A 72,089-nucleotide genomic window follows, 5' to 3' on the forward strand; every position below is an offset into this window, starting at 1 on the left:
GGTGAAGTTGCATGTTGACAACTTTGCGCAGATCAGGTGGGGTAATCAGGGTCAAAAAACAAATCGAATACCTGTAAATAGAGGAGTACGCCAGGGGTGTGTTTTAGCCCCCACTCTGTTTTCTTTGTATGTAAATGGAGTGGTGGAACACTTATCAGAAGTTCCATCAGATGCACCATCCCTGGCCGGTAGAAGAATACCTACTCTTCTATTTGCAGATGATACCCTCCTGATTTCTAAAACTCCGGTAGGCCTGCAGAGCTTGTTATCTAGCTTCAAATCTTTCTGTGATGCAAGGGGGCTAGTTATTAATACTGGGAAAACCAAGTATCTAGTTCTCAACCCTCCGAAAAAGACAGTCAACCCACCAACTCTAGACTCTGTTTCCCTAGAGAGGGTTACTGAGTTTGATTATCTCGGCATCCGCCTTTGTGACTCAATGAGTTGGAAATGTCATCTCCATAAGATGTTGCTGACCCATAAAAGGGTACTGGGTGCTCTTCTTAAGGAACAACGTGCCTCAACCCTAAAACCCATTGCACCAATTCTTGATATCTATAGGGCAAGGGGTGTTAATGCAGCATTATATGGGGCCGAACTCTGGGTGGTTCAAAAGATAGACCAGTTATCTCGCTCAGAAAGCAAGTTTTGTAAAGATCTAATGGGGCTTCCCTATAGCACCCCGACCCTCCCACTGTTATTAGACATGGGGATAAGATCAATTAGTGATCAGGCTAGGCTCCGCCCTCTCCTTTTATGGGCGAGAATCTGGAGAGTCCCAGAGCTGTCTTGCTTCGCGGCTGGCCTAACCGACGTGTTGGAGTCGCCGGGCTGGTCCAAGATTCAATGGCTGAGGGAAGTCAAGCGCCTTCTCCTCAACATAGGTCTCGGCAACGCCTGGGTCAACAGAAATGCCCCCCCAAAATCTGTGTTAAAAAATTTATATTGGAATTGGGTAGCCGATGGCAGATCTAGCAATTCCAAATTGTGCAGGACCTCCCTGGATTTTCTTTTAATAAAAGATATGCCCCTTTGTGAACCATACCTGGACATTGTCACAAAGCGTTGGGATAGGGCATTGTACTTCCAATTCAGGATAGGTTTACTTCCTGTCGGGGAACTTACCTCTAGGTGGCAGGCCTCGGTCCAAACCATTTCTTTGTGCCCATTTTGTGAGCACAGGATAGAGTCAATCCCGCACCTGTTTTTTGAATGTCCGGCCTATGTACTACCCCGCAGTAGGTGGTTAAAACCACTCTGCAAAGAACTTGGGACAAGGCACTTTAAGGAGGCCCTACGTATTTTAAAAAATGACCCACGCCCACTTTTTGCTTGTGGTATAGCCAAGTTCCTGGGCTGGGCCTGGCGCATCAGATCAACTAGGCTTTTGCATCTTGTTTAATTTGTTTTTTAATTGATTTTACTTAATTTATTGGGGTTATTTGTAATATGAATTGTATGACATTGCATTGGCTCCTTTTACTGTTTTATTCTTCTATGCTAAAATGTATTGCTTTTTAAGATATTTTTCATATCGAAATAAAGCCTATGATGATGATGACGTACACAGGTGTACATACACGGGGGGGTTCGACACGTACACGGGTGTACATACACGGGGGGGGTACGACTCGAACGTACGGGGGCTGGGGGGGTACGACTCGAACGTACGGGGGCTGGGGGGGTCAGCGCGTACGTACGGGGGCTGGGGGGGTCGGCACGCATGTACGGGGGCTGGGGGGGGTACGGCGTGTATGTACGGAGGCTGGGGGGGGTCGGCGCGTACGTACAGGGGCTGGGGGGGTCGGCGTGTACGTACGGGGGCTGGGGGGGGCGGCGCGTACGTACGGGGGCTAGGGGGGGGGTACGGCGCATACCGGGCCACCTACTCTGGTCGTTTCGCGACGTATTTCGCTTTTCCGGCACTTTTTTGGTGCCGTGAAAATATTGCCGTCCGGACTGCTGTCGGTTCGAATCGTGGTTCCTGGGTCATGAAACGCTGCCTGACAGCGTACTGACGTCACGTCGCAGCATTCCCGGAGCACATTCGTATGTATATTTTCATCGGTCGGTGTTTTTTACGATTCGTACGGAAATGGTGGTTCCGTGCGAATCGTAATTCCATGTTTGTGAAGTTTTACGACCGGGTACGAGTCGGACGGAGAAAACGCTCCGACCGACGGTTCGTACCCGGTTTTTGCCGGATCGTAATCGGCACTGAAGTGTCACATCACTGAACCGTCCCAGTGGCAATGCTATTGGCTTCATCATGACAGGCCCATGGGGGAGGATATGGCCTAACGGCCAGAGCAGTCGATCGATAGCTGGGTAACTGGTTTCAAGTGTCGGAAGGGACACTCAACATCCTGTGATTCTTGGCAAATCTCCCCATGCCGAATGTGTCAGTCTATAACGCAACCGGTGCTCATGTAAAGTGCTCTGATATCTTCGGGTCCAATTTGTGCTATATAAAGCTCAAAACAATAAAAATAAGAAAATAAAAATAAAAGAAATTAATAGACCACAAGAGTGGACTGACAACTTCTCCATGACACATCAATACACTGATGTTAACCAAAAACAGAAAAATGATAGAACTTCTTCAAGGATTTCCTTATGGATGCCCTCCAAGAAAAACTCATCATTTCGAATTTGCACGGTCCTACATTAGACGTAAATATAGTATTTTATGTATACAATACTGCCCTAACAAACCATGTGGAACAAAATGCCTTTTGAAAACACGATCAACCAAATCCTCAACAACAGGGTTTACTGCAACAGGGTGTACTCAAGAACTGTATAACAAAAAGTGCTGTATGCTCAGATTAAAAGAGGAATGATGAAGGACCAATGCCCTTGACAGCCTCATCTTACTTAAAGCACTACACTTGGCATGCAGACCCTTATCACAACAGCTAAAGTCACCTTCCATAAACCCGCCAATGAAGCTGCTAAAATATAAAAAGCAGTCTTGAAGATGGTAAGGCACTGTATCAATCTACTCCCAAATCCATCATTCAATGTACAGATAATAGGGATAATGCCATCAGCTACTTCTTCCCTTCAGAAGACACCTCATCAAAAAAATAAACAATATTAAAACACATAACTACAACACAAGCACAAACCCACTTTGGTTCCTTTACCAGCATTTGCAGAAGTGGTCAGCTTTCTATGTAAACTTGCACACTAACCTCACCAACATCCCCAACTCACTCAAGGCCATCTCATATGAAGACAATATTATACCATCACCCAGCATGAAACTGGTCCATGGAGATATGCTCACTCCCTTCCTCAACATCATCAACTGCTCCTTTATAAAAGGAGCCTACCGAGATGATATGAAAACAGGAGAGTTCTTCCCCATACTGATAAAATTTACCCTGGATTCAAAATACCTCACCAAGGCCCTGATTATGATACCAGTCGGACCGCACAGCGACAGTCTGTCAGTGGCGGTCCAACTGCCGACAGGCCTTCAGTACGACCGCCGCATTTTAATGCAGGTGGTCAGACCCTAAGTGGTTGTGGGAAGACCGCTACCTACGACAGGACCATCTGACCCAAACAGAGTGGCGGTCAGAATCATAATCCTGAATGGAGGTGATGCCGAGGCAGGCACTGCGGTCAGGATTATGATATCCCTATCCGACAGCCTTTTCATGTCGGAAATACCACCATGAAAAGGCTGTCAGAAATGGATGTTCGGGGCCTAAAACAGGTCACCCATCCATCGTGGGCCAGGGGCATATGTAGTGCCCCTACTCATCTCCATGTACCGTGTGCCATCCACCAGATGGTGCATGGCACACGGTGCATAGTATGCTTAAAAGCTTGAAGAAAATTCTGTGGAATTTTTCTCTATTTAAGGGACGATTATTCATGCTCCTATCATCTCGTGACATCGTATACATTGGCATTACCAAGGCTGCCAAGAATAGACTGCAAAGTTTCATAAATGCTACAGCAAATTTCACTTAGTATCTAACCCGCTATGGAGTCTGCACCGGCTCCTTTTAGAGAAGGGCATTCAGTTCAAGGCATTGGTCCACTTGTGTTTTTAATAATACTTCCCCCTTACCCTCAATTCTCTTTTACAAGTCACTGCACTCGATATCTTAGATCTTAATTTGGCAATTAATTTTTTCTTTAAGCTAATTAGACAGGGATGCAGATCTTTTCGTTGCCTTATGCCTATAAGCTCCATGTTACCTTACGAGGTAGCACAAATTATCTGACTTTCAGGAAGCAGCTGAAGAACTGACTGTTTTAGGGGAGCAATTGACTCTATTCCTTCCGCTTTCTTTCAAGCACGCTAAGAATCCCTTTTCTAGGGCAGCCATGTGCGATATAAATCTCTATACTACAACATAACATAAGTTTCTTGTTCTTCTATGCTTTTCTCTGTGAATGGCCAAGTGGTGGGTTACTCTATGAATTGGTCAAAAATGACAGTCGGGGACTTTTTAGCAGTAGGTCCTGTGATGGGAATGTTGTATATACTTGTGGAGGACTACCTTTGGCCACACCTGGTTTCTGTGGTTCACAATCAAAGGAGAGTTGGGGGCAGGAATGTGGAGGTGCTCCCAGAAAGGCTGGCAAGGCCCGTTGGTGGATGTTCATGACCTGGACCCGGCTGGTTGCTATGGGCACGTTTTCTGTCTAGCCACACCAGGCCTAGTTGGATACATTTTATAGGGAGTTGTGGTAGGAAGGTCGAGGTGCTGCCTGTTTGGCTGGCTGGGGACTTGTTTGTGGCCTGTCTGTGACCTGGGTGCCGACCTTCTTTTGGCCACATTTGCTCTGGTCAGTACAATGTCATAGGGGAGTTATGAATGTAAGTTCAAGATACTCCCAGATAGGCTGACTAGGGCTCTTTTGTAGCATTTCATGTGACCTTGATTTTTTCAGTCCCATTTTTGTGGCTTCTTCTAGATGCATCAGGTCGGATTGCTTCAATGTCAAAGGCAAGCTGTGGAGAAAAGATGGAACTGCTCCTTGATACAACGAAATTTAAATGATGGTTTAAAATAATTAAAACATATTTTTTTCACTGGTGAGAATGAAACAGTTCTTAAGCAAAAATAGTTCTGTGTTAGCAGACAATTTACTGCAACAATTCACAAACAATACATGAAATAGTTCTAACCCTCCCAAATGCTTTTTCCTTCAAAAGTCGTATAGTTTTTTATGGCTAGTAATTACAATTATTGTGAAGGTAGAAGTGTGTGTCTTTCCTCAGCAAAATTGCCAGGAATCGTCCTTAAACAATGTTTTCAAACTACCTTCATATTTAGAAAAGAGTTTTCATAAGTAGCGTGACTTAGGTTCTGACATTGGATATCTAATGCCAGTTTAGGTACGATAAACACAAATATGTAAGCCACTTCATTTCTCTGCACTTTAATTTTGTAAATATAGGTGATGTCATCTAAATATGTGTGATTGTTAAATCACCTGATGCACAGGCTCAGAAGTGACAAAGAAACCTTAATGTTGAGGAGATGGAGTGCAGAACAGTGGAAACTACAAACATTCAGGGCAAACAGTTCCAGGGCACATCAGCCGCTATAGCAACATGCCTTTCGAGAGCAAGCTAAGAGGAGTAGTGTAAATATCAACCACACGATTTCTCCTTGTTACCAGGTTTCCTTCACTTTCCTGAAGTTTTACCCAGGGGGTGTACAGAGCCTAATCAGCTGAAAGAGAGACTGACCTTGATATCCTTCCTTTAACAATTGATGGGTAATGACAGTGATCTAAGGAACAGTGGGCCCAATAACATTTCAACGTTCTCCCATTAAATCCTAGAGTCTGTAATCTAGCTGCAGCTTCCCCCCTGTCAGCATGGTGTTCTCCGTTGACACCTCATGTTTGAGAGACTCATAATGCAATATACACTTCTTGGAAAACTAACGGGTAGTATGAATTAGGAAAACACAAAGGGTGTTTGGTAGAATGCTAGCAAAATGTCTCAGGCACTGGCAACCCCAGAACGCTTTCAGCCTGCATAGTCCTCATGAGTGAGGTATAGCTTGGGCCATGTGACACCAAGGCTGGTTTGCACATAGCTAGTCTCTGTTTGGAGTGGCATACTAATAGACTGGAATGCAAACCCTGGGTGAAAAAGGCCGAAACCAGTCATGTATTGCTTATGTTCCTGTTTGGTAGTTTGAGCTTGGTTGCTCCTCTTGGAGCAGTACCAAGGCTGATTTGCATATAGTTTGTCTTTGGACCTGCCTATTGGGTGAAAAATCATGGACTGGAATGTGGGCCAAGCGAGTGCCAGTCGCTGATGGCCCAATTCACAAAGAGACTTATGACTCATAAAGTTAAAGTAATGTTATAGCTAGATTAACACATTGAACTAAAAAAAACACAGAATTCACCACTTAGAGTTAGCACAGATAACTATAACTTACGCCCTTGCCATGCACTGTTTATAACCTCACATATGACATCACTGATAACATGTTCTATGACATCATTTATGACATCACTGATGACATCTCAAATGACATAATTGGGGATATCACTGATAACTTATTACAGTGAGTGTATTAGTTTATTTTATAGTTTACATAGTGGCAGGTAACTACCATATTACTTTCCTACCTAAATTTGTGCAGCCCATGTCCAGCTAATCTGTATAAGTGTTTACAAAGCGCATGTGCTCCTAATGCATTATAGGTGTGTAGAGGTATTACAACGTTATAAATCTTTGTATTGAAGAGTAACTCTGTGTGCAGGTGACAGTTGTCTTGTGTTCATTATTTTCCAAACAAGTTTTTGGGTTCTGCAAAAGAAGTTTCCAGCAGGGCAAAGATTCTACTTACTACATACTAAGGGCCTGATTACGATCTTGGCGGATGGGATACTCCGTCACAATCAATAAATTTATTAAGTTTGTGACGGAGTAGGCCTGTCCCCTAAAATCTTACTCAAGCCCACAGTATTGTAAGCAGCCTTGAGTTAATATATAGAATTGTCTCAACATAACAATTTCTACTTAACATAGAAGACTTTGTGTACCAGGTACTAACCTATGTACATGTGCTTTTTTTGCTTCAGATGATAGAATGTTGTAATTTTTTACCGGAGTTAGAAGGATTCAGGTAATATGATCTTTAGTACTTTCAGACCTTAATTATTTTAAGTGAATAGATGCTTCTTTGGACAACTTTTTTTCCAGTGACACAGTGTGCACGGGACCCACTTAGGATGACATAATAAGTATACAAAACAGTGATGGATTGAATGCTTGAATTAGTCTCAGCCACTGGTAATCACTTGGGCTGCATTCTAATGCATCATTATTTTGCATACCAAGCCACCTCAGTTTGGACCCAGCTAAATGCAAATCAGTCTTGACGCTGCTCTGATAGGGACAGTCCAGCCTGAAATGCCAAGCTATGTCATCCTTGAACGGTAACACAAGCAACCCAGGACCAGTTTTGCCGTACTTATAGGCAAATAAGCCAGGTACAGCTTGGTTCCAGTGCCTTAATGTGCATGAGACCCGTGCCCTGCATGGCCAGCTTACTGCTACTGCCCCGCCCCTTTGCTCCGTTTCCTCAGATTTCCATGTGCCAGCCCCTATCCTCTCCTTCCTGCCTTCAATTATCTGTTGGCGTTTCCCTGCCCTTCATGGACTGGTGTGTTGCAGCTGCCTCTCCTGTCTGTGTGGTATGGTTGGCTTCCTACCCTTGCCTCTTTCCTCTCTGTTTTCTGTTATCCATTTGCATGGCCCTGTCCCCTCCATATTGCTTTCTGTGGTCTGTTGTGCTGCACTGCCCTCACGCTTGCCTTTGGTGCCCCGCCCACTTGCCTCCTGCCCTCTATTGATCAAATATATGCCCCTACCCGATTCCTTCTGCCCTCTGTGGTCCAATGCACCATACATGCGTTTTGAAAAAAAGAATTTGGAGTATTGTTTTTCCTTATTGACTCACATTGAAAAATAGGAGATTTTAGGTGGGAAACGTCTAAAATAAATCCCTAAAGGCTTAAAAACATCAGGAGGCTCCTGTCTGAATCAAGTCTGTTGGCATGTATGGTTGTACCGCCAATGCCTCTACCTTTTGCCCGCAATTGTCTGTTGTATTGCTGCAGCCTCTCCCGCCTGCACTGCATGTGTGGTTTGTGCCCCTGTCCCTCTTTCCCCTGCCCTCCATGGTCCATTGTGCTATCATTGCCACTGCCCTCCTGCCTTCCCAGCAAGGTCAACTTGCTGCCTCTGCCCCGTCCTCCCTGCCCTCAATTGTATGAGGCAATGTCTCTGACCTCTGCCTCCCCACGGTATTCTAATGAACAACTAGATCACCAATATTCTATATTAATCACAAACATGTGGCACGCCTGAAGTCATCTTGAGTTATTCAAACTGAAATAACTAAATCATCTCCTTTAGAAATTATAAAAATTAGGGAGTCTGGTTAGTGCTCTAAAGAACGAAAATGAAGACACATTTTCTGAGGTCTCAAATAGCGACAAAGCGCTTTTAAATTATTTGCTTTCTTATCCAAGCGATCACCTCATTATTTGTTGCACTTAAGGGAAAGGATGTGGTATCACAGCCAGAGCAGCCCACTTCGCAGCTGTGGAACGAGGTTCAAGTTTTGGCAGCAGCACAACTTCCTGTGATTTTGGGGAAATCACTTAATCTCCCCATGCCTAAAACCAAACTGAACATGTCCTTGTGTAATTCATGCAGTCAAGCCCGTGCTATATCAAACCTCAAAATAAAAAAATAAATTAACTAACAATTCTGCCGTTGGGATATACTTAGCCGACATTTGGGTGATATTTGTGATATATTTGTGCTCTTTGTTCTCTGGTGGTCATCTTGACATACTTTTTTGTTATGAAGCTCCCTGATTTTATTACAGTACCCTAAGGCTCCTATTATGCTATCTTTTGTTGCCTTTAGCTGTATAGCAGCTAAGAAAAAAACTACAACTCTTAGACTGCTTAGAGCAGAGAATAACGTATGCTGTTACAAAGAGTAAACAACCAAGTATAAATAAGCAACTCCATACCACCTTGACTTGGAACAACAAGTCCTCTTTTCTTGCTTCTCGCAGTCAAGATAAGTATCTTTACATATATCTTTTAATTGTTGGAGTAGATTTGCAAAATTGTGGATATTTATATTTATAAGTGTTTCCCATGAAACTATATCATTTTGAGGTGGTAATAAGTCCCTTGGGTAGAGAAGTTGGCCTAACGGCTAGGGCGGTCGACCTTGAATCTGGGGAGCCAGGTTTGAGTCTCGGCAATGACGCTGAACATCCTATGATTCTGGACAAATCACTTAATCTCCCCGTACTTAACAAAAATGAATGTGTGTCCTCATGTAACACAACTGGTGCTATGTAAAGCGCTCTGATACTCGATACCGGGTCAAGTTCGCGCTATATAAAACTCCGTAAAAAATAAATAACCCTCATCACCTTTGTTTTAGCTGACTTCATTTAGCACAACGTCTTTTTTCTTCTGAGCGGTAACCGTTTTCTCTCAGTAGCACTGACTGAGCCACTTCTGTCACCATTGTGCCGTGCTGTACAGGGTTCTTCTCAAAACTGATCCTTGTGTCGGACGCCGGAAGCCACGTTTTTCTTACCCAGTAATCACAGAGGCTGACAATACAAACTGCAAAAGCCGTCTCTCTTTTCCTGCCTTCTCCCACCATAAGCCCGTCTCTGTTTCCCATTGACACGCCTATAGGCCTGCCTGCCATCTTTTATTCAAGCCCCTCAAACTGGTCTTTTGAGTGTCTGTTTCCCACACTCGATAGTTCATTACGGTTGCAGACCTTCTCAAACAATATTTTGCAGTTTAGATACAAAAATAAGTATAAATATTAAAAATATTTAGAGGCAATTTAGATGCTTTTATAAAAGACTTAGTACAACAGGCTATATCTGATTCAATGTCAATTATTTCTAAGACTCTCGAAGTCTAAATGCAGAAGTTATTGGCAAATGATTCTAGATATTCACAACAAAAAAGCTAATACATGTCCTTCAGAAAACACAGATACGTCTAAAGAGTCTCCTTCTTTACAACCTCTATTTGAGGGGGATAATATTTTCAAAAAAGCTTACATTTCCAATTAATGTTTCTCAAATACGAGACACAGATGACGATTTGGGTGACACTGTTGATGATATGGATAAAGATGATCCAGACATAATGATCTCTTCTGGGTCTGCGGAGAAGAGGCGTAAAACTTCTCTTAGCGAATTGGGAGCATCATCTAAAACAATTTCTAGTAATACTTCTGAGTAATACGCTTCTTGGTTTTTCAGGTCACCCGATGTTTGATCCTACTCTTATTTGTCACTCAAATTGTATAGACTGGTCTCTTTGGAAACATATGCCCCTTTGTGGCTCTAGCAAACGAAGACAATCTTTGGACAAAATTTCCTGTAAGCGGCTCTGTTCTGAATGTCCATGTCCTTCTTTACCCAGCAACCTTACTGCCACTCCCACTATAGATCAAAATATGTTGCTATTCTTTATAACATTTAGAAAAGCCCCCAAAAAAGAAGTAGACAGAACCTGGACCAATTGCCAAGACAGGTTATTTGATCTCACGTGTCCTCTTACCAGAATCCTGGACCTGGTGGAAGAGGAAAGAATTGTGGTCACCAAAGGGGAGGCTGTCACTTTGTCTACCTGGGCCCGAGGGCGATCTGCCTTTTAGTTAATGCGAATTCGGCCATGGCGCAAGTAAGACGTAAGAGTTTGGTCTTTAAGATTGACCCCAAGTTAAGCAATTTGGCAACCAAAGAAGTGGTGATTCATTTATATATGAGCTGAGTAAATTTGTGGCTATTTTTGCATCCATGTCGAAAAGTGCAAACTTCTTTTCAAAAGATTTGTAACCATCAGACCTTTGGCAGGGCAGGCAAAGGCCACTTTGTTGGCTGCTGTATCTCAAGGGGTAGGTCTAATCAGACCAAAGGCTTCTTTGGATGGCAACAAGACTACAAACCACAATTTTATCCTCAGAAAAATAGATGCTTCAGGTAACGTGGTTTCAGAAACACAGGATCCCAGAACTCAGGTAAGTGTCTTATTTTCTGGCCTTCCTCCAAGTGGGAGGGCACATAAGTTTATTTATTTCTGCTTGGAATATGATAACCTCCAATCCATGGGTTCTACAAACAATAAGGGCTATTGCATAGAACTTTACGATATACCAGTGCAACAAATGATGCCAACCCCCCTCTCTTTTTTTTAAGAGAACAAGAAACATTAGTGTCTCAAGAGATTCAATCACTTCTTCACAAACAAGAAATATACATTTCTTCACTTCATCCATCAGGTTTTGTAAGCACAGTTTTCTTGGTTCAGAAGAAAAACAAAAAACTTTGACCAGTAATAAATCTAAAGTCATTCAACAATTATGTAGTTTACAATCGTTTCAAAATTGAGAAAATTCTCCATTTCAGAGATTACTTGTTGGAGAAGTATTGCACGGTGCTACTAGATCTTCGAGGCACATATCTTTCACTTCCATTTCACTATTTATTCAGGAAATGTTCTCAATTCCAATGGAAAACACATTTTATCAGTTCAAAAGCCTTTCTTTATTTCCTTGGTGTTTCACCAAGGTTTTTAAACCAGTCATAACTCACTTGAGAGCTCAAGGTGTCAAATTGCTTGCTTACCTAGATGATTTCCTTCTATTGCACCAAGACAGGGATTTGCTGGTAACACATCTACCAAACTCCATATTGTTTCCTAGTCAACAAGGACAAGTCAGCATTACAACCAACTCAACAGATGGAGTTCCTAGGTTTCGTAATAGACTCGAACAACTCCACTGTCATGCACCAATTTGGACAAACAATCAGCAGAGTGACTGCTCGCACCTGGAACATACAGTACATTGAAACTAAATTCTTGCAAGCTGACTACCCATCTCCTGATACATGCGGAGATGGAGTCAAGTACTTTCTTAGAGAATATCTCAACTAAAGGCTTGTGGTCAGTATGGACAGTAAATCTGGTACCCCACATAAATTGTTTGAACCTTTTAACAGCCCAATGAACTGCAAGACATTCCCTCTCAATGACAGAATAATTGCATTCCGCATCTCTTAATGTCTGTGATATGCAAGCTATCAAATTCTCCTTACCATCCTTGACTTGAATCAATAAAGCCCCCAAACCCTTGGAACTGGCATCACACACTACAGGCTTGCAAACAAGGAGCATCACTTAACTCTTGTTTCACAATGGAGAACTCATAGGCACATTGAGAGTCCCACATAAATTCTACATTTTTCCCTAACATTTTCCTCATACTATGGTGCCGATTAGGATCCTGGAAAAAATTTCCCCGTACGACTCGTATCCGGTCTTTTTACCGTACGAATCGTACACGTGCCGTACAAACTGCCAAGTACGATTCGCATGGGAAAAACTCCATACGAATCGCATTGGGAATAATTCCCCACACGCCCTCGGGTCGGAAAATGTGTCCGACACGTCCCCGGACGATTTACCGTACAAATGTGAAAAGTGAAGTCCGACCGCGCAAGTACGATCCATCCCGTGCGTCCGATGTCACAACCGTATGGAAAAAACACCGTCCGCACCGAACTCCCATAGCAACCATGGAGACATGTGCCCACATACGCGCCAAACCCCCCCCCCAACCCCCGTATGTACGCGCCGAACCCCCGTGTATGTACACCCGTGTACGTACGAGTCGAACCCCCACCCGTGTATGTACACCCGTGTACGTACGAGTCGTACCCCCACCCGTGGATGTACACCCGTGTACGTACGAGTCGTACCCCCACCCGTGAATGTACACCTGTGTATGTACGAGTCGTACCCCCACCCGTGTATGTTAGTAAAATACCAAGTCTATTTTGCCCATCAAATATCAATCCTATGTTTTGGTATGCATATCGCTTTCAAAATATTATAATTAATTATTATTCATTAGAACATTGGAATGTTGGGAGCTCCATTGAAGACAATGGAGTGCTACCTGCTTCTACGGGCCGGTAAAGGCCCGCAGAGCAACATTCCAATGTTTTACAAAGGCCTCTCTGAGCTCGAGGGGATTTAAATCCCCTCGAGTTCCGAGAGGCCTTTGTTTTATTTGTTAGAACATTCTGCCCTCTAGTGGCAGAATGTTCTAATAGCCTTATAGCCCTTCGTAGCAGGGCTATACCGTCTATTAAAGTCCCGCTCCCTTGTTAAAGTCCCTCGCCTTCGGCTCAGGCCTTTAACGCGGGAGCGGGCCTTTAATAGCCGGTATAGCCCACTACAGCGGGCTATAAGGCTATATTATTTCAAAGCCCAAGTGGGTCCACCTTGTCCATGTCCTTTTGCATTTCACCAGCTTGCTATCCCAAAATCACCATCTCTCAACGGCCCTCTATGCAGTAAGTCTGCGATGGCTGCAGACACCCACATTTCTCCAGGTGGCATGGTGCCAGTTTTTTTCGAGGTGGTGCAGTCTCTAATGACATCGGGCTACCTCGTCAATTAATGCAACAAGGTCTCTCCAGTACCCACAGAGAGAGAGAAAGAGATGCACTCAACTGCAAGCACATTCCGTTTATTTCATCCAGGACATGAGCATGGGTGTGCCTCCCCGATGCGTCTCGGTGTCATCACCTTAATCATGGGGTCAGATGGCAGTTTCATCAAATTTCAAAGCTATGTTATTTTATACCTGTAACGGGACAACCAATAGAATTCTATCCCAATGCATTCTGGTCCTTCCCAATGCATTGTGGTCATGTTAGTAAAACACCAAGTCTATTTTGTCCTTCAAATATCAATCATATGTTTCAGTATGCATGTCGCTTTCAAAATATTATAATTTAATAATATTCACAATTTTAAAGCCCAAGTGGGCCTACCTTGACCATGTCCTTTTGAATTTCATCAGCTTGTTGTCCCAAAACCACCATCTCTCAACGACAATACGAGTTGGAGCCAATCTAGAGTGTCGCTCGTTGTGAGAGAGCTCTATACAGGTGCTGCTTTCCACCTAAACTTGAGAACTACCCAGAGTTCTCTGCTTCTTTTTTTTGCATAATTTATGCATCACTCTAAGCCTGAAAGGGTGTTGTATTGACTTATACTGGGTGTTCCCTTGTGTCTGGACAAAGCTAAACCTCTCTGAAGAGCTCTAATGAGAGTGAAACACTGTGTCAGGGGTTGCATTTACTCATTTCAGGTTGGCTAGGTTAGTAAAGCTGTAATACTGTGCCGGGAGTGGTAAATAGCTTTTGTCAGCACTGTGCTAGTCCTATGCTTAAAGACTTTGCTGTAAAAATGGCAAAAGACTTTGTCCCTTTCTATCTCGGTGTGGATGGCACTGCGCTAATCCTATGCTTAAAGACCTTGATAGAAAAGCAGACATTTGAGCAGATCTAGAGTGTCGCTGGTGTTTAGAGTGCTCTATACAGGAGCTGCTTTCCACCTAAACTTGAGAAACTACCCAGAGCTCTCTGCTATTTTTGCATTTATATTATATATATACATATATATGGCAAGAGGGTTCTCTTCTATGACATCCCTAGCATGAGCATTTGTAAAGACATTAGAAAGTTCTTAACTTGCACCACACCCTATACAGTGTATTGTCTCACATGCCCATGTGGCTTACACTATGTGGGCAGCACTATTCATCCCACCAAGATCAGAATATTAGAGCATTTGCGGGCAATAGCCAAGGGGGACGAGACATACCCTGTAGCGCGGCACTTTGATAAAGTGCATAACCGCAATAGGGATCTACTGAGTTATTTTTGCCTTGACCATGTACCAATGAATCCTAGAGGGGGAGATAGGATTCTGAGACTCCGGAGGTTGGAGTCGCGTTACATAATTGATCTTCAGACAAAATCACCCTGGGGTCTTAATAGTAGCGAAGAGTTGGCTATTCACTTGGGGGAGTAAAACATCTGTGCAGATTATCTAATTATCTGATTAGTTGAACATTGTCTCCATGGTTTATGTATTTTAGTGTCTGTATATAGTTGTATATCTGGAGATTTGTATAAGATGATCCTAGTATTTTCCATTATTCTTTTCCTCTCTTTCCTGATTTTTCGTTTTTTCGTTTATTCCTTTCTTCTGATAATCTGAAAATTTGGAATAGGTAGCAAGAGCCCACTTGCATATGTTTGTATATATATACTTGTAAATATCTGTACAGAAAATCAAGTAGAATATACATTTAGGCTGCCTGAGGCATGATTATAATTTTTAGTATCAATTTTCTCCCAGGAACTGCCCATCCAGGGCTTTATGTTTTGAGTGCTTAATTTATGAATTTTGGTAACAGCGTCGGTCTACACACATCACCCATCGGTGGGTTCTAATGTATTATTATTTTTGATGTGGCAGATTTGTACTTAGATGTTCGAGTGCTAAAGCATTTTGAGTTGTCTGTATATTGATTGGGCATTTCAAGATGGCGCTGATGGTGTGGAGGAAATGTGTGGGACAACGCTATATGCGGTAGTCCCCTTTTGATATTCATGTAATTGATCAATGTTTAAAAATCATGGCTCGTTGGCGCTTCGGTTAACATAGAGAAAGGTTGTTACCGAAACGCGTCTGTTTTGTAAACGTGTAAAGTTTCCGGTTAGTAAAATCACGGAAACGGCACCCCGCGAGTGCTTTCTTTCTCCAGAGAAGTCAAATGTGAGGAGGAGAGTTGTAGCGGTAATAGATATGCGGGTACACCCCCGCACTGAGAAGCACCCGCCTGTGAGTGCACCCGACTGGTGTTTTGTAGCAGTAAATATATATATATTCACTGAAAAAACCATAGGTTTCAGACATGTTATAGTTAGCGGAAATTTTACTGATAAAAAACCAATGAAATTCCCCCGTTATAGTTAGTGCAGGCAACTATAACTCACGCGACCGCAATCCTCTGCTGATGCTAATACTGTATTTAGACACTTATTTGCCCATGTCTTCTGTGGTAAATAATTTAATTACCGGGACTTAATTTGATACAGAAACATAATAAAAATAGCTCAGTAAATAAGAGGCAGAATCCGCGGTATTAGAGGTTCGGAATGGGCTTTATTCCAATGGACGATTCGAATCGGTTGCTCCAAGTTCCATCACCACGAAGGTTCAGGAAGTGAAGTACATACTTTATTGATAAGTAAACACTTTTATACAATAGGCATTACAGTGAAGCAAATGCAAAAGGCGTAACAATTGATAGTATAGATAAAATATACATACGTAGCAAAAAGTGGGCGTAACTAGGTGTGACTAAAGAACGTCATCAGGTGTGATGTCATAATAGGGTGGTTCCATGAAAGAGTTTCGCAATGTCAGCAGAAATACTTGGCAGAAATGCGCGCGCAGCAGCATTACGTGTGATTGACGTGCAACTAGGGGGTGAAGGGGACTTGACATTTAGCTCTACATGTGGCGACAGAAGTCTGGAGGGTCAAGTCAACCTAATCCCAAATCATATCTAACATCCTATGTTTAAAGAACTATGTTATCCAAAAGAAAGGTCTTCTTAGAGTAGAATCTTATTCTATACTGACTATACTGACTGTTAGTGCGTGTACAAGCGTCTAAGTGTCTACACTAGATGCGAGGGCAGAAATCTTCCATAATAATAGGGCTATGGATTACTTGCATAAAGACAGAGAAGCCGGGCCTTTGCTCGGTAGCTGGAAGAATGTTTACTTAAACTACTAGACAGGAATGCATTGGGCAGGGAGCGGAGCAGATAATTTCGAAGGTGAAATACAGTTTTTGGCAGGCAACAGGCTGATGTCAGGCTTCGTGAGCCGCGCAGGGAATGAGACAAAGTTCATGGTCACAGATGCAGGCTCAGACTGGAGCTTTCAGAGGCAGAAGGCAAGAAAAGCTTGATGACAGAATCAGGGCCTACTTGCCTGGACTGTAAAATGGCATGAGTGAACCATATAAAGCCGGTGGCCTTTCATACTTAGGAATGGAATATCCGGCCTATTCATGGCGGATCTGATAGAGGACATGTTGACGGTGGACGCACATGTGTTTGCGTCTTCATAACTGGAACTGGAGGGAACATACATGTACTTGTGATTCATACATGAGACCGTTGGGGTCCAAGATAGGGGACATAACTGATCGGAAAAATCCACATTTCCACATTCCCTCCTTGTCCCCTACTTGCCCGTTAAGAGATATCAATCTTCATCAATCCGTTGATCTGTTCATATAGCATCATTTGTTCTTCTTTCTTCTTCCGGGATGAATGGAATCTTGGTGCTGGAATACACGATGTGGCACACAGACCACAGATCGCTGGTCCACATTGTAGACATAGACAGCAACTGAATAGTATGAGAAGGCCAATACCTAGGAAGGATAGGACCTTCCATCCAAAGGTAGATAATACACTCCAAAACCAACCGGACCAAGTCCAGGTGCCTGGATTCTGGTGTATCTGGCTTACAATCTTATGAAGGCGAGTTATGGCTTTATATACAGATGGCGAATTTTCTGGTATGAAAATGCAACAACTTGATCCGATGACCTTACAAGCTCCGCCCCTATCGGCCAGGATGACGTCAAGGACAAGACGATTTTGAAGCACAACAATCCGCATAGCAGACTGCTCTTCTGTTAAATTGCCTAAGGCGGAAATAGTTTCGTTCACTACTGCTTCAAGGGTTCTAGTTAATCTACGTATCAGCTTACTATTAGTAACGGTACCTATATAGGGAAAGAGACCTTTATTGAAATCTGTGTATTTTTCCCATGCTGTTTCAGTGTAATCGACTATTGGGAGATCTCTCCTTTCTCTATTGTGTACTAAATGAGTATTTCTGTGATAATCAGGAGGAGCTAGGAAAACAGGTGGCAAAAGGAATCCAATGTAGCAGGTACCATCCCAATCTAGAGGCAAGCGTACATATGCCGTCTGACCACATATGAAATAGGAATGGCGGGAAGCTCTAAATGTAGACTTGCCTTGATCACTAAATTCTACTACAGTGGTGCATCTACTATGGCCCATATGTATGGAACCATTCTTTCTTACACATAATTCACCCTTTACTGGAAATATTGACATAGCGGGCAAAATTGGAGTAGCTTCGGATTCGACATTTAGGATCATAAGATTAAGCGTAAAATTACCTAATCCATACACTTCATTTTCTAAATCAGTTCCTGTTCTCTTGGGAAGTCCCTCCTTGTTAGGGTAGCAGACTTTAAGTAAAACTAAGTTCAAATTTCCCCATACCCAGTCGTCTTGATAAACTGCAGAATTCGAATCTAGGGAATTAATTAAACTAAACCATGCTCCACAGGAGCCGTTGTGTGTGAACGGGTATGGAAAGAGAGGTAGGATTCCTTTATAATCCTGATAGGGAGGGAGTCGACCACATATCCAACAATTTGTAGCATTGCTAACCTGATGGGAATGATGTAACATACTAATAAACGTGTTATTGCGCAGCGCAAATCTATAAGACAACTCATGTAGAGGTAATTCACTAAAAGAATGTTCAGCAGTAACATTATAAACATGTCTAGAAATAGGATAATATATGTGCAACAATATACTTGCAGTAATTATTAAAAGACTTAAGAAAAACAAAATTAATAACGTCACTGTGCAATGACTTCGCAGTGATTTACAGTACGCATGTCGTTTCAACATTTTTCGGGTTTTTCCTCTATTCAGGTCTAAGGGATACATGTCAGAGACAAATTCAACCGCTTCACCTTGGAGAGGACTTAAACAATCAAATTGCCTGACTGATTAGATCTGAGTTTTAGTTTGTACAGTTCGTGATTACTTGGTTCAATCAAAGGAAGTTTTGAGTCAATGGGTGAAGACACACGAGGTGTGGTATTTACATCCGATGGTAGTCCATGAAATTTCTTGATATGACTTGAATGTATCCAGCCTTTCCTGCCCTCGATCTTCACGGCTGTCCTTGTGGTGAGCAAGACAAGTTGCGGCGACTTCCACCTAGGATCCAGTTGAGTCTTTCGATCAAAGTTCCTCACTAGGACCAGGTCGCCCGGAATTACGTCATGGGGTTTCACCTCAGTGTTGTCGGGAAAAGCTGCAGCTACCTGTGAACGACAAGATTGTAGTGCAGACATCAAGGAAGCCAGGTAATCTGTCAGCATATTACAGTCAATATCAGTTATTTTGCGTGGTATAGGCGTCCCCCACATATTTGGTGGTCTGCCAAAGATCACCTCATACGGGGATAGCCCTGTTCGAGAGTGTGCTACCATTCTCATGTAAAAGAGTGCAACTGGTAATGCTACTACCCAGTCGACACCTTTCTCTCTGCATATTTTGGACAATCTGATTTTCCGGATCTGATTATGTCTTTCTACGAGACCTGCTGCCTCGGGGTGTCGGACACAGTGGAATTTCCACTGATAGCCTAACAAGAGTGAAACGTGTTTCATTAATTCGGATGAGAACGGCTGGCCGTTATCTGAATAGACAACACGTGGTAAACCGTATCGTGGGAAGAATTCTCGAACCAACTGTTTGGCAGTAGTCGGGGCAGTGTAATCTGAAACCGGGTATGCCTCTGTCCAACGGGAAAGAGCACAGACAACTACGAGAACATATTTGAATCCTCGACATCGTTCCATCTGGATATAATCCATCTGGAGGACTTCAAAAGGGTGATCAGGAGGCTGAAATCCACCCTGTTCTACGGGAACGCTTTTTCCTGGGTTGAACTGACAACAGATCATACAGGTACGAACTTTTTGTTTGGCGGCTGCTCGTAAATGTTTATTGAACCAAATGTGTTGGATGCTGTCTAGCATAGCTTTTTCTCCTAGATGCGCTGGACTATGTATAGTGTTAATTATAACTTGGACCATTGAATCAGGAAGGAACCACACAGATTTTTCCTTCGTCATCCATCCTTGATCCGTTTGAATCCCTCCTAATTCAGTCCATTTCTTTATTTCGTCTGGTGTAGCATGTGTCTGTATGTCAATTACGTCAAGAGTAGGATCTTTAATCGTCATACAATGTGTTGGCGTCGGGACTATTGTCTTTGTCATGTCGGATGTTTGAGTTTGAGCAGTCTGTTTAGCTGTTCTGTCAGCTAGATCATTGCCTTGGGAAATGATATCAGTAACTTTCGTATGAGCTTTACATTTCATAATTGATATTGCAGTGGGTAGATGTATTGCCTCTAATAAGGCATGAATGAGGGGTCCGTGCTGAATGTGGGCACCGTGAGAAGTTAAATAACCTCTCTCTCGCCACAGCACGCCGAAGTCATGTACAACTCCGAATGCATAACGTGAATCAGTGTATATGTTGACTTTTCTATTTGTGGCTTGAATACAGGCTTGTGTCAGAGCGATGAGCTCTGCGGCTTGAGCTGACAAGGTATTTATGCAATTTGTTTCGATGACTTCAGTGTCTGTTGTGACTGCGTAAGCGGCCACTAACTCTCCTGTATTAGTTCTCATACATGAACCATCTACATACAACGTCAGGTCTGGGTCTGACAATGGGACATCTGTCAAGTCTTGTCTGGGTTTCGTCGTGATTGTAATAACTTCAATACAATCATGAGCTAGTGGGTCTGTTCCGATTACAGGTAAAAGTGTGGCAGGATTCAATGTGTTACAACGTCTGATTTCTATATGTGGCTGAAACAATGTTAATTCATACCCTGTAAGTCGCGCTATAGTCAAGTGTTGTGTTTGCGTTCGATTCACAAGAACCTCTACTGCATGTGGTACTTGAACTGTCAATGGATGTCCTAACACTATGGCATCGCTTTGTCTGATTGCTAAAGCTGTTGCTGCCACTGATTTTAGGCATGCAGGCAAACCCTGAGCTACGGGATCTAATGTACTAGAAAAATAAGCACATGGTTTGTGTGATCCTGCTTGTTCCTGTGTGAGTACTGACAAGGCAGTACCTTCGCGCTCTGTAACAAAGAGTGTAAACTGTTTATTGTAACATGGTGTTGCTAAAACAGGTGCTTGGCATAAGGCTTTCTTTAGGCTTTCAAAAGCTTGTGTATGTTCCTGAGTCCAAGGGAGAACAGTCGATGTGGCTGCCTCCTGTGTTGTCAATTGAATGAGTGGTTTTGCTAGAAATGCATACTGAGGGATCCACTGCCTACAATATGAAGTGAGGCCTATGAAAGCCCGCACCTCCTTTTGTGTCTTGGGTATTGGCATGTTAGCTATTAACTGAATGCGGTCGGGTGTAAGCTGCCTTCCCTCCTTGGACAGCGAGTGTCCAAGATAAACAACTCGCTGGACACAGAATTGCAGCTTAGAAGGGGACACCTTGTGCCCCTTTTCGGCTAGAAATTGTAAAACTGTCAGTGATGCTTTCTCACATTCTGGTTCGCTTCTAGCGGTGATCAGCAGATCATCGACATATTGAAGCAAGGCAGTGTTAACTGGCATGTGGATACTGTCGAGTTCTCGTTTCAGTGCTTGGCTATAGATGCTGGGGCTTTCTGTAAATCCTTGAGGTGCGCGTGTGAATTTAAAGCTACGTCCATTTAAACTAAATCCGAACAAGTATTGGCTTTCCGGATCTATTGGGACGCTGAAAAAGGCATTCTTGAGATCAATTACAGTAAAGAATGTTGCTTCGGAATCAATAGCTGTCAGTAATGACGAGATATCAGGGACCACAGGGAATTGTGGCACAATGCATTTGTTTAATTCGCGCAGATCAATAACCAATCGATATACTGGCGGGGCCTTTGGATCTGTTCGTTTAAGAATCGGAATTATCGGTGAATTACATACATTGGAGTCTGTTTCCACAACCACTCCTTGGGTAATGAGCTCGTCAATGATTTGCAGTAAAGCCACTACAGCATCCGGTGGTAACTTGTATTGTCGCATTCGTGGTAGTACCACTCCTGCCTTTAGTGTAACTCGATATGGTGTAATATTCATGCAACCAACATCAGTAGGGCCTTGTGCCCATAGATGTGTAGGTAAAGTCTGCAGTCGGGGATCCATGTCTCGAGACACATAATGACCTTTAAAATCACGTAAAAACAATCTTACTCCTTCCGGAGAACAACATATTATAGCTCCTAGAGCTTTCAGTGTTTTTATACCTAACAAGTTTTCTGGACATGATTTAGTAAGCAATAAATCTGTAGTTCGGGTCAAAGGTCCTATCGTAAGTGGAAGAGGCTGTGATACTTCATTAACAATAGGCTTTCCTGAAAAACCAAGGGAAATATTCTGTGAGCCTGAGAGGGGTGCCCCTGGAACTTCACTACGTTTTATGGTTGTTCGACTTGCCCCTGTATCAAGTAAAAATTTTCTATCTTGGCCTAATAATTCACTATGTACATAAGGTCATTCTTGGTCTACTGGGACCTCGATAAGGGGTAAGTCAACTTCCCTCTCTAGGCTGGTTCATGCGTATCGTTGATAATCAGGATAGTCATACTGTGCAGTCTGGTACAGCTGTCGTGTCGTGGTTTGTGTGGCAGCCACAGGCAGCGCTGGTGCAGCTGGCACAAACTGTATAGACTGTGGTTGAGCTGGCATGGACTGTGCATGCTGCGGGGCTCCTTGTTCATTCTGATCCTGTCTAGGTAGCCGTGGTCTTTCTTTTGTAATACCTGTGGCGATATTACGCTTCAGAACTGGGCAATCGTGTATGTAATGTCCTGGCTGTTTACAATAGTTGCATGTCCCTTTTACGGGTCCTGCTGAATCACCGGAATGTGTCGTACCCTTTTTATGTCCTTCAGCTGGAACTGTCTGGGAGACTAGCATTTTCATTTTTGTGTCTTTCATGCGTCTTTGTTCATGTTCTTGTTCCTCTCTAATTCTATTGTGATGGTACTGTAACATTTGTAACATTTGTGATGGGGTGTTACCTTGCCAGGTACTCTCGAATTTTAATACTCGATTCTTCACTTGGGGTAAGGAGTTTTCAACTAATTTTGTCACAAACAGATGTGGGTATGATTCGCTACTTGCTTTTATGCCACTATTTATACCAAAACATTTTTCAAATCGGGCATAGAAATCACTAGTGTCTTCATCTTGCTTTTGTTTACAGGCTGAAATTGTACCCCAGTCTTCCTTTTTCGTAGTTAATAAACGTGGCAGTGCCTGTACTAGTAAACCTGGTAGTGCTTTAGTTTTATCCCCAAGCCCTGCTCCTGCAGTTTGGGCCTTTTCTTCTGCTTCTAATGCTGACCAGTCTATCTTTTGGTCTCCCACCTCCCACTCTTTTTCCTTGAGTTTTTCATAAATGCCAGCAGGCATTAATACCTTTAATATTGTCATAATGTCGGGATAGGTATACTCTCCCATGAGTAACATGTCTTTAATTTCTCGGTGGAAACCCGCTGGGTCTTTGTCATGACTGGGTACCACTTTCTTCATTTGTAACAATTCTATTTTTGATATGGGCGTATATACAAATACACGTTTAAACTCATTGTCCTCGCCTTTTATTGGGTGTACTTCCCGTAAGGGATTCTGTCTGTCCATGTAATACGTGGTTCTTTCCTTGATGGGCAATGAGACATGTTCTGGGCATACAAAAAGAATGTACTGCTTTCTTGATTCTAGTATTTCTCTAATTAATTTAGTACCTGAACCTCTCCATCTATTCGTGAGTAATTCAGTCAATATATCAGGTAAGGGACCAGGATCTGAATGCTGACTCTTATATAGTATAAGGAGTTGTTGAATCATATAAATCCCAGCTAAACGCTGTTCATCTGGGGTGAGATTCAAAAATGTGTGTGCTACTGTATCATCACCATACATTCCGGGGCTGTCAACCCAATGAACGGCTGACCTGGTGTCAAGAATTCCTGTCATACGAGGGGAGGAAAACGGTAACCAGCGAAAACGGACTACATCTCCCAGGATGCTTAGCGGTTGAGAGGTTATGTAAACAGGAGAGCTGTTACATAACTCAAGGGAAACACGCCCTTATGTAAACAGGAGAGCTGTTACATAACTCAAGGGAAACACGCCCTTATGTAAACAGGAGAGCTGTTACATAACTCAAGGGAAACACGCCCTTATGTAAACAGGAGAGCTGTTACATAACTCAAGGAAAACACACCCTATAAAGGGAGGAACCGGGAGGTACAAGGCTGTCGGATATTGTGTTTACACCGACGTACCTGCTTCGTGAAGAGCAGTGTTCCGGAGTGGTGCTCCAGTAAGGCAAGAACGGAGGTAGGTCGAGTCGTTACTCCCTGGGCCGTGTCTTGCCCCATCGTCACCTGTGAAGGACCCGGAAGCTCTACCGGTCAACCATTGAGCTTCGCTTTTTGACTCGGCTGAGTCCAAGCGCAGTGGCGCTTTTGCTGGTTGGAGTCGTAACTCCCAGCCCGACCAGAGACACAGGGACTGCCAGCTGTAACGCACACCAGGAGGTGTTTGCCGCGTTACAGACTCGGAAGTCCACAGGATCGATCGAGCGGCTGCTCTCGGTTCAGTCGTCTTGCTTGTGATTGGGGTGTCGGTGACGCATCACCAGGAGGTGACTCCGCGTCCCGGTGCAGTCTGAGGAAGAGGTTGAGCGGCTGCTCCCTTCAGGTAGAGACCCCGGCTGGGTGTTTCCCTGACTCCTCGATTCTCCCCAACACTCTTCGTGCCCCTCACAGCCTACCGATTGGCATTGTCGGCCATTTCATTTCTGCCCTCTGTTGGCATACGCCGGGATCGGCGTATATGCAGAGGACGGTTAGGACCATCCGTGCTGTGGGCTGGTAACGTACTTAGCCTGGAGGATTCCAGTGACTATAACTTTTGTTTGTTCTTTGTATGTTATTTGCCTTCATTAAAAGAACTAACCCTTCACAAGTGGTTGCGTCCTCATTGTCGTGTCTGTTAAACGATCCTGAGACGTTCAGGGCGTTACACCTGGCTAATTCTTGTTCATCCATAGAATCGAGAAAATGATAACCCCTTCGTTCTCGGAGTAATTTGTCAGCGGCTTGGAACGAATGCTCGGGGGACCTTATATTTATTATAGGTGTTTGGAAATTCCTGTTATTATCTGGACATATCGGACGTATCGGGTCAATAAAACATCTAGTACTATTACAAGATCTTCCTCTACCTACATAGGCTATGGTGTCTGACTGTCCTGTGGGCAGTCCTGATCCTTCCTCCTCGCTTTGTTCGAACTGGTCTACCGCTAATCTCTCTTCGTGTAGGCGTTCTATTTCTTTACGGATATTTCGGCACATGGCTATTATACAATTTTGCTTATCATGTCTCCCCTCTGATATATTCTGGCTCCATCTGGTAAGAGTTTGCATTGCTTCCGGGTCTACCCCCGGTCGGTCTTGGTTTCTGATCACACAATTTATGAGGAAACGTAACAGTTCCCCTTGTATCTCCACCTTCTGGTATTCCATAGCTCTGTTAATACATTCAGAATCTCGCCCTGTTTGGACAAAATGATATATATTATCTAGATGCACAGTCATTCCTGGTATCTTCCCTAAATACACCGCGGCTCGTCTGATACGTAATGATGCCATGATCATTTCGTCCTCTTTGCCGGGCACAGGGTCATATCTACAATCTATAAGAAGTTCTTTAAGCGTGCGGGCGTTTATGAGTTTGGGGGTACGTGAATGTGCTGACTCTTGAAAGGTAAGTTTATTTATTCTGGGTGGCGTAAAAAAAACATTGGTAGCACCTCCGGTAGCCCCGTCTGGGGTATCGGGCGTGAAAGGATTCGTTGAACGCGATACAGCAACTATAGGTGTGGACACAGCTATAGAAGTAGCTGTAGGAACAGATGCTGAAACAGATGTGCTTGCCGGAACTTGTGTCAGGATTTGTTGCTGTAGAGATACAGATACAGGATCTTGGCGTTGAACCTCCCTGGCAGGCGGTCTATGTGAGGCGGGGCTAGCATACTCGGGAGCTGCGTCATCTAAGTATGAGGAAAGAAAAACATCTTCTGCTGTTCTAGGATGCCCTTTAGGATGCATTTTTATTGGGAACAATGGGGGTGGCAAGTCTTTTGGTATCTCCGGAGTAGCCTTAGGTAATCCCTCGGCCAGGAGGGGATACATACCATTCATAAGGGCATTTCTTTGTCTGTCTATTTGTTCTGATTTCACTCGTGTACCTTCTTCAATTAATAGATTTTCTCGGACTTTATTTGAATTCTCTTTATTTTTCTCTTCCTGTCGGAGTGCTTTTTCTGTACGTCTATGAGATTCTTTACTCAACGGCGTCTTTCTGTGACTGTCTAACTTTCCTTTTCCATAACTCTTCTTCTACTTTCATGATGCACTCTGCATCCCAGGTCCCAGCTGCGGGCCACCTCTGACTTTCTGGTAATTCCTTGGTGTAGTCTACCCATAAATCAAGAAATAATATAGCGTCTAAGCCGTGTTTATGATACATGAAGTACCCTGGAGTGTCCCTAGGAGGAATAGGAACAGCTTCTTCGAGTACCCCTTTTCTAGTCGTGATCTGTCTTAATTTCGAAAAGAGCGGCATATTGAGAACTGATCTGATACTTGATCTTGAACAAACTTAATACAATAAACACAATAATGAACAGTCATTCACACCACAATATGCAGAACGTATTTAAAATATTTAACATTTAACATTTAACTGAGCAACGCTGATGATGACGATCTAAGGAAACTGAATCACTAAACATAATACTCAACATTAACTGAATTATTCTGAATTTATATACTTGATATACTAGATATACTGCTAAACAGTACAGATACACTGCTGAAACAGTGCAGACCGGATTTGTGTACCCAAACCCGTCTTGACCGGCACAACCTATGTGCACGTCAGAACGCCTCCCCAGTAATGGTACTCACCGGGTAGCTCGGAACGGAAGGCCTCGGAACTGAACGGAACTGGACCGGACTGGACTCGACTCGAAAACTTCGGACACTTCGGGACTTCGGAAACCTGGTGGGCCTCTGTATACCTCGGATCTTGCTCTCTCAGCTAGGCTCTGGTCGGGATACTTCGCACTTCTCACCGCCTCGTCTGGGTGTTGATCGCAGCCTCAGTCGCCCCCGCTTGACCGGAGGGAGATACAGGAAATCCTGCTGGTACGCGTTGTTGTCCGTCCAGCTGTGGCAGGAGACCGGGCCTGCAACGCACCGCCGGCGCGTGAGATGAGAAAGTGTCCCTGTTCGGGCGCCATTCTGTGGTAAATAATTTAATTACCGGGACTTAATTTGATACAGAAACATAATAAAAATAGCTCAGTAAATAAGAGGCAGAATCCGCGGTATTAGAGGTTCGGAATGGGCTTTATTCCAATGGACGATTCGAATCGGTTGCTCCAAGTTCCATCACCACGAAGGTTCAGGAAGTGAAGTACATACTTTATTGATAAGTAAACACTTTTATACAATAGGCATTACAGTGAAGCAAATGCAAAAGGCGTAACAATTGATAGTATAGATAAAATATACATACGTAGCAAAAAGTGGGCGTAACTAGGTGTGACTAAAGAACGTCATCAGGTGTGATGTCATAATAGGGTGGTTCCATGAAAGAGTTTCGCAATGTCAGCAGAAATACTTGGCAGAAATGCGCGCGCAGCAGCATTACGTGTGATTGACGTGCAACTAGGGGGTGAAGGGGACTTGACATTTAGCTCTACATGTGGCGACAGAAGTCTGGAGGGTCAAGTCAACCTAATCCCAAATCATATCTAACATCCTATGTTTAAAGAACTATGTTATCCAAAAGAAAGGTCTTCTTAGAGTAGAATCTTATTCTATACTGACTATACTGACTGTTAGTGCGTGTACAAGCGTCTAAGTGTCTACACTAGATGCGAGGGCAGAAATCTTCCATAATAATAGGGCTATGGATTACTTGCATAAAGACAGAGAAGCCGGGCCTTTGCTCGGTAGCTGGAAGAATGTTTACTTAAACTACTAGACAGGAATGCATTGGGCAGGGAGCGGAGCAGATAATTTCGAAGGTGAAATACAGTTTTTGGCAGGCAACAGGCTGATGTCAGGCTTCGTGAGCCGCGCAGGGAATGAGACAAAGTTCATGGTCACAGATGCAGGCTCAGACTGGAGCTTTCAGAGGCAGAAGGCAAGAAAAGCTTGATGACAGAATCAGGGCCTACTTGCCTGGACTGTAAAATGGCATGAGTGAACCATATAAAGCCGGTGGCCTTTCATACTTAGGAATGGAATATCCGGCCTATTCATGGCGGATCTGATAGAGGACATGTTGACGGTGGACGCACATGTGTTTGCGTCTTCATAACTGGAACTGGAAGGAACATACATGTACTTGTGATTCATACATGAGACCGTTGGGGTCCAAGATAGGGGACATAACTGATCGGAAAAATCCACATTTCCACACTTCTTCCATAAATTTTTAGCTATACATATATTAGAAATATTTTTTTTTCATAAAGACACATATGTCATCAGCAGAAGATTGCGGTCGCGTGAGTTATAGTTGCCTGCACTAACTATAACGGGGGAATTTCATTGGTTTTTTATCAGTAAAATTTCCGCTAACTATAACATGTCTGAAACCTATGGTTTTTTCAGTGAATTTGCAAGGTTTTTTAAATGCTAATTCCTAACTATAACGTGTGTGAAACCTATGGTTTTTTCAAGCACATGGGTGTGTGCTAAGACTCTGCTTCTTCCCCCAAAAATTCGCTCCCCCTTTCCATCTAATGTAACTGTGAAATCACCAGAGCAATACGCAATAAATCTCTGCCTGTAATTCCTATTTCCACACAGAGTCATGTTTTCACATTAGTCCCAAAACGAAATTTCTTTGCCAATTTGAAAGCACACTTACTGCTCTTTTTTTTTTCGGCGCAAGTGAAAATCACTTTTACAGACTGACACATTATGAAACCACTTTTTTTGATTTATTTAAATGCACATGTCCAAACTGTTTTTTCAGACCACCACCATGTGTATTCTCGGTGACTGCCTACACTCCAGCAAGGGCAACCAGCCTTAGTGATGCTGAATGTATTTGCATTACAGACTGAAACCTGAAAACCCCACTCGCTTGTAAATACTGTGCATGACTATACATGGCAAGCACATGGGTGTGTGCTAAGACTCTGCTTCTTCCCCCAAAAATTCGCTCCCCCTTTCCATCTAATGCAACTGTGAAATCACCAGAGCAATACGCAATAAATCTCTGCCTATAATTCCTCTCTGCACACAGAGTCATGTTTTCACATTAGTCCCAAAACGAAATTTATTTGCCAATTTGAAAGCACACTTACTGCTCTTTTTTTTTTCGGGGCAAGTGAAAATCACTTTTTACAAGTGAAAATCACTTTTACAGACTGACACATTATGAAACCACTTTTTTTGATTTATTTAAATGCACATGTCCAAACTGTTTTTTCAGACCACCACCATGTGTATTCTCGGTGACTGCCTACACTCCAGCAAGGGCAACCAGCCTTAGTGATGCTGAATGTATTTGCATTACAGACTGAAACCTGAAAACCCCACTCGCTTGTAAATACTGTGCATGACTATACATGGCAAGCACATGGGTGTGTGCTAAGACTCTACTTCTTCCCCCAAAAATTCGCTCCCCCTTTCCATCTAATGCAACTGTGAAATCACCAGAGCAATACGCTTTAAATCTCTGCCTATAATTCCTCTCTGCACACAGAGTCATGTTTTCACATTAGTCCCAAAACTAAATTTCTTTGCCAATTTGAAAGCACACTTACTGCTCTTTTTTTTTTCGGGGCAAGTGAAAATCACTTTTTACAAGTGAAAATCACTTTTACAGACTGACACATTATGAAACCACTTTTTTTCATTTTTTTAAATGCACATGTCCAAACTGTTTTTTCAGACCACCACCATGTGTATTCTCGGTGACTGCCTACACTCCAGCAAGGGCAACCAGCCTTAGTGATGCTGAATGTATTTGCATTACAGACTGAAACCTGAAAACCCCACTCGCTTGTAAATACTGTGCATGACTATACATGGCAAGCACATGGTGTGTGCTAAGACTCTGCTTCTTCCCCCAAAAATTCGCTCCCCCTTTCCATCTAATGTAACTGTGAAATCACCAGAGCAATACGCAATAAATCTCTGCCTGTAATTCCTATTTCCACACAGAGTCATGTTTTCACATTAGTCCCAAAACGAAATTTCTTTGCCAATTTGAAAGCACACTTACTGCTCTTTTTTTTTCCGGGGCAAGTGAAAATCACTTTTACAGACTGACACATTATGAAACCACCATGTGTAACTACAACAAAAACAATTTCCATTTCTATTATTCATTTCTTAAGTTACCACATACATCCCCTCTCAAACTGTAAACTCACCTTTAAAATTAGTTAGTTGTGAAAGAAATGTGACACTCAAACAGCAGATTATCAGAGCCAGGATCTCTGTTGTGTTCACCTCTCTCCTCTCAGCAGAACCAGATAATGGCAAACTTTCCCTCTATTTTTCCACACATATACTTGTAAGTTTCGAATCTCAGTGCTTCCCCCTTTTTTTCAAATGTAATCACACATTTCTATTGGTTGAAAACCAACCCTTTTCCAAAAGTACCCTTCCCCCAACTTGACTTCTGCCTAGTACCCTTCCCCCAACTTGACTTCTGCCTGCTACCATAGCAACAGCTCATGGAACACTGCTGTGTTGAGTTAGGTCAGAAGTTCGCCAAACAATGTTTCAATTCCACAGAGCAAGAGTGCTTGACTTTTCAAACCTAACAGCAAATCCATAGTACTGTTCTTTGGTTACACATTTTTTTTTACCAATACAAAACATGCTTCTATTAATTTACACATACAGCCTAGTTTTTATTCTAGAATGGTATGAAACAGCCAATCAGTTCTTTTTGTTTTGAAAAAAATATGTATGCCTCCATTTCCAAACTGTCTTTCTTTTCATATTGCCATTCTACTGAAAGACACCTCCTGAGTGCATCCAGTTCTCCTTTGAAGATGTTCACAGTGTGGATTGTAGGGCACAGCTATGTCTTCTGGAGTGAAAAGTTTGCAGAGAAAACAGGTATGGTGAGAGACCTTGCTTTGCCAAATGTAGACATTAAATGGATTGGTCAGAGAGGGTTAAAGTGGCACCAATTGATGCCATTGGTGAAATCCTTCATTCAAATCCAACACCCTGACCTCATAATAGTGCACTGTGGTGGCAATGACCGAGGCACTTTGACTGGGGTAGGTCTGGAAATGCTTATGAAGGACACCTTTGCACAACTGTTTACACTTTTCCCTAAAACTGCCTTTGTGTTTTCCAACATATGCCAAAGGCAAAAATGGAACTGGTCCAATCATTTCTGTCCACAGATTGACAAAGCAAGAAAGCACGTCAACAAATCTGTTTCTGCTTTCCTCCGTGACTATGGTATGGGTGCCATTTACCACAACAACTTGCGTTATGACATGCAAGACATTTATAGAGGAGATGGTGTGCACTTCAATGATGAAGGGAACAGAGTCTTCCTCTTGAACCTTAGACTCTGCATCGGTACTTACTTGTAGGTACCACTAAAAAAATGACTTCATAAACACAACAGCTCTTTTTAGAGCTCCCTAATATCTAAACTCTTAAATCTGCTTTTCATTTATTTTTTTTTATTTTTTTTTACCGTACGCTTACCGTAAGCTTACCGTACGCGTACCCCGTGATTTTTTTTGAAATCAATAAATGTTTTTTTTGTACTTTTCTGTCCTTCTTTGACCCCCTTACAAATGTTAGGGGGTCTGTAACTCTCCTCATTGCCCCCTTTCCTTGTTTTCACTCTTTCTTTTCAGAGTGAAATACACAAAATGGCGGCCGCCGCTTCCTGGTTTCGACCGATTCGAATGTTTACTAAGATCTAAGAGCCAATCAGAATCGCGCTCGCGCACGCCGCCGTACGCTTACCGTAAGCGTACGGTAAGCGTACCGTAAGCGGGCTCAGATATATATATTGATTTAAAGGCTATTTTCTCAGAATCTACTGAACAGATTTACACCAAACCTACAAAAGGCACTTCCTTGACCTAGGGACTACCTCTCTGCCAAATTTTGAGTAATTCTGTTCAGCCGTTCGGGCTGTAGCTCGTTCTAAAGGTCCTATGGAAAAATGCATGGGAAAAACGCGTTTTGGGACCCCCCTTTTATCTCAGCCCCCGCTTGACGGATCCCCCCGAGACTTTCAGGGTAGGAGCGGAGCGTAGCGCCCCACCTATTTTGAGAAATTCGCGAGGATTCGTCAACCGGCGCCAAAGTTATTCAAAATAGAATGTTGAGGTTTTCCTATGGAAACGTGGTCCTAACTATAACTACCTACTGGCGACCGCCAGTAGGTAATATATATATATATATATATATATATATTCACTGAAAAAACCATAGGTTTCACACATGTTATAGTTAGCTGTACATTTTACTGATAAAAAACCAATGAAATTCCCCCGTTATAGTTACTGTAGGCAACTATAACTCACGCGACCGTAATCCTCTGCTGATGCTAATACTGTATTTAGACACTTATTTGCCCATGTCTTCTTCCATTAAATTTAAGCTATACATATATTACAAATATTTTTTTTTCATAAAGACACATATGTCATCAGCAGAGGATTACGGTCGCGTGAGTTATAGTTGCCTACAGTAACTATAACGGGGGAATTTCATTGGTTTTTTATCAGTAAAATGTACAGCTAACTATAACATGTGTGAAACCTATGGTATTTTCAGTGAATTTGCAAGGTTTTTTAAATGCTAATTCCTAACTATAACGTGTGTGAAACCTATGGTTTTTTCAGTGAATTTGTACGGTTTTTTAAATGCTTACTTACTTTACGCCATTCGTGGCGTGCGCGCCCAGTTAACGCAGTTCGTTCCGTGCGCGCGGTGCGCTTCGTGCACCGCGCGCCCACTTTACGCAGTTAGTGCCATGCACGCACGGTGGTCACGCGGTGCGCTGCGCGCACCGCGTGCCCACATTATGCGGGATGGGCCATGTACGCACGATGCGCTTCGCGCACCGTGCGCACATGGGGGACATATTATGCGCATCGTTGTGAAATGTTTTGTTTATTATTTTCATTTATTTGATATGCCATGCACAAATGGAGTCCTTAGGGCACCATTTGCACATGGGGTGTGGAAAGTGTGGATAATGTTTTTTTTTTTAAATTTTTTTTACAGTACGCGTACGGTAAGCGTAATCGGCGATTTTTGGCTTTGGGGGTTGTTTGGGGGCCCGTATATCACTGCTGGGTAATTATTATCTCAATATACTGCCCCTTTACACATTTTTGGGCTTCATTTATGCTGCCCCACTCTGAGTGCGAGAGAGAAAATGGCGGCTGCCGCTTCCTGGTTTCGGCCGATTCGAATGTTTACTAAGATCTAAGAGCCAATCAGAATCGCGCTCGCGCACGCCACCGTACGCGTACGGTAAGCGCACCGTAAGCGCACCGTAAGCTGGCTCAGATATATATATTGATTTAAAGGCTATTTTCTCAGAATCTACTGAACAGATTTACACCAAACCTACAAAAGGCACTTTCTTGACCTGAGGACTACCTCTCTGCCAAATTTCAAGTAATTCTGTTCAGCCGTTCGGGCTGTAGCTGTGTCTAAAGGTCCTATGGAAAAATGTATGGGAAAAACGCGTTTTGGGACCCCCCTTTTATCTCAGCCCCCGCTTGACGAATCCCCCCGAGACTTTCAGGGTAGGAGCGGAGCGTAGCGCCCCACCTATTTTGAAAAATTCACGAGGATTCGTCGACCGGCGCAAAAGTTATTCAAAATAGAATGTTGCGGATTTCCTATGGAAACGTGGTCCTAACTATAACTACCTACTGGCGACCGCCAGTAGGTAATATATATATATATATACATATACATATAAATATAAATATATATATATATGCATATTGTCAGTCAAGATAAACTTTATTCGGCTACTTAAAGCCATAAAAGTACAACAACAAAAAAGAAACATTAAAAAAGCGTGCCATTCAGCAAACATAATAATACATTCAAATATAGTCCATGATCAGTTGAGGTCCCACTGGTTTTAACAGCCATAAAACAGACATATGAGGTAGATAAGTGAAAAATAAAACCATAAGACAATTGATAATAATCATAAAATCCTACTCAAGATCAAGTTCATAATCTGCAGCCCTCTTGGGGAACAACAAAATAAGATGCACACCAGCATATAATGCGACAGCTCATGAGTGATTTAAAACACACATCATAAAAGCCATGACAGCACATGCAAAAGAAATCAATCACCATAACATAGTTCGACCTGAGAGTACAGAACAATGTTTGCCCCACACACACTTGCTTGTATTTACAATTAAAAATAAGAAAAATCCATATTAAACAAGACTGAAACATACAAAGGATATTTTTTAAAAAGAAATTACATAGCATGATTAGGGACGGTATCCGCTGACTGACTCAAGGGCAACCTATTCCTGTGTATAATCGCCCCCGATAGAAAGTTGGCTACCCTAAGGCAGACCATAAGTGACACTAGTGTTTGAAGGTAAACTAGCGCTGGCCTAACCTGTACAAAGTTAGAACTTCTGAGCAAAGGGAGGATAAACGTCCTGTGCAGTAGATTGTAATATGCGCAGAAAAACATTATATGAATAGTGTCTTGATCCGAGAAGTTGTCACAGGGGCAGGGATATAGTGTGCCCTCCTTGTAAAAACCTTTAGAGAAGGCTAGTAGCCAAGGAACTATATTCATTCTAAATCTTGTTAGGGCAAACAGATGGTACGGTTTATTAATATAAGATAGATATGCATGCATATGTTTGCCCAAGCTCAATGTGACTAATCTTCTCACCAAATGTTTGTTCAGCTCGTTCTCCTCCCTTAATCCTTTTCGTCTGTCCAGAAACTGCTGCTTGACGTCTCTAATGGCCAGTTTACCCAGAGCAATAGGCCTCAAGAATAAGTCTGGGCAGCCAAGGATTTCCATTTGGTCCTTAATATATTTCAGCCAAGGAATCTCTAACACCTTTTCTAGGGTAAGGCAGTCTCGGATGATCTGTTGGTTTAAGTTAGGGGTCGGTTGGGCCCAAATTCTCAGCCAACGTAATAGAGGCGCGGCCGCGATCTGATCAGTGATAAAACCCGCTCCCAATTCCTCATGTATATTAAAAATTGGGGTGGATGCTGGGACCGAGAGCAATTTACACAAAAAAAATATTCTCGGCCCCTTGGATTTCTTTCACGTCTATGTAACCCCAAATATTGCTGCCGTAAGTGGCCATAGGGATACACTTGGCGTTATAAATCTTCATGAGTGCGGGGACCGGTTTTGATCCTATTCTTTTTGCAAAGTCTAGAGTAGCCCCCGAAGCTCTAGCTAAGACGTTCTTTTTATGGACGCGCTGCGTGTGCCAAGTGCATTGATCATCAAAGAGAACCCCTAAATAGGGAAAAACGGGGACTTTTACTAGCTCAACTCCCTTGCAATAAAATGTAGCCTTCGCTGCCCTCCTAGAGCCTATGGTCATAGCATGCGATTTTTTAAAGTTAGTAATTAAGTCCAACGACTTCATAAAATCTATAAAACAGTTTAAAAGCAGTTGCAGCCCCCTTGCAGTTCTTGCCATTAAAACCGCGTCATCAGCATACAGAAGCGCGGGAATCATTTTGGTGCCGGCTCTGGGTATGTCTTTACAACAAGAAACCAGAGAATCCCCTAGTTTGTTGATATAGAGGGTGAACAGCAAGGAGGCCAATATGCACCCCTGCCGGACCCCTCTTTTTACTGCCCAAGAGTCGGTCAGGCTGCACTCTTCGTTAAAGCGTACCGCCGCTGTTGTACTTTCGTGGATTGCAGCCAGAAATGAAATCAGGTCAGCATCCAGCCCTATGTCTCGAAGAATCAGCCAAAGCTTTGACCTATTAACAAGGTCAAAAGCCGAGGTTAAGTCCATAAAGGCCAGGTGGAGATCCCCGCGCTTTGCAACTGTGTACTTCCCTATCACCAAGTGGAGATTAAGGCATTGGTCCAGAGTACTCTTCCTCTGCCTAAAGCCGCCATATTAGAGGTCAAGCCAGTCTGTTAAATGCTCCAACACGACTTTCCCCATAATTTTGGCCGCGGAGTCAAGGAGCGAGATGGGCCTGTAACAGGCCGGGTCACCCCTTGCCCCCTTTTTGAAGATTGGTATAATAACCGCATTTGCCCATGATGGGGGAAAGCCAGACACACAAGCTGCATTAAAAACATGAGTTAAGATCTTGGCCCAAAGCTTGGGATCTGCCTTGTAAAGATCAGCCAGTATTCTGTCAGGGCCTGGAGCTTTTCCCCCGAGAGTTGTGACAATCGCTCTGTGAACTTCATCGATTGTAAAAACAAGGGGGGAACCTACTTGACCGTGAACGGGTTTCTCGGTGGAAACTCCTGAAGTCGTATCACTGTACATTTTTCCAAAATGTTGCGCCCACGTCTCTGCGGGGACTAGGGAATCTTTACTGGAGTTTGGTGAGTCATCAAACAGGGAACTGTTTACGACACACCAAAATCTGGAACTGTTAGCCAGCACACTGGCTTGGCTAAGCTCATCCCAAGCCAGGTCCCTTATTTGCCTTTTCCTACTTTCTACTGCAAGTTTATAAGCCTTCCTTTCATCTTTGACCCTTGATGCCACCCATGGCTTTTGCTTAAGCTCCTGCATTAGTTCCTTATGAGTGTTCATGCAGGCTTCATCAAACCATTTTTTACATTTTGGCACCTTGGTCTGCTGGCTATAGTTAAATCTGAAACAACCTGCTTCCCAATTAGGTCGAAAGCGTTTAACACGGATCCTGTTTGGGAATCCTGGTCTGTGCAAATCCTAAACTCCTGGGCACATTAGATAAACAAACTATCAATGAAATTTTCAGGGGTAATCCTTTCCCACCTCACTCAGCGAACTTGGTCTTTAGGAGCAATATTAGCATTAGTAAGTTGAGTCATGGCCCTTCCCTTGTTGACAGCATTTAAATTAAGGTCCAGTATTAATGGATTATGATCACTAGCACAATTATTTATTATGCTTAATCTACCTATTACCGTCGACAACGGAGATGATACCAAGATGTGGTCAATTATACTTTCACGGCCATTACCAATGTAAGTAGGAACGGGAACAGCCCGTCTGATTGTTCAAGCAGATCAGGTTACAAGCTGATAAGAGACTTTCTAAAAAAATACCAGACGAGGTATGTTCAAAATGGCTTAGCCCCTGGGGGCCACATTCCTCCTCTAGCCTGGCTGAACAGTTAGTGGGGCAAAAATGAACATTAAAATCTCCCAGAACTAGTGTGTCATAGTGTACATCTGAGTTATCTCCGTAGTTTTCGAAGAGGGCCGTAAGAGCCCTAAGATGCTTTGTCTCATGGGTTCTAGTAAAAGAATTATAAAAATTAACCACTAAAAGAGTTGGTAGGTTCTTCCCTGTCAATTCTACTACTAACATATGAGGAGAACTGGAATCATAAAGCTTAAGATTGATCAGCAATAATAGCACCCCCCCCCCCCTTGCTCTACCCATACTGGAAGGTATAGCAAATTTACAGAAGGATATAAACCCATCCAGGTAAAAATGATCATTAGACTCCCAAGTTTCCTGCGAAGTTATAGTGTGATGTGTAGCAAGAAAACGTTCCCAAGAGACGTCGCCTTTTTTGCCCTTAAACGAGCAATGTTCCATGTTAAAACTTTTATTATATCATCGTCAGTTACAATCGGCTTGAAGCCAGATTTTACTATATTAGCTGTAGTAGCCGGAGATTGTTGTTTCAAGGAACAAGTGGTGGGAGTCGACAAAGTGACCATGTGGATTGGGCTTTCTTCATCCGTTGTTTCAGAAGAACTATCCATAACAGCAGGTGCTGCATCAGGGAGAGGTAGTCAGTCTTGGGCATCCATACCAGAAAAGGCCTGAAACCTGTTAGGTAAGGAAATAGGGGAAACAACCGACATCGGGAATCTTATAGAAGGCTTATAAAAATATCCCAGTGGCAAGGTCCAGATACAAGTGGGATTCTTAAAACAAGAGTCCTGGGCCCTTAGAATCGATTTAACAACTGATGGGTTAACGAAGTTGATAACCACAAAATCCCCATCGATGTTCTTTGGGGATTGTCCCACCCACCTGATTCTACGGATCATGATGATATTATTACTTACAGGTACCCGGAAACCTTTGTGTTTGGATAACCAGTCTACAGATTTGTTACGCAATTGGGCCCACGATTCAGTTTGATCTGGCCTAAGAGGGGGCACACCAGCCAAGACCAAAACATAAGGGCATGTAGCCGGAGGTAAATCTAGTACATCTCCAGAGCCCTTAGCATTCAAACGATTCAACACATTCAACACATTAGGACCACCCCTACCACTATTGGAGTCTCCGATACTGGTATTGGCGTTCGTAATGGGTAAATGTCTCGAGGAGCCCGCAGGCTGGCTCAGTGTATAATCAGACGGATTAAAAGAATTACCCATCCCACCTGTCCCCAGTCCTCCTGGACCCGGGAATAATGATATTCCCCCCGGGACCAGATGCCATAGATAATGATCGAGATGTGGCAGGAGCCCTAATACCCATACTAGCGTTATCTGCTAAATGGCTCGGTTCCCTGTTGTTGCCCCCCACAGACCTAGTCGCTTCAGGTATTATCGAAGCCATAGGTACTTCAGCTGTCCCCCGCACTGCACATTGACACCCACAAACCACCTGGTTAAATGACACATTGCTAAGATTTTGAAGGTGCAGCAATTTTTCCTCAATTGCCCCTAGTTTACAGGAGAACAGTTTTTAGAGTCTCTAAGCGTTTCCAATGATCAGGGTCACTCCCAGTATCCGCCATAGTACGGAGGTCAATATTTGACAAAAGGGACATACCACCAGCGGCTTCTAAGATCTGATGCTCATGTGACCCTGTCTCTTGGTGCATGGATTTAAGATTAGGCCTATTCCTCTGTGCCACACTTGTACGTTTCGCAGGCGGCTCACCATTGCCTCCCAACAAAGGTTCGACGGTACATGCCGTGCTTTCCTTTAGGGCTCTTTTAAGTTTTTTAGGTCCAGTAACAGGGTCACCTTGGGCTGGACAAGTCGTGGTTAAGGTGTTAGCTGGGGATAGAACCGGGGGCGCAGGGGGATCTACTATCTCCAGGGTTGGATTGCTTATCGAGTCCTGAATTTGACTCATTATTGTATTTCAAGCAGGGTCCTTATTATGTGAGTGCCCCACCTCCGGAGCCCCCAATATAGCAACTGCATCGTCAGCTCATTTCCCATCAGACTTTATACCTGGGATGTCAGAGCATTGACGATACAAGTTTTGTGATGCACCCAAGGAAGATTTAGCCATAATTATACCTCCCAAAGATGACCTTTTTTGACCTGAATAGGTGTCCATGGAGAGTCGTTTTTCAGTAAGCTGAATGTCATGTGACAAAACTGACTCGGCCCGAGACAAAAATGCATCCAGTGTTCCCGCAACTCCACCCCCTACCCGTGCTCCAATTGCCTTACGTTTTGAAGTAATAGTCTGTTTCTGAAAATGTATGTAGCACAAAGTTCTGAGCAGGCACACATATTAAAATAGTGAATTAGAACCTTATATGACAGCTGGTAACCAAAGTGCATCTGACGGCTAAGAGGGGTGGCCCAGCCATGCCTCCTCCTGCCTCGGATGGGCTCAGACGGGCCCGCCCTTTGTCCGGGCTTCGGCTGGGCGCGTCCCGTACGCGTCCCACGCTGAGGGGTTTGTGGTGCGGCTTTGTAGGCGCTTCCTGGCGCTGCGGCAGTGTCGTAGGCAGCAAGGAAGTCTGGGAAGTGTAGTTCGCCACTCTCCCTGTGACAAACACCAGGCTCTCAGCGGGCTTGGCCCCCACCACAGGAACAACAAACAGCAGTCGCCAGTAGATAGTTATAGTTAGGACCACGTTTCCATAGGAAAAGCATTTTTTCATGTGCTTATAACTTTGGCGTCGTTTGACGAATCTTAACGAAATTTTACAAAATGTTTCTCTCTTTTGATCAGCCCCTATCTTAAAAGTTTGGGGGTGATTGGTCAAGGGAGGGCTGAGAAAAAAGGGGGGTCCCAAAACGTGTTTTCTTAAAGCATTTTCCATAGGAAAATTTAGACAAGGCCACAGGTCAAACTGCTGAACGGAATTACACCAAATTTGACAGGGAGAAAGGTCTTGGTCCAGAAAGCACACTTTTGTTTAAATGGTGTAAATCCGTTCAGTAGTTTTTGAGAAATATCAAATTTGACAGATAACGATATTTGGGAATTCTGACATCTGAGGGGTAACGAGCACGAGCTTGCAGCTGATTGGCTGTGAACGGTTGAAACGAGGAAGTGTTGGTAGCCATTTTGTGATTCAGTCCGTCAACTTGCATCTATCTGTCTACAAGCCTTCGGGTCCGTAGTTCTACCTCTGCGAGGCAACACTGAAAATATACCGCAGCTCTGTCTGTGCGAGAAACCCCTTTCATGGTCCCTCTCCCACACCACCGGAAACCAGGACCTCGGTATGTTGTGGTGTACCAAAAACACGCCTCAGTGCACAGAAACCCCTATCTGGCTAATTATAGTATCTTATTCATTCTCCGTACTACAGCGGAGCTACCAATGATTAGATATCCTAGAACAACGCGACTCAGGTCCTCTCAGAATTCTTGGGAACAAGACACTCTTTCGCTTAGACCTGTTCACAATGTGAGTAACCAGAGACTTTGTATAGTTCAAAATTTTTATTTCAACTAACGAGCTCTGTAATGTACACGTGCTAAGGTGAGCAAAGAAATGCATGTAAACAATACAATCAGCATAGTTGCAATTGCATAAAGTACGAATGGGGAAAGCATATTATAATGTCAGTGGATTAAGCGAAATAGCGCTTACCATCATACCCATGCTACAAGCTATGTTTATTATATCAGTGGACGACCTCTGGCTCATTCGTTCTCCGTACTACAGCGGAGCTACGAATGATTAGATATCCTAGAACAATGTGACTCAGGTCCTCTCAGAATTCGTGGGAACAAGACACTCTTTCGCTTAGACACTCATACCTGTTCACAATGTGAGTAACCAGAGACTTAGTATAGTTTAAAATGTTTATTTCAACTAACGAGCTCTGTAATGTAGTACACGTGCTAAAGTGAGGAAAGAAATGCATGTAAACAATACAATCAGCATAGTTTCAATTGCATAAAGTACAAATGGGGAAAGTATATTATAATGTCAGTGGATTAAGCCATATAGTGCTTACCACCCTCCCCATGCTATGAGCTATGTTTATTATATCAGTGGAAGACCTCTGGATTTGGACAGCGGAACCCCCTACCTTAAGTCTTAAATGATAGGATTTACATCTCCGGACAAGCACAGCTCTTCCTCGGGAAAGATTGTTCTCTAAGTGTGTGTAATTTGCATCCTGTGCAATATTAAAACCGCTCAAAATTTCAGAAGCGGAGATCTGTTCCATGTTATGTCTATATGTGCGTGGGACGGGCCAAAGCTGAATAACCTGCAATGTTGTTTTCTGCTCTTGAACACGGTGTACAGATGAGAATTCAGTGCACAGCAGAAATAGTGAAAGGCAGACAGTTCCCATGCGAAGCAGCGAAAACAGAAGTGTTCACGAGAACCAATGCATTTAGAGTTGATTGGAAAAGGCGGCTAAAATGGCTGTGATGCAAGGTACGAACTCATGATAACTTAGCAACGTTCGTTGGCACCTCCTAACCCCCATGATACCCTCCCCCTTGGGCGGTCCTATGCACAGTGAGCAAAGTAGAACACAGAGTCCAAAAAGTCTAAGCCAAGAAGAGCAGATATCCAATATAGGAAAATGAAGTAGGCGAAGAATGTCAACAGGGTTGAAAAGAGAAAAATTTAATAATACCATGGTGAGAGAGAAAACAAAAAACATGTAGCACCGCTAAATTAATCCATCAGTGTGTAAGAGCAGTAAGTTGCAACAGCTTCCAACAGGAATTTCTTATTTTCATCTGAAAAAGTAGACGCCATCCAATTCAGCAATTCGAAGGAGCAAACGGTACTCGATGTAACTCAGTTGCAGAAATTAATGCGCAGCCGTACATACATCCCACTGAGCTAGCACTCCAAGTGCAGCAGCACATGCCATGAAACCAATACCAGAACATTCACGCTCATGATTCACGAAAGGGTTCATCAGGAATGGAAAATCTGCGTCAGGCGACACTGTGTTTGTGAGGCATAGATCCAAGGCCCATTGGAAGGGACAGGACATGCATGAGAACACTGGTTGGACGCAAGTATACCAGGGATAGCGGAAAGACAAATTGTAAGCCACGCTGAGAGTGGCCAGCGGCAAGGTACCATAACAGTCAAGCATGCAGTTGCAAAGTAGCTGTAGTAGGGCTGGGTTGTGAACGAGCACAGGTGGAGCAGCCATTTCTGAGCATGCAGATCAAGAAGAAAAGTCCGGCAGCCAAAGCTAGTTAAAGTGGCAACCCGCCGAAAACACTAGAGAAAATAGAATGAATGAAAGCAGGGATCACACCAAAAATAGTTTGAAAAGATGTTACAAGGCTGGATTCCACAAGCTTAAAAAAATGTGCCAGCCCTGTTGTATGCGCAACATTGAAAATAGAATGAATTAGCTCACCAAAATATTGTGGGAGATCAGTGTTTAAAAGATTATGAACTTCTGTTCTCGTGTTGGCCACCTGCAGGACATAAGTCTCACGGGCAGAAGTGAGAGAAACTTCTTTCTCGGACAATAAGGCTCTTATTCGGCTCAGCTTGTCAAACTCTGCCTTCAAGGTCGGAATGGAAGGCCAAATCGATACTCTCCTCTGAGGGAGGAAACAGCACGTTTTAACAGCAAACTACACATTGTGACACAGTCACAATGTACGGAATACCTTTTAAGATTCCACAGCATTTTTCATTATTCACGAAAAAATAACTGCCATTACACAAAATTGTTTCGTCTGTTGTTGATATTGTACAGGATGATATATCTGTGTTATATAATGGTCAGAACCAATGTCGGCTCGGTGGCTATGCCTTCAGGGCCGGACTGGGAACCAAAACCGGCCCTGGCAAAGTGCTTGGGCTTGGGGGTTCCGCTGAACTCTTTGCCAGGGCCGGTTTTCGTCCGATTTTGTTACATAGCTGCAAAATCGGCCCTGTAACAAGAACGGCCCCCAAGGGCCCAAAACCGGCCCCCACCCGTCCGGCGCACCGGGGTATTGCCCGGTGCCCGCTACGGCCAGTCCGGGCCTGTATGCCTTTAGAAACCAGTCCATCGGCACGCAGCTCTGCACCAACGAGCCATCAGGTCCGCAGCTCTACCTCTGTAAGTCAGCCCGTTAGCTCGTAGCTGTGTCTCTGCTAGCAGGCCCGTTGGCCTGTTGCTCTTCCTCTGTGAGTCAGCCCGTCGGGTTGCAGCTCGGGCCCGCAGCTCTACCTTTGCGAGCCAGCCTGTTAGCTCGTAGCTGTGTCTCTGCTAGCAGGCCCGTCGGCCCGTTGCTCTCCCTCTGCGAGTCAGACCACAGCTGTCCCTCTGCAAGCCAGTACGCTGCGGTGCCTTTGCGAGCCGACGGCCCGTAGCTCTCCCTCTGCGAGCCGATAAATATATTCAGCATTCAAACCTTTGAAATTCGCTGAAAAAAATCATAGGTTTTACAGACGTTATAATTAGAAATTTGCATTTAAAAAACCATTGAAATCCATTGAAAAAACCATAGGTTTCAGGGGCGTTATAGTTAGCTGGACATTTCACATGTACAAAACCAGAGAAATTCCACAGTTATAGTTAGTTCAGCTAACTATAACTCACGCCCCCGCAATGCACTGCTCATGACTTCACATATTACATCATTCATGGCATGGTCAGTGACATCACTGATGACATCACTGATGATATCTCAAAGGACATCACTGATGACATCATCCAGTGACTGTGTGTTTATGTAAAGTTTAAATATGTTTTATATATATGCCAAGGTGTATTGAAGAATGAGTGGGTGTATAAGTGTCTGGATGGACGATTTAGCAGGTGTGTGACTGATTGTATAAGTGAATGATTAACTGTGTCTTACTGAATGCATCGGTTAGTGACTAAACTGTGAATGTCTGTATCAGTCTGTCTGTTGTTGTGTAAACTGCTACATGGGTTAGTTAGTAGGTACATAAGTGTCTAAATGGGTTATTGTTTGTTTGCCTGAGTATTTGTATGGTAGACTGAGTGTGTGTGTGGGTGGGTTGGAGGTGTGTGACTCTGTGCATAGATGTGTGAATGATTGATTCACAGGGTGTATGGGTTCAAGAGTGCATATGGAAACAGCTGAATGGGTGGGTGAGTGTCTGTATGAGTGTGTTGGTGAGTGAATGGATGTCTTAGTGGTACATGTCCAAGTAACTACATATGTTAAAGGCAGTATATGTGAGTGATGGTGTATATAAACAACTATATGTGAGAGTGAGTGATTCTGACAGTGGCTGTATGGATGAGTGTGTACTTGTATCAGTGATTATATAAGAGAATAAGTATGCATTACTATCTGTATGAATAAGTGAGGTGGTGTGTATATAATTGTATAGGTGAGTAAATGGGACTGTGATAGATTATTTGTATGACTAAGTGGGCGTGTGAGTAACTGCATGGATGAGTAGCGGTGTGTTATTGTCTGTATAGGTGTTTGAGTGCATATGTTAGTATTGTATTTATGAGTGTCTGCGTGTATGAGTGATTGTATGGATGAATGAGTAGATGTGTGTCTAGACCTAGGAATCAGTGAGTGCGTATATAGTAACTGGTATTGGTGTGTTAACAAGTTCGAAAATGGTTGTCTGTATTTTACAGTGGATGTATCAAAGGTTATATTAGACTGTGAAGAGGTGCATCAGATAGATATATATAGTAACCTACCGCAACATGCCCTCGTTAAAAGACAGACTGATGAGAAGTCACTTCAGCAGTGAGAAACCAACAAACTGGCTAAATAAACAACAGACTGGCATGTAAATTTGGCCAGAATATAAAGGAGATCAAGGATCCTGGAGGCAAAACGTTTATCATCAACGAAAGAATAACATGCAAAACCCAAATGTGGTTTATATGATCGAGTGCCAGTGTGATCAGCGGTATATTGGCAGCGCAATTTGCCCTCTAAGGAAAAGAATCCTGGAACATCTGAGGGCAATCCAGAATCAGGACATGAACTATGCCATATCACAACACATACATACTAAACATACCACCAACTGGCGGAACATCAAGTACTTTGGCATGATGACAGTCCCAAAAAATGAAAGAGGAGGCAATCGAACTTTAAAGCTGAGAAGATTAGAATTGTGACTAATTGTAAGATTCAAAACAAAGTTTCCCTTCGGCCTGAACGGGGATGAAGAGCTACATATTCATCTATAAGAAAGTCACCCCTAGAATGAAACTAAATGGAAAGTGATATGACCAATGAGCACTTAGCTCAAAACATTTCGTACAGATGATTCAACAGGGACATGAGCAGCTGAGTACTAAACTCAAAAAGGTTGGAAAGAGAGACGACTCAATACACCTCGAAAGCGATAGTACTGATAGAAACTATCATCAACATTCCCAGACTAACTGGACAATGTATGCCCCATAGAAATCATCTATCTCCAATCTTCACAAGAAGGACAGAGCTTATAATGATAAAAAGTATAAAATGATAAAAAGTATAAATACATATCACTAAAGGGGTGTGACCTTATTAGAAAAAACAATGAAATAACATAAATCAACATGACATCAATCCTCGATTGAAATATCTGTTAAATATAAAAAGAAAGAACATTCCAAGGCAACCAAGTACTACAAGTCCCATAATGCCTCATAACGGGCTAAGATGGCTGAACTATACATAGTGAACATAGAAGGTGGACTCACGAGACCGTGAACAAGACCATTTCTTGGTCAAAAAGTTGGTGGTGGGAGATGGTGATAACTGTGCTGAATAAAACTTAATCTAAGGAGGAAGACTTGAGGAGTGCAATGTTTCTATTGATGAAGAATATATATATATATATTAAATGTTTTCCTCCAAAGAGAACGTCGTGATCTGTTTTTAATACCTGTTGCAATCTTAAGTGTACAAAAGCAAGCATTAAGTTTGAGACCATGCTCACCTCATCAATAATTAATAGTTTAATTTTCTTCAGTACTCTTGACACTTCATGAGAAGCTTCTCCAGACTACTTCTGATATTGTAATTTATTATCATGCTCAACTGGTAACATCAGTAATCTATGCAAAGTAACTCCTTTAACATTGTGTGCAGCTAATCCAGTTGGAGCTGTTACCACAGAACATAAATGTGAACCAGTAGTTTTTTAAAGATAACTGGTCAAAACTTTAATTAAAAAACTCTTACCTGTCCCAGCTTGACCACTGATGTACATCAGAAGAGGTTTAAAAGAAGAACACACACATTTTTTTTCTCAATCAACAAACCATGTTCTATCTGTTCTCTCACTTGTACATATATTTCTTTCTGTTCAACATTTAGTTGTTCTTCTAACCTTTCAAATGTAATATTCTCCTCGTGTGTTTGTTGCATTGCAATTTCGACTTCATGCCTAGCAATCGCTGCTTCATTTTCCAGTATTGGTTGTCCAAGAGGATCTTGACTACATTGACCACTACTTTGACTATCTTGAGAACTTTAATTAGCTATTTCAGCTGGAATAGTCTTTTCCTATTCAACATTTTTAAATATGTAGGGAAAATTGTACATGCAATGCTATCTTTACATGCATTAAAAGAATCTTCGTAGCAGTCAAAGTCTCCAAGTAATTCACTTTCGCTACTCCATGGTTTAAAGAGTTGGAGAAGTGCTAAATAATAAAATTCTCACTTATCTGGAGTTTCACAACTGAGATTCTTGTGGTTTATAAGATTACCCTTTGCATGTTTTACTAAACAACCATGACATCCAACTACTGCATGTTTTCCTTCTTTTAAACTCTGTTCAACATTTCTTTTGAAGCTGTAATGTTGAAGTACTTCATTCAGACATCGCTGTTCCAGATGTCGACTCCTTTTCAGATAGTATGTACCCAACATATTAGTTTTAAGAATGTCTGTACTGTCTGGTTCATTTGCTGCTAAGTATTCAATTTCTTCTAATGATTTCAACACTCTATTTCGTGAGCAGGCAAGACCTAAACTTACCCAAATGATTCCTCGTGACTTTGAATATAAACTTGAAAAGTACAAGCGGTCTGAACATTCATAGGATCCAATTTCTCAGTGGGAAAGCATTTTCAAGGTAAAGCTGTACAATGTTTTGCTAAGGCTTTTCTCTTGTGCAATTTCTTCCCCCATTTGTTTCATCTCTGTTTTTTCTGATTTTGTTATGTACGATGTAACATAACGTGCAACAGCAATTGAGTTATCTGCAACATACTGGATGTCCATGTTCGCATTCCACATTTTTAAAATGACTGGATTTTAGTCATTGATATACTTTAAAACTTCTGTTCCTTTTAATTTGTAGGTATTCTTTGGAGATTTCCGAGTTATTGTGTGCCTTACAGAAGAAAAAAAAGAATTTACTCTTCCTTTACAAATGACTGAACGTGGAAAACCAAACCGACATTTGATCTAAAATTTTCCTTTAGACTTGTATTTTCTTCTGCAGTACTTTCCACAACGGTGACTTTGGAAACATAAAACTTGCTGTCTCAAGCTTCTTCTCTCGGAATCTCATGTCACATACTATTCGATGAAAGACAATACTGTTTCATCAGAATCAGTTCCAAATTGAGGTGCACCTCTTGCTTGGTACTCCTTTCTCCAAAAGAAATTGGTAACTTCTCCAAGAGGTGGATTCTTTTTATTGCAGATAAAAGACATCATAGCTTGAAACCTATGATTAAAATATCTGCACACATTTACAGGATCCAATGAACACAGTTCACCAGGAGTCTTTATTTCAACATTTTTTATATTGGAATTAACTTCTCTTAGAAATTCAACCAAATCTTCCCATGCATACTCTGCACAGCTAAGTGTGACAAACCATGTTGGTGTACCTAAGTTCCGTAACATACACTTGACAACAATACCAATACTCATTTGTTCCACGTTGACATGCCATCAAATTGATTAACTATGCTTCTAAACTTTCATCTTTTTTTTTATTTTCTCCATAAATTCTTTCGCAGAAATAAGTGATTGATGAACTCCAGTTTTAGGTATGTGGTTCACTGCATACGACAAAGAAGATATATCACTTACAAACAAAAGGTGAAATATGTATGGAATGCACTGTCGAAATCAAGGGTCTTCAGAATATAATCTTGTTGACCGATATTCTGAAGCTGGAATCCGTACTGGTCGGTCATCATATCGTCCACCTTCTCCAGTAGGAAACAGCTGTGGAAAATAATGAGCTTCCAAGCTCTTCTCCCATACACTCATTGGAGTTCCCTGTGCTTTTTTCATTTGAAATAACTCAAGGCTGCTTTCTATTACTTCTTTTGAATGCAAAGGACATATTGTGTAATGTTCATAAATCTCTTCAGTCCTTGACTTGTCCACTTTCTGTATTTGAACACTTGAAATTTCACATTCATCTTCTAAACTTATCACCTGGTCACCCACATTTACAGTTTTGTAATAAATATTGGTCTCTATAAGATATAAGGTAGCCTTTTCAACATCCACAAATTCTTGCCATATTTTCTGACTCTGTGTTGGTACACCATTTACTAGAAAGACTACTGCCTCATTTTCCTCTTTCTCTCCAGCAATAGTTTTAATATTTTTCCTAAAATCTGAAGGTAAGTACACCACCCTTCCTTTTAGCCCCCTTTGCAATCTGTTGGTGGCAGTTTACCGGTTTTAGGCTCCATCCAAATTATAGTTTGAAAAGGATGAACATCTTGAATTAGAACCAACTCATATGTATTCAATTCTGCCAGTTCCTCCGGAATAGCTACTAATTCTAAGTTATTATGTACTGCTTTAGCAGGCATTTTGTTCTCTTCTAATTTGTTTTAACAATATTTACATACACGTTAATCACTACCTAACTCAAATCGACCTTCCACCAACAAGTAAGTTGCAAATTCTTCCCACTTACTATCGTTCTCCTTTTCACTTTTCAAATAAAAATCAACATTCCTAGTTTGACTTTTATAATGAGTACGTCGACAACAAAAACAAACATACTTTGGTATTTCAGAGCACACTACTTTAAACTTTCCAATTTATTCTTCAAACTGATCAGTGCTAATCAATTCAATTAAGCTTTATTCGACAATTGAGTCATAAAAGCACATTACAATCATATCAAAAACAGTTAATAAATTATCTAAAAGTTTAAAATTACAATTAAATCTCTAGATAATCATCGAATACAATACTTAAAAGGCTATTAAGCCGATCTAAAACCAATCCATCTTACATTTAAATCAACATGACACATTTCAAGGGTCATACTGCTTTAGTTACCAACCAAGATTAATTACATCTAATAGATGCTAAAAAATATGGGCATATTAAAAACAATTTACATCTTACTTCAGGACTTTTGACCGTATACCCCAGGCCCATCCCAAAAACTTAGCCACAGCTATACAGGTGGGCGGGGCAGAATCTGTGCACAAGATACGCACAGCTATAGCGTATCTTCTAATGCCCAAAAATCTACAAATGGGCTTTATCCAGATTTTTCAAGGTACTACATACATAGGACAAAAAAATAGTACATGTCCTACTGATTCACATACATCTACGCATTTATAGCACTTATCGTTTTTGCTATGTCGGCCCCCCCATCTGGAGGTGAATTCAGCAACGGGTAAAGTACCCACCCGTAATTGGAAATACAGTTTACGATCGAGGGTTTTTTCGTTTATATCCTCTCAAGGGATGGACAAACCTTTAAGTCGAGGAAACAACACGTTAGATGGGTAGAGAGACCTTGCGTAGTTTCCACCTTGAATACCCATTCCCAATATATTGCTTTCAACTTCTCCTTTGTTGGGAAAACAGCATTTGATGGGTCATTCCAGAGATCGATCAGGCCTATGCTACCAAGAAGCGATTTGATCCCATGCAACCAATGTATTTTGTGAAACAAATCAGATTTTATTACGTCCATAAAGCCACTCCTATACTGGATGAGTTCACCTGTACACCAAAGCCGGCGCCAATAAAGTATTGGACGAAGCTTCACAAGATATTCAAGTGGCTTTTTTGCCAAGATCTAATAATAGAGGTCGCAGTGGCGTACTTGAAGGAAGATTTGTAATCTTGCGTAATCCCCAGAGCTCAGCCCCATATAAGCATGAGCTCAAAACCATCATCCCATAAACTTCAAATACTGGGGAGATCGGTTTTGTAAATGAGGCTTTAAATCTGGAGAGAAGCACACCTGATTTTTGTTTGTGTATAAGTACAGCACGATCTAATTGGCAGCCCCAACGCATGTCTTTCTGCAATGTAATTCCCAAATATGTAAATGAAGTAACCTGCTCCAGGGGTGAATTGTTCATATAAATCCTTCCCTTGTATGATTTATGTTCATTAAAGGACATGAACTTGTTTTTTTCAATATTGACTTCCAGGCCCCTCACTTTGCAGAACTCTTCAAAACACCCAAGTGCCGTTTGTAAACGATTTGGGGTCTTGGAGGTAATCAACGTATCATCCGCAAACATGAGGATGGGGACACGTGACCCTGCCAATACCGGTGCGTCGGTGGGGGTCAGCAAGAGGAAGTCGGCCGCCCCGTTGACAAAGAGCGAGAACAGGGTCGGTGCCAAGACGCACCCCTGTTGCACGCCCCTGCCAACCGGAAAATCCTCTGTCACCTCTCCCACACACCCCCAGCGAACCCGAGCGACATTACCCTCATGTAAGCGGATGATTACGGAAAGGAGTTCAGGTGCAATTCCCATTTCTCTCAAGACCTGCCAGAGCTTTCTACGTGGGACCAGGTCAAAAGCCGCTTTTAGGTCAACAAACGCCGCATATAAAGCACCCTTTCCTAAGACCACCGTCTTCCAATATAAGGTAACAAAACGGAAAACTTAGTCAATTGTACTTGTCCGGCGTCGGAAACCAGCCTGCATTGGGCTTACGATTTCCCGGTCTTCTATCCATGTTAAGATCTCATGTAGAAACAAACGACCAATGATCTTCTGTGTTGAATCTATTAAGCTGATTGGCCTGTAGTTGCCAGCTACAGACTTATCCCCCTTTTTGAATACCGGGACAATTTCAGCTCCCTTCCATGAGGAAGGGATATCAGCTCCCTGGGCGATTGCATTAGCAAGACGTGTAATATAACTACACCAGAGGTGTCTATCACTAGTAAACACATCTGCTGGAATTCCATCCATGCCAGGTGCTCTACCCCCAGTCACTGTGTCTAGGGCCCTTGCTACATCTATTGGTGAAAATATTACCTTATCATAGTATACATGGCTAAAAGTGTCACCAGAGTTTTCTTCACCGGTTGCTGCATACTGTGGTTTAAAGTGCTCAACCCACGCATTCTGGGTCACATTATTCTGTGGGCGCTCTGGAACACCACCCCTATCCCATTTGTATATGTCCCAGAATTGCTTGCCATTCTTACGCCTGCAAGCATCAAGGAGATCCTTCCACTTTTCATTATCCCACATTTCCTTAGCCTCTTTCATTGTCTTCCTGTAGAATAACCTAGCAGACCTTACCAATATTGAATCTTTCGTCTTGAGGGCACTACCAAGTTTAGCCCGGGCTTTCCTGCAGTCAAAATTGTACCATCCCTCGTTATTGTGGTGCTTGGTGTTTCTTTTTGAGATAGGTTTAACAAAATATTTTTTCAGACCCTCAAAAAGCCTGTTGTGAGCTTCCACCACAATCTGGCAGGAGTTCCAACCATCTACAGCTAAACCAGGTACCTGTAATGCACCAGTTACTTCTTCTTTGATCGCTGTCGTAATTTTTGAGTCTCCCACAATCCTACCCCACTTTAGATGACGCATATTATTAGTCATAATTTGTTCGGGCTCGGAATTACCTTGCTGGCATACTAAATTACCAGATAAGGACAAATTAAATACCGAGGTGAGTGGATGGTGATCACTCTCGGTACGGTTGTTGACCTTCATATCTCCAAGATGGGACCAGAGCTTCACATGAACAAGCAAATAATCTATTCGGCTCGCCCTGCGGCCATTTTCAAAGGTGTTCTTTCCGAGTTTGTCTGACACACTTCTCCCATTGGCTGCCCTCAAATGATTGCCTATGCACAATCCTTTTAACTGGATTGCCGCCTCTGTCCACCTTTTCACGGGAGCAATCTCGAGGGTTGGAATACCCCATTGAGCGTCCTCCTCTGTTGTAAACTGTGATATATCGTGGCCCAAAGGCTCAAAGGAGGTATTAAAATCACCTGCTACTAGGGGTAAAGTGTTCAAGGGCAAAGAGTGTAATAAGTCTTCCAGTTCCTTTACAACCACAGACTTTTTGCCCCCCGGTAAGCCTCTTGCATACACATTGAAAATTTCCAGTTTAATCCTAGACTTGGAGACAATCCTTATTGATAATATATCATCACTAATTCTTACACCTTGGTTTACTTGCCGCCCCAAATCCTGCCTTATCCATATAGTTAATCCACCCGACGGGCGGCCTCTTACGCTTTTTAATGCAGGGACATAAAAATTGAGGAAGCCACTACAGAACACAGGATCTATTGACCAAGTCTCTTGAAAGAGACATACATCATATTTTGTTATGAATCCCATCCATTCAGGGGAGGCAATTTTAGGACCTAGGCCTGCAATGTTCCAAGATATTATAGACAATGACCATTCTCTCTTTGTTTTCCCTTGTTAATATCTAGACTCAGCAATGGAGCGCCTAGACCATCCCTCTCGGGGTGAGCCAGTTTATCCATAATAATAGTGCCCATATTGGATTTGGTGCCATGCTCGCTGCCACCTCCAGCATCGCTTGGAGGGTGCAACGGACACCCCACCTCTTTCACCAAAGTTAATGGGCTTACCACTCCTGTCTGAATCAGGTCAGTTGTTGTTGACCCAACTAACGGATTTCGTTCATTGTCTGGTCTATCACCCACAACTATATTTAATTGGTCTTCACCTTTCTCAAGAAGGGTTTGGGTTGGTTCAATTGTTATGTTCCTATCACCAGAGTGGGCTGGCCGTCAATCACAATCTTCCAGCCCAGAGGACCTAGCTGTCCCCTTATATACATTAGACCCTCTGTTATTCATGACACAATTATCAAAACCTCTATGTCCTTGGTCGTCTAGGATTGGCTGTTGGTGTCCACAATAAAAAAAGGACAAAGGCAAAGAAAGGATGGTAGTACACGAATTTGATTTCTGCCAATTACAAATGTGTTCAACTGCCTTCCTGTCTCTGAAATTTATTATTATGCAATCTCCCTCTATTGATTTGTTCTTGGGACCAACCCAGTCGACTCGTCTTGCAAACAGAATTTCGGCTGAAACGTGCTGGGGTAAGGGGCGATTTAAATTAAGCCAAAAAACGCACTTGTTCTTTAATGCCCTGAAGTCCTCCCTTTTTTCTGGGCCCAATGGTTTGACCCCTGCCAATACCACCACATAAGGTGTGGACTCAGGTGGGAGGTGGGGTTTTCTTGCTACTGAAGTACTGAGTGACTACCTCCCCAATTGCGCAGCTGATGAACTTTCATTAGCTGTTACCCTCCCTGCCCTCACTGTGTTGCATGCAAAACTCTTTTTAGTGACCCGGGTTTCCTGCCTCAGTATTGGGGAGCTGGCTTCGACTACAATGGAAGTGGAAGTTGAGGCAACATTCGCAGTAGTAATGCATTTGTCAGACAATGTTCCAGTCGGTTTAACAGACGCCTGACAATTACTAACATTCTTTAAACGAGTCTGTGCTGATGCATGTGACAGTTCCAAACATACCAATCTGTTTTCTATTGCATCCAGTCTGTCATAAATTGGAAGGCATGTTTTATAGAAGATTGATTCTATCTTTTTCCAAAAGTCATCTCCCAGGTCTGGTTGCAGCTCTTTAGATGGAATCAAGGGAGGGAATATTGTTCCATCTCCGGGGCCTGGAGTGGGTTTTTCCATGGGGGCAGGAATCATCTCACTAGCGTTTACAGGATTGGTTCTCCTTGCCTTTGCATTTTTCCCTCCGTTAGCCGTTTCCCCACGCTTCCTTTTAGGTCTCTGGCTCTTCGCATTCCCACTATTATTTGAGTTTAGGGTTTTCTCCTTGACATTAGTAGCAGAACGTGTCTTAACGCTCTGGGGCACGACGTCGGTTTGGATAAGGTTTGTTTGTTTCACTTTTGGTCTGGTATTGAGATTAATTCCTTCAGATTCTGGGAGGCAGTGAGAGGGCCCTTCATGTAACGAAGAACTATTTGCTACCTCTCGTTCCACGAGGCTTACTTCATTGTCATCTCTCGGTGTTTTATGGTACACCGGGGAACGAACATAAGCCAGTTGTCCCAGAGAAGAACGTTTATCAGCCAAAGATCCCACAGACAAACGTTTCTCCGTATAATACATTTCCTTTTCCAAAATAGACGAAACTCTCACCAAGAATTGATCTAATGTCCCAGCTATAGATTTTCGACCTCTGTCTGAAGCTGACGTCATAGTACTGCCGGTAATAAGACTGTATCCTATCCTTTATATTAACCGTATATAATACTGATGATTTTCAGTGCAACAGGGAGCAACTATGATGTTGCTAACCTTGTCTGATAATGAAAGGGAGATGCCCCGTCCCGTCCTCAATCGGTCTCTAACGGGCTCAAACGGGCCCGCCCTTGGCCCAGGCTTTGCCCGGCGCACATCCGCGCGCGTCCGCGCAGCGTAAGTGTGGATAGGCTTTGTAGTTGCAAGGTGAAATCCGCTACAGGAATGGAACGCCAAGCCCCCTGGGACACGTAGTCCTGGTCCCGCAGCACTCTCCTCAAACAGCGATGCGGCTCCCGCGCCAGCGGCGAGGTCTCTTGTAGTTGCAAGGTGAAATCCGCTACAGGTGTGGGACGCCAAGCCCCCTGGGACACGTATTAGTCCTGGTCCCGCAGCACTCTCCACAAACAGCGATGCGGCTCCCACGCCAGCGTGAGCGGCGAGGTCTCTTGTAGTTGCAAGGTGAAATCCACTACAGGTGTGGGGCGCCAAGCCCCCTGGGACACGTAGTCCTGGTCCCGCAGCACTCTCCACAAACAGCGATGCGGCTCCCGCCCTAGCGGGAGCGGCGAGGTCTCTTGTAGTTGCAAGGTGAAATCCGCTACAGGTGTGGAACGCCAAGCCCCCTGGGACACGTATTCCTGGCCCCGCAGCACTCTCCACAAACAGCGATGCGGCTCCCGCGCCAGCGGCAGTGGCGAAGTCTCTTGTAGTTGCAAGGTGAAATCCGCTACAGGTGTGGGAAGCCAAGCCCCCTGGGACACGTAGTCCTGGTCCCGCAGCACTCTCCACAAACAGCGATGCGGCTCCCGCGCCAGCGGGAGCGGCGAGGTCTCTTGTAGTTGCAAGGTGAAATCCACTACAGGTGTGGGACGCCAAGCCCCCTGGGACACGTAGTCCTGGTCCCACAGCACTCTCCACAAACAGCGATGCGGCTCCCGCGCTAGCGGGAGTGGCGAGGTCTCTTGTAGTTGCAAGGTGAAATCCGCTACAGGTTTGGAACGCCAAGCCCCCTGGGACACGTAGTCCTGGTCCCGCAGCACTCTCCACAAACAGCGATGCGGCTCCCGCGCCAGCGGAAGTGGCAAGGTCTCTTGTAGTTGCAAGGTGAAATCCGCTACAGGTGTGGAACGCCAAGCCCCCTGGGACACTTAGTCCTGGTCCCGCAGCACTCTCCACAAACAGCGATGCGGCTCCCGCGCCAGCGGGAGCAGCGAGGTCTCTTGTAGTTGCAAGGTGAAATCCGCTACAGGTGTGGGACGCCAAGCCCCCTGGGACACGTAGTCCTGGTCCCGCAGCACTCTCCACAAACAGTGATGCGGCTCCCGCGCCAACGGGAGCGGCGAGGTCTCTTGTAGTTGCAAGGTGAAATCCGCTACGGGTGTGGAACGCCAAGCCCCCTGGGACACGTAGTCCTGGTCCCGCAGCACTCTCCACAAACAGCAATGCGGCTCCCGCACCAGCGGGAGCGGCGATGTCTCTTGTAGTTGCAAGGTGAAATCCGCTACAGGTGTGGAACGCCAAGCCCCCTGGGACACGTCCTGGTCCCGCAGCACTCTCCACAAACAGCGATGCGGCTCCCCTATGCCAATAGCTCCAGCAAATGCGAGACCTATTGCATTTCCAATGTTTGTTGGTTTTGCTTCGTAATTGGTGTCATAAATTCTTTGATACTTCGGTTTTTGCTTGGTTTCTTTCCTTTCATGTTTGTTCAAGACTGTGTTCTGCTCTAGCGAATTGCTGGCACTTGACACCCAAATTTCCTTTCCTTGGTCAATCCATATTAGAAGATGGCTCTTTGATCTAGGTCTGAGCAGATACTGGTTGAATCCAGGTCTGCTGACTCCTTGGACCTCGAAGCTGGAGTCTTCGGTTCTAGCAACCAGTGCCCTTCTACCCTTTAGTTCTGGAATCAGAGATGTATTAAAGCGGTGAGTGGCGAGAACCTTCGAGAGCGCTCCTCAGACAGTGACGAGAGATGCTGACAAGGGACAGCTTCTCTTTGAAAACCGCGCAAAGGCGCCAACACCCCTGAGCATTTCAGTCTTAAAGTTAGGATTTTTCTCAGTTTAGGAGTAGTAAAGTTTTACTACTCCTAAACTGAAAAAAATCCTAACTTTAAGACTTTCGGTATTCACAGAAGGCATTTAGGAGTCCTAAAGTTAGGACTCCTAACTTCTGTTAATACCGAAATGAGTAAGTGCCTTCTGTGAATACCAAAATGAGTAAGCGCCTTCTGTGAATACCAAAATGGTAGTAAGTTTAAGATTTTGTCTTAAGTTAGTTCTATGAATCGGGCCCTGTTTCTTTATCATGTTTTCTTTTCCTAGTATTTGAAATTGAAGTCTCCTTCTCCTTACTTGAAAAATTCTTCTTTTTCCTATGTGTGATGTTATTTTCATTAAATGTTCGTAATATTTTTTTTAGAAATTGTCTAGTGTTCTTACCAGAAGAAACTGTTTGTGTAGTACTCTCATTTTTTTCTAATTGAAAATCTTTCCTTTTGTTCAAATATATATATTTTTTCTCTTTTCTTTTTTTTCAGTTCTTCTAGGCATTTTCAAATTTTAATTCAAACGAAATAATTTTCTGAAAAACAAATAGATTCAAATATTTTTTTACATCTGTTCAATATATTAAAATAATAACTTACAATTACATAGGTTCTACTGACGGCTTCCAGAGGCAGTGCTGCAACTTGATGGAGCAGGGCAGGGGAGCAGTTGGATGATGGGTAGTGCCATAGAACATACAGCAAGTATTTATTTAATTATTTACATACACCTTTACAATTTACATTTAACTGCACTACCTCGTACTTTTCACCTCTTCACCGCACCACACCACACCACAGCACTCCCTCTGCAACCCACCGCAGACAACTTTATAGATAGTATTTTTAAAAATTGTAATCTATGTACTTAGGATGATATTATCAACGGCACACAGAAAAATTACCATTATTGGCCTAACAATTTTATCTACAACTACGCAAATATATCACTGCACCCAAAGCTTTAAGTGGGGGGGGTCTGTGGGGGTCTGAGCACCGGCAGTTTATTTTTGGGGGCCTTGAAACGGACCTCTATGGGGCTTTATTTTCGGGCCTTGCAAGGGTAGTCCGTTGTTTTTTTTTTTATCGGACTGCAGTGAGACAGTGAGAGCATGCACATTGCTCACTACTGAGAAGTGGAGACATCATGCCAGGTGAGTCACGTTGTAGGAGAAAAAAAATCCTTTGAAGAGAGCCATTTTCTCTCCGGATTTCCCTTCTCTTTTTGCAGCGCAGGAGCAACATCATCGTGGCGTGATTAGCAGAGAGACCATCAGGCACGCAACGTCCATTGCCCAGGACTCCCTGAGACAGCTTCCCATTCGCACACACAGACCCGCACCGAGTTCTTCACAGGTCTTCAAAAGACCATTTGCTTGTAAATTATGCTATGTTCTTTTTCACCCCTTTTTAGAGCCCCTACATCCCCACTCTGCCTATTGCTGAAAGAATTAGCCTCCCCCGAAATTTCACTCTGGTTGCGCCTTTGGAGACGACCACACGCAGCCACTCCAGCACAACCCTGCTCTCACCTTTCACAGTGTCTTGTTTTAGTGCTACGAAAACACACGCTTTGCCTGGCTCACGTAGGGGCATATTATCAAGAACGGCGTTAAAATTATCGCCGCTTTAGCGGCAGGAAACTGCAGTTAAAGCGGCGATAATGAGCTTGATAATATGCCCTTGTGAATTCCCATAGAAGCCCAGCTTCACACGAGAACCTGGGCTGCTATGGGAATTCACAAGGGCATATTATCATGCCCATTATCGCTGCTTTAGCGGCAGTTTCCTGCCGCTAAAGCTGTGATCATTTTAACGACGTTCTTGATAATATGCCCCATTATGTTTCTAAATAAACGTCTTACACTGAAAGCTGCTTTACATTTCTTTTGCTGGCTCAACCTTTGTTTAAAACACCACCAGAGAAGGGTGGTGAACTATGGTCCACAAAGAGCAACTCAAAGCGTCCTTGTTTTTTATCAGAAACATCTGCCTGTCAATGCTTATCGCCAGCCTTTTCGGCCCCTTAAGAGGCTGGGTGGATGAGTATAATACGCGGTATTTAGGATCGGGGCGGAGGGTGCACGGAAATAAGGACGGATAGTTGACTAAAAGTGCGCGTGGATGGATGGCCAGATGGATGAATGGATAGCTAGATGTATGGATGTATGGATGTATGAATGGATGGAAGGATGAATGGGTGCATGGACCTGTACTTAGGATAGACGGGTGGGCTGATAGATGCGTAGGAGTGGTTCTGGGACAGATGTATGTATGAATATATGGGCATATGACTGGATGGATGGCACAGTGCTTACCATAGGCGAGTGGGCTGATAGATGCTTAAGATAAGTGCAGGGACAGATGTATGTATGTATGTAGGTAGGAATGAATGGATGAATTGAAAGATGGTTGGATGGCGCAGTGCTTAGGATGTATGGATGCAGGGCTTTAAGTGGGCCGGCTCTGAGCACCGGCAGTTATTTTCAGAAGGCCTCGAAACGGGTCTCTATCGGGCTCTATTTTTGGCCCTCACAAAGGTAGTCAGTTTTCTTTTTTTTTTTTATTGGACTGCAGTGAGAGCATGCACATCGATGTGCGCATGCTCATTTTGCTCACTACTGAGAAGTGGAGACATCATGCTAGGTGAGCCAAGTTGTAGGAGGAAGGGAAATCCTTTAAAGAGTGTTTTTTCCGAGCGTAGGATAATTGGAGGGGATTTTCTTAAGCACACAATGCTAGTTATCTTGATTTAGACCACGCCCCTACTTGGATAGCCCACACCCCTTTAAGAGGTTTGCCCCGCCCCTTTTAGGGCACCCCCAGTTTTTTTTCCAACTTAAAGCCCTGACTGCACCATAGTAACAAAGAAATGGTCCATGCTTCCATTTAAATGTACAATGGCACCAAGTTTCATAATTTGCCATCAACGCTGGCAGCCTTCTACCACAGTGCAAGAGTGTCTATCAGCACGAAGATTTGTTATCCACAGAAATGTTGTGTGATTTGCGTAGCTGTCTGCTGGAACAGTCATCACCAAAAGGTATTAAAACATGGAAATTTGCGATTAAAACATATACCATACCATAAAGCGGTTCATAAATGGGCCCAGTGCCACTACACCACCCTCATCCCCATCCTTGCTTAACCTTACGAAATCAAAGAAAACCAGCAAACCTGGAAGAGCCACTATAGCAATACAGGGACTTAATTTCAACAAGTGTCTGCTGGAACGCTCAGCAACAAAAGGTATTAAAACATGCAATTTTCCGGATAAAACATATACCATGTCATAGAGCGCTTTATAAATGGACCCAGTGGCACTACATCACCTTTCTCTAGCTACACATGTGCACGTTACAAATGTCCGTGTTATAATCAGCAACATACCCACCTCTCCCACCCCAACCCTGCCCTTGCTTAACCTTACGAAATCAAACAACGAGCCCCAGTACTCCTGTTAGCGCCACTATAGCCATACATAGACTTAATTTCAACAGGTGTCTGCCAGAACGCTCATCAGCAAAAGGTATTGAAACCTGTAATTTTGCAAGTAAAACATACACCATACCATAAGGCAGTTTATAAATAATCCCAGTACCACTACAACACCTCCACACCCACCCTTGCTTAACTTTACGCAATAAAACAAAGAGCCCCAGCAAACCTAGAAGCGCCACTATAGCCATACAGAGGCTTAATTTCAACAGATATCTCCCGAAACACTCATCAGCAAAACGTATTAAAACATGCAAATTTGCGGGTAAAACATATACCATGGCATAGGGCGCTTTATAAATGGTCCCAGTGGTACTACATCACCTTTAGTACCTAGACACCTGCACGTTACTAAAGTCTGTGTTTTAATCACCAACATACCCATCTCCCCCACCCCACCCCGCCCTTGCTAAACCATACGAAATCAAACAGAAACCCCCACCATTCCTAGCAGCGCCACTATACCCATACACGGGCTTAATTTTAATAGGTGACTTCTGGAACGCTTATCATAAAAAAGTATTCAAACATGCAAATTGGCGGGTAAAACATAAACCATCCCATAGCACGGTTTATAAATGGACCCAGTGGCACTACACCACCTTTACTAGCTAGACATCTGTATGTTAATAAAGTTGTTTAAACACTCTGTAGAGTGTATAGCAGAGGATGGGGAGAGTAAACAAAGTTCTAATTCCCAAACTTCTGATATACCGTCCCTTTACTGTATGTATATTAAGGACATTAAATGCAATGAAAAAATTGACGAGTGTCTCAAAAGGGATAGTGAAGCTGAGCACCGGTAAAACCCGGACCACTTAAACACCTACGTATATTCAGCACAGGGACACAGCCTGAAAATTAGTATCACTTATAATCACATGTAGTTTACTAATGTCAAGAAAGTCATACAGAAAATATACCAAACATTTTCATTTCTTTTTTTATCTCTCACACATTTATAAAACATCTCTTCTAAAGAAACACTCCCCAACCACTTCTATTTCATAAGAACAGACAATCATTAATACGTTTACTACGATATATTTTAGTTTATCTACCTTTTTATTATTCACTAGTCAGAAACTACTAAAACTATTAACTATACCCAAATGCACACCAGAAACCATGTTCATATTATATCTCAACCTATGTTCAAATGATTCAAACTATGCGTAGATATAAAAGGAACGTATCACTTTTACTATCTCAATCTCCTCTCCATGTAATCTCCAAACACTGTAGATGGCCTCACAGTACAAAAACCTACCTAGACTTATATTCAAATCTACCTCTCACTGTCAAAAATGAGACCCCAACCTGTCCACATAACATTTCTGGGTTTGGTCTTATCGCTTTTACCTTAATAACACATACATCTCCTACCCCCCCCCCCTTCCCCACTACTTCCACAAAAAGTATAATTTGCAAATGTGAGACATTTTGTTTATCTCGCCTGAATACATTAGCAAACATAAATTAACGCTGTACCTCATTTTCAAAACCATACAGTCCTTTAAAGATGACAAACTAGATTTCTTCTTTGTGAAAAATTCCTTATTTTACAACAGGTCAAACTTTATGCATATTTTATAACCAATATGAAACACCACACTTTACCAACAGTATATTATTTTGAAATAAAAAATACTTTCAAACTTAAAAATATCACCTCAAATACTTAATCACTACTACAGAACACATAACACACCTTGTTCATTTCTACCTCACCTTTGTAGTTGGTATGCAGATTTCAAATGTCACACACGCATGCAATTCTTTCTTTGTCACACAGTACATGTATTGCACCGCTTTCATCAAGAATGGAACCAGCAATGGCACAATTTCTCTGTTGCTCCACATATAAATACATGTAAAGAACAAATCAGAATACTTCATTCCTTCATCGACATTCCAAAACTTATCTCCATTGGATATTTTTGAATTTTCCATCTGAAAAGCTACTTAATATTCCGTGCCACATACAGGTCAGAAGTTCAACCTATTTTATCACCACACTTTCTGGAACATTCTACGACACCTGCAGGTTAAAAGTTCATGATTGTTTTAAACATTACTTTTTCCAGCATATTCTGGAACATTTAACAGCACCTGCGGGTTAAATGTTCACCATTGTTTTAAGTTCCAAATGTACTTTCCAAATGCAAATAGCACTTCTGGTCGAGCTGAGCACATTTCATCTTATCGTATGGACTCCACGTTTAGACTGCTCTTTATTAACCAATGACAAACATGGTTTTTCATGCAACTAATATGCACCCTAGTTTTTAGTACCCAATGCTTCTTATCTTCCAATCAATTATCGTTTTTTGTGGAAAAAAAAAGATTTCCGCCCATCTTTAAACATATCTCTTATTCTACGAAGGAACTGCATGAGCTACAGACATCTTTCCATACCTTCCAGCCATACCTTCAAAATGCTAGTGTGGATCGTAGGACATAGCTATGTTTTCTGGTGCAAGAGGTATGCAGAACAGAGATGTATTAAATAAAGACCTAGGTTTACAAAATGTGGAAATTAAATGGATTGCACAGAGAGGATTGAAGTGGCACCAATTGTTGCCTTTGGTTAAAACCTGTTTGCATCTCCAACCTCCCTGACCTCATGATTGTGCATTGTGGTGGAAACGACCTAGGCACATTGACTGGGGTAGGTTTGGAAATGGTAATGAAGGACACCTTTCGGCAACTGATGTTGCTTTTGCCTCAAACTGTCTTTGTATATTCCAATATATGCCAAAGACAGAAGTGGAAATGGTCAAACCAATTTTGTCCTCAGATTGAAAAATCTAGGAAGGATGTCAACAAAGCTATGTCTGCATACCTCAGAGACCATAGAATGGGGTTGATCTACAACAACAACATACGTTTTGATATGGCTGATATCTACAGAAGTGATGGAGTACACTTCACAGATCAGGGAAATCGAGTTTTTCTGAATAACCTGAAGCTGTTCATCTGCACTTATATGTAGCTCCAACTAATAAACACAAGGGCTCTTTTTAGAGCCACCTTATAACTGACAACTTAGCCAGGGCCAGGTAAGGCAACTCCCGCACCCTCGCCAAAATGTATTCTCCACACAGCTATGGCGCAGCAGCCACACCATCTGACTTTGGAGCACAGAGCTCTCGCTTTGATCACCGACTCTAGCACCATGTGACTCTGAGCAATAGCTCACTTAATTTCCACGCCGGCCCCCAGCGCCTGCAGACCCGTACGAGTGAGTAGTTTGCACTTTACAAATACCGGATTGATTGAAAACTGCAGAATTGGACTTCACACTCCCTCTGTAGCACCCCCCAATCACCGTACAGACGTCACACTGTTTAAAACAAAACTTCCTACTAGTACGTATGCACACATGCTGACACTACTTAGACAGGTGTGTCGCAGCGGCCAGAAAACATGAGTTCAGAGCACAGGGCTCACGGTTTAATCCCCTGCTCCGGCAGCAGCTCATCTCAGCACCATGTGACTCTGGGCAATAGATCACTTAATAACTCACATAATTTCCACGCCGGCCTCCAGGGCCTTCAGACCCATAGCGGTGAGTAGTTTGCGCTTTACAAATACCGTATTGATTTACCTTCGCACTCCCTGTATAACATCACCTAAGCACCATATACAAATTACCGTGTTCCATGCAAAACTTCCTCCTACTACGTATAAAATATTACTGACACTACTTGGACAGGTGTGGCACAGCGCCCAGAGCACATGACTTCAAAGCATAGGGCACACAGTTTGGGCTCATGGTTTTATCCCCGAGTCCAGCAGCAGCTCAATTTAGCAGCATAACACTCTAGGCAATACCTCAATTAATTTCCGTACCTCACACTTTCAGGCCGGTAGGGGTCAGTAGTTCAGCGCCTCTGTCCCCGAGTCTGGCAGCAGCTCAGCTTACGCCCCCAGTGCCATCAGTCCCGTACGAGTGAGTAGTTTGCACTTTCCAAATACCGAATTGATTTGATACGCTCGAATTTACCTTTGCACTCACTGTATAACACCCCCTAAACACCATACACAACTTACAATATTCGAAACAAAAGTTCCTCCGAGTAGGTATAACTACATGCTGGCACTACTTGCACAGATGTGGCACAGCGGCTAGAGCACATGAGTTCACATCATATGACACACAGTTTGGACTCACGCTTTCATCCCCGAGTCCGGCAGCAGCTCAGCTTAGCAGCATAAGACTCTAGACAATACCTCACATATTTTCCGTACCCCAGCACTTTCAGACCAGTGGGGTCAGTAGTTCGTCCTACTAGGTATAAACATATGCTGACACTACTTCCACAGGTGTGGTGCAACGGAGAGGGCACCTGACTTCACAACATAAGACACACAGTTTGGGCTCACGCTTTAATCCCCGAGTCCCGCAGCAGCTCACCTTAGCAGCATCAGACACTAGGCAATACCTCACTTAATTTCCGTAGCCCAGCACTTTCAGCCCGGTAGGGATGAGTAGTTCACTTTGCACCCCTGTATAGCACACCCTAAACACCCCACAGAGGTTACAATGCTTCTGCCCTCCTCTTTCCTACTTTTTTTGCCCTTTTCCCCCTTACTTGCTTTGACAGACTCACAAAATGGCTGCCAACACTTCCTAGTTGCAACCGCTCTCATAGCTCACAGCCAATAAGCAGCAAGCTCGTGCTCGTAACGCCTCAGCCAATCAGATGGCAGAATTCCCAAATATTGATATCTGTAAATTTCGATATTTCTCCAAAACTACTGAAGGGATTTACACCAAATAAACAAAAGCGTGCTTTCTATACCAAGACCCTTCTCCCTGCCAAATTTGGGGTAATTCCGTTCACCCGTTCGACCTGTAGCCATGTCTAAAGTTTCCTATGGAAATTAACTTGGAGAAAACACGTTTTGGGACCCCCTTTTTTCTCAGCACCCCCTTGATGAATCACCCCCAAACTTTCAACATAGGAACTGATATGAACAAAGAATTAGTTTGGAAAATTTCATGAAGATTCATCACACGACGCCAAAGTTATAAGCAAAACAAAAATGCTCTTCCTCTGGAAACTTGGTCTTAACTATAACTACCTACTGGCGACCGCCAGTAGGTAATATATATATAATATATATATATATATATATATATATATATATATATATATATATATATATATATATTCACTGAAAAAACCATAGGTTTCAGGGGCGTTATAGTTAGCTGGACTTTTCACTCGTACAAAACCATTGAAATTCCCCCGTTATAGTTAGTTCAGCTAACTATAACTCGCGCGCCCACAATGCACTGCTGATGATGTCACATATTACATCACTCATGACATGGTCAGTGACATCACTCATGACATCACTGATGACATCTCAAAAGACAACACTGATGACATCATCCAGTGAATGTGTGTTTTTCTGAAAATTACATATGTTTTATATATGTATATATCATGGTCGATGGAAGAATAAATGGGTATATAAGTGTCTAAATGGATGATTTGTTTTTGAAAAATTGATTGTATAACTGACTGATTAAGTGTATCTTAGTGAATACATGGCTTAGTGAGTGATGTTTAAATGTGTAAATATCTGTATCAGTCTCTCACTTTGTATATATGTGGCTGCATGGGTTGGTGAGTAGCTACATGAGTGTCTATATAGGTTATTAGTTGTTTTTTTGAGTATCAGTATGAGTGTCTGAGTGTCTGTATGGTTCGGTGGGGGGTATCACGTAGTGCATAGGTGCATGAATGACTGACTCACTGTTTGTATGTGTTGAAGACAGCATGTGTACAGGACTGTATGGGTGGATGAGTGTGTGCATGGGTGTGTTAGTGAGTGATAGACTGTCTCAATAGTGTCTTTATGAGTAACTACATATGTTTTAAACTAGTATATGTGACTATTGGTGTATATAAGTGAGAATATGTGAGAGTGAGAGATTGAAAGAGTTCCTGTATGAATAAGTATGTGTTTCTATAAGTGATTGTTTAAAAGTCTAAGTATGTGTAAGTTTCTGTAGAAGTAAGTGTGGTGGTGTGTGTATAACTGTATATGCAAGTAAATGGATGTTTGATTCTTTATTAGCATGAGTGACTATGTGTGTGAGTAACTCTATGGATGAGTGGCGTTGTGTAACAGGATGTATAGGTGTGTGAGTCCATATGATGAGTGAGTACATGTATGAGTGACTGTATAGGACTGTTGGTGAATGAGTAGATGTGTATGTGGATCTTAGAATTACTGAATAGGTTGTTGTAACTGGTATTGGTATGTCCATTGTTTTGAACATTGTAGTTTCTATTTTTGAATGTGTGTATCAAAGGTTATATTAGGAGAAGAGGAGGTCTGCCACTCTATCACAAGGATGATGTCATCAGTTATGTCATTAGTGATGTCAATTGAGATGTCATCAGTGATGTCATGAGTGATGTCACTGACCATGTCATGAGTAATGTAATATGTGACGTCATCAGCAGTGCATTGCGGGCGCGCGAGATATAGTTAGCTGAACTAACTATAACGGGGGAATTTCAATGGTTTTGTACAAGTGAAAAGTCCAGCTAACTATAACGCCCCTGAAACCTATGGTTTTTTCAGTGAATTTCTAAGGTTTTTTAAATGCTAATTCCTAACTATAACGTGCCTGAAACCTATGTTTTTTTCAGTGAATTTCAAAGGTTTTTTAAATGCTAATTTCTAACTATGCCTACAGAGATAGGACATGTGAAGAAAGAAGAAAAAACGCACAGAAAGAAAAAAAAGAAATGCAGAAAGAAGCAACAGAAGTCCTCAAAGACGAAGAAAAGTGCAGGAAGAAGGATAACGTACAGAAAGAACAAACAGAAGAGCAGAAAGAAGCCTTGTTGCAAAATCATCCTGTACCCTCAACTTTTTCAGACGGATACTGGTGGTAACTGAGTCTGACTAACCAGTCCTAGAGCCAGTGCTATGTTAAAAGACACTCAGAATACAGTGAAAACACCTACATACACTAGGGAACACTATGCGTTGGGGTCCCCCTGTGATCAGCATGACCTCCTCTGTAAGCCCCTAGTATATAATAGGGCAGGGGATTAAAACTACCGCTTAAAACGCGCCACAGGGCGTGTTTGCGCACGTCACCTCAGGCCCCGTCCCCTCACTTCCCCACTGTGTAAACACGCCCTGTGGCTGTTTTAAGTTGGGAGATTAAGTCCCCTTGAATCCTGAGGGCCCCTAGGGTCCAACTAGACCACTAGGTACCTCCAGTAAGCACCACAGAGCTGCGTTGCAGAGAGATGTAAAAAGGGGCACGGCCTAGACCACCTTTCTGCAACGCAGCGGAGTGGTGCTTACTGGAAGCACCTGGTGGGCTAGTTGGCCCCCAGGGTCCCTCAGGATTGAAGGGGAATTATTTCCCCAACTTAAAACGCGCCACAGGGCTTGTTTGCACACGTTAACTCAGGCCCCGTCCCCTCCCTTCACCACTGTGTAAACATGCCCTGTGGCCGTTTTTAGTTGGGGGATTAAGTTCATTTGAATCCTGAGGGTCCCTAGGGTCCAACTAGCCCACTAGGTACCTCCAGTATGCGCCACAGAGCTGCGTTGCAGAGAGGTGTAAAAAGTGGCACGGCCTGGACCACCTCTCTGCAACGCAGCTCAGTGGCGCTTACTGGAAGCACCTGGTGGGCTAGTTAGCCCCCAGGGGCCCTCAGGATTGAAGGGGAATTATTTCTCCAACTTAAAACGCGCCATAGGGCGTGTTTGCACATGTCACCTCAGGCCCCGTCCCCTTCCTTCCCCACTGTGTAAACATGCCCTGTGGCCGTTTTTTAAGTTGGGAGATTAAGTCCCCTTGAATCCTGAGGATCCCTAGGGGCAAAATAGCCCACTAGGTATGCCAGTAAGCGCCATTGCAGAGAGGTGTAAAAAGGGGCACGGCCTGCACCACCTCTCTGCAACGCAGAGCAGCGGCACTTACTGGAAGCACCTGGTGGGCTAGTTGGCCCCCAGGGTCCCTCAGGATTGAAAAGTAATTATTTCCCCAACTTAAAACGCACCACAGGGCGTGTTTGCACACGTCACCTCAGGCCCCGTCCCCTCCCTTCACCACTGTGTAAACGCGCCCTGTGGCCGTTCTAAGATGAGAGATTAAGTCCCCTTGAATCCTAAGGGTCCCTAGGGTCAAACTAGCCCACTAGGTACCTCCAGTAAGCGCCACAGAGCTGCGTTGCATAGAGGTGTAAAAAGGGGCGTGGCCTCAGAACACCTGTCTGCAACGCAGCTCCCTGGCGCACACTGGAGATACCTGTTGGGCTAGTTGGCCCTCAGGGACCCTCAGTAATGAAGGGGAATTAATTCCCCAACTTACAACTGGCCAGGGGGCGTGTTTGCAGAGTGCTGCCAGGAGGGGGCGTGGCCTCCAGCGCGATGCCGGTCTTTTATTTATTTTATTTTTTTAAGAAGGAGGGCTGTGTGGCCCCCCTTCTTTTTCTAATTTACTGGACCTGGGGACCCCATCCCCCAGGGCCTGCACCCTAATTTTTTTTGTTTAAAATAATAAATGTGGCCCTCCCAAGGCCTTAATCGGCCCCGGGGACCCCAACCCCGGGTCATGGCCTTTTTTTAATTTAAATTCTTTAGGAGGGGGCTGCGTTGCCCCCCTCCTCAGGCCACTTATGGCTCCGGGGACCCCATTCCCCGGGGCCGGCCTTTGTTTTTTATTATTTTAAAAATGTATATATTTATAGAAACACCTAGGACATGCTGGACAAACCGTATGTACCTATCACCATGACGATTTGCATTATATTCATTAAAAGGCGACTATGCATAGAATGACTCCACATGGAATGTATTTACACCGCTAGTGAAGCACTGACGTGTCTGACGCCCTACCGTGCCTAATCCCGGCGCCCCCGCCGGTGGGTACTCTCCAAGTAGACACCCTTGTCGTTTATTTATACAAACATGGGTAGCTATTGACGGGCTCATTTAATATACACGCACACCAAGCCATTCAAAGGGGATTCGACAAAAATTCGACCAAACTATGCAAGAAACCCCCCTCACGGTTAATAAAAAACACATCCACCGCCGGGTGTGTAATACTTTTTATTTTACTCTCTGGAAAGGAGACAAACCTCACTTGAGAGTCACAGCGTGCTCCTGGCTGAGCCCAATGCTGTGTTACACCCACAAGTGCCCGCCGATTGCCTCACACCTCTGTGTTGTATTCCACCAGCTAGTGCGTATGCTATGACACTCTCTAGCCCATGTGCACTGTGACACCATCCCGTGAATATGACATGCCACACTTGCCTTCGCACGAGTTATATTGCCCCATCTAACGTGCCTTCCTCGATGCCTATGTTATAACGCACAGTGCTATGCCATACATATTACAATCTGGGATCCATATCTTTGTCACAGTGCATATGCAACGTTACACTCCCCAGCACATATTTTATATTAAAACTTTAGAGACTAGTTATGTTACACAACACTGCCCTGTGCATATTACACTCCAAGGCTCATATCGCATAGCACGCGCTAGTGCCTGTGCTATCTCGCGCTCTCCAATGAATCTGTCATTGCGCACAATGTAGTGCATATTATATTTCACGCCCCGGTTCATCTTATATCACACTTTTTGGTGCATAGTTTATACCATATACTACATCTAGTTTTCATTTTCAATCGTGCTCTCAGGACTATGTTCTATATAACACTGCGTCCACTACCCTTTTCACGGGCATTACATTTTGCAATGGGGGTGGAGGGTCAGGGGGTATTTCTGCCAAGTGAGCCCGGAGTCACAGTCACAAACGTCCTCTTCTTCCTGAATAAAAGTGAGATTATGCTGCATACTTGTTCATATTTTAAGTAGTTCGCACAGACACACATTTTAAAAACAATAACGTTCCTAATACCCACCTTCTCTGAAAAGTTAGCTTGCTGCTCCATCCACCTCCTCCCTTTCCTCTGTTGTCTGAATCAATGGACTAGCCTCCTCCATCCTGCCATGCATGGTGTGATGTGCTGCCACTGCCCTCCATTTAGCATGATGTACCAGTCCACTCCTTCTGCCCTCCATTGCCCAATTCTATGGCCCATCATTGACCTCCTGCTTAGCCTCTGTGCTTAGCCAGCTGCCCCTATTCTCCTTCCCCCTGCCCTCCGATGTCTTTGTGCATGCCCCTGCTCCATCCTTTTTGCCCACTATGTTCCATGGACCTGCCACTCCTATCTACTCTGAGTGTTCTGTTGAGCTGCCACTCCCCTCCCACCTGCCTAGCATTTTCAGATGACTGTAACCTGTCCCTGCCACCTCCACCCTGCCTGTCCACATGCCATGCCCCTATCCCCTTCCTCCTGTCCTCCATGGTCCATTTTACTGCCACACCCTTCTGCCCTCCCTGATCTGTTGTGCTGCAACTGCTCCTCCTGCCTGCCCCGTGCGGTCTGTTGTGAGGCCCCTTCCCCTGAACTCTCTTGTCTGTGCCCAGGTCCTGACCCTCCCTTCTATCCCCCATGGTCCTTTGTGCATGCCCCTGCACCCTCCTTCTTGCCCATCATAGCCATTGTGCTGCCACTAACCCTCCCGCTTGCCATGCATGGTCTTCTGTGCTGCCATGGCCCCTCCCACCTTCCCTGTGTGGTCAGCTAGCTGCCCCTGACCCCCTCCCACCTTCCCTCCATGGTCTGTGTGTATGCCACCATGGTCTCATTGTTGCTCTCCATGGTGTGTCTTGTTTCTAGTGCCCATCCTGTCTGACCTCCATGGTCATCTTGCTGCTCCTGCCCTGCCACCTTGCCCCCAGCCCTCTGTTTCCATGTGCAGACCCCCTATTCCCTCCCTCCTGGCTTGTCTGTTCCATTGTAATGCCCCTGATCCGTCCCTCCTGCCCTTTATGGTCTGTTATGCTGCAGCTTTCTCTCCTGTCTGTCCATTATGGTCAGCTAGCCTCTTTCCCATCTGTTCTCTGTTGTCCATGTGCATGGTCCTGTCCCCTCCCTATTGCTTTCTATGGATTCTTGTGCTGCACTCCCGTCCCGCATGCACTGTGTGGTGTATTGTGCTGCTGCAAACCCTGATGCCTGCCCTGTAGGGTCAGTTTGGTGCACCTCTCCATGTCCCTCCTGTCCTCTGTTATCCGAGTCCATGTCCCTACCCCAATTCCTCCTGCCTACCATGATTCAATGTACCATACTTGCGAGCATTTTGAACTTGGTAAGAGGGAGATTTTGAAAAAACTGGGGTATTGATTTTCCCCTTTGAGTTACATTGAAAAAGAGGAGATTGTAGACAGGAGACAGATCAAATAAAGCCCATTTGAGCTTAAAAACATTGGACGTTTCCTGGCTGAAACGGGTCTGTTGGCATGTATGGTTTTACTACCACTGCCTCTTCCTTCTGCCCACAATGGTCTATTATATTGCCACAGCCTCTCTTGCCAGTCCTGTATTGTTGGTTTGTTGCCCCTGCCCCCCTTTCCACTGCCCTCCATAGTCTGTTGTGCTGCCACTGCCCTTCCTGCCTGCCCAGTGTGGTCAAATTGTTGCCTCTGCACTCTCCTACCTGCCTTCAATTTTCAGAGTCCGTGCCCCTGGCCTCTGCCTCTCAACAGTATCCCAATGAAGAACTAGATTGCTAACATTCTATATTTATTACAAAAGTGTGGAACGCCTGACGTCATCTTGATGTAATCAAAACTGTAATACCTAGAGTGTTTCCTTTAGAAATTACATATATGAGAGGGTCTTATTAGCATCAAAATTATGGTTAGTGCTCTAAAAAACTAAAAT

This window comes from Triturus cristatus, chromosome 2_2 (genome assembly GCF_964204655.1).
Source record: "Triturus cristatus chromosome 2_2, aTriCri1.1, whole genome shotgun sequence".
Lineage (NCBI taxonomy): Eukaryota > Metazoa > Chordata > Amphibia > Caudata > Salamandridae > Triturus > Triturus cristatus.